Raw genomic sequence first — 72,089 nt, forward strand, 5'->3', positions numbered from 1 at the left:
AACTACACGGCAAGCTATCGGAATATTTTGCCCCTCACACCAATATTGATTATGAGCATTAAACTTAAATACTGCGAATTCAATCAATACTCCAATGAGGAGGCGTTAAGATTGCAAGTAATAGCGGGCTGCTTATCTCCGTTCAGGAAGCAGTTGTTGCAGAAACAAAGGTTGTTGGAGGAAATACTGGCTCTGGCCAGGATGGATGTAGCTGTGGAATCGCAACTTGACAGCCTATGCAAGATAGCCATACAAACCCAGAACTAGTCAACAGGTTAGCCACTTTCACAAACCAAGGGGAAAGCGCTCAGACGCCACATGTTACAGATGCGGGTCCGAATACCCACACGCAGGAGAGTGCCCTGTAGTGGGCCAACAGTGCACTGCCTGCGGAGGGATCGATCACTTCAGGGCTGTATGCAAGAACACAACTGCGTCCACGCCCGGGAGACAGAGAATACAAGAGCGTAGAAGGAGCTCCCGCCAAAGCCCACCATGCACCAGACCAGAAATGACCCCAGAGCCCAAAGGAGAGAAGACAGGGAATGCGAAAGCACCTATGCCCAGGAGGAAAGACGGACTTCGGAAGGATCGAGACGCAGTCAGAGAAGGCGGTTTGTCAGATACATCGAAATGCGCTCACCTTCGAGCAGCAAAACCCCATCGTCTGAGGACGACCAGAGACAGAAAGGGTATGTCTGGGCTCTCAATAATGAAATGGCCACCCGACACAGCCCCATTCTCACGCTGCAGGTAAATGACGCACCATTAGAGTTCCTCATTGATACAGGCACAACCATCAACATCATCAGTGAGCAGGCCTACAACTCGCTAACCCGACCACCAAAGATACGTAAAGCCACGGTGGACAAATACCCTACGGGGCAACAATGCCACTGCCTTGTAAAGGTACCATCAAAGCCTGGTGCAGGCACAAGACACACGCTGCAAAAATTCCACTGCACATATTGAAGACAGAGGCCAACAGCAGGTGTATCCTGAGCTTCAAAACAGTGGTCGACATGGGTTTAGCGCACATTCTATATCAGATAATGGCTCATAAATACTTTGCCAGACCGAAGGCGGTCGAACAGGCCTTCTCGAAACTTTTCAAAGGTCTAGGAAAATTGAAGAACAGGAACGTCCAGTTGCACATCAAGCCCAAAGTTCCAACAGTGGCAAAGCACTATAGGGGGATACCCGTGAACATTCAGATACAGGTAGAGGAGAAATTGGAAAAACTCATCAAACTACAAGTCATTGAACCTGTCACCGGCCCAACACCGTAGGTATCACCCATAGTTCCAGTCCCCAAAAAGTCCCCAGATGGGTCAATACGCCTGTGCGTAGACATGAGAAGAGCAAAGGTGGCGATTGAAAGGGAGAGACATCAAGTGCCAAGAATCACTGATATGCTTCATCTCCTTCATGGGGCCAAGATAGTCTCGAAATTAGATCTGACGAAAGGATATAATCAAATAGAAACAAGCCCCGAATCAAGATACATCACAACATTCGTGACCCACCTGGGACTCTTTCAAAACAAGAGGCTCAGTTTCTGCATATCCTCGGCTGCCAAAATCTTTCAGGAGGAGATTCACAGAGTGATCCGGCACGTACCAAACTGCCTAAACTATTCTGATGATGTACTAGTGTTTAGAAAGACCAAGGAAGAACATGCCGTGTCTCTACACCATGTATGTGCTGCATTAGAGGCTTCGGGTCTCACACTCAACAAAGATAAATGCAAATTCAGAAAAGGGTCCTTAAGGTTCTTCAGCCACAGCTTTTCAGACAAAGAAATGCACCTGACCCAGACAACGTAACTGCCCTCAACACGGCTCTGCCCCCCACGAACATGACAGAACTGCGCTCTTTCCTTGGCTTGGCCAGTTACTGCTCGAGATATATAAAACAATACGCCACAGTGAGCAACCCCCTACGTATCCTCACTCACAAGGATCAACCGTTCGAGTGGTCTGAAGACTGCCTGTTAGCATTTGAAACCATTCGCAATGCCATTGCCAGTGCGGAAGACATGGCGTACTTCGACGCACAATGGAACACTGAAGTGATCATCAACGCCAGTCCCGTAAAGGGTCCCGGCCGAACCATCAAACATCTTCATAGTGGCAAACGCCAGCAGGAGCCTCACACTCACAGAACAAGCATACTCCCAGGTGGAAAAAGAGAGCCTGCCGGTAGTGTGGGCCTGCAAATATTTCCATCTACTCTTATACGGCAAGGAGTTCACAGTCATAACCGATCACCAGGCCCTATTCACAATCTATGGTGACCCCAAGGCAAGGATGCCTCCAAGAATCGCAAGGTGGGGGATGCACCTCCAAGACCATAAATTCATCATCAAACATCACCCAGGCAATGAGGACAATCCAGCTGACTACTTATCCCGCCACCCAACAGAACCAGCATGCACACAGCCCTCCATAGCGGACGCATACATCAATTATGTGGTCCATCACCTGCAGCCACTCCCCATAGGGTGGTCGGAAATCATCACCCAGTCGGAGCAAGATCCATCGCTACGTGTCGTAAGACACTGCATACAGTCGGACAAACAAGCGCACATGAAACAACAGGTCAAACACGAACCTGAGGCAGTACGGGACGACATCCGATAGATAGACTACATCAGGGATGAACTCCATAGTAGACGATCATGTCATATTAAAAGGCTGCAAGGTAGTGATACATGAGTCACTTAGGGAGAAGACGGTTCAGCTGGTTCATGAAGGGCACGAGGGGGTAGTGGCGACCAAGCGAATGCTAAGGCAAAAAGTGTGTTTCCCGAGGCTAGATGCCTCGGTGGAGAACTTGGTGGGGGGATGCTCGACATGTGCGCAAGTGGCCCCCCCACCACACCCGAACCCGCTGCAAATGTCCCCACTCACGGAACAAGTGCGGGACAAACTGGCAGTAGAATGTTTGGACCGCTCCGAGTTGGCACATATGTGTTAATACTAATCAATGAACATTCGTACTTCCCAGAAGCACAACTGGTTGAGAGCACGACCGCCACATGGGTCATTCCGGTGCTCGACTGCATGCTGTCTGCCTATGGATTCCCAAGGGTGATGAAGTCTGACAATGGCCCGGCATTCACCAGTCTGGACTTCCAAAACTTTGCGAGATATATGGGCTTCCAACACAGAAAAATAACCACACGATGGGCACAAGCAAATGGCATCGTGGAGAGGTTTATGGCCAATGCGAAATGGACCTTACAAATAGCCACCATACTAAACAAGCCATTCGAACAAGCCCTCTACCAGTTACTGAGGGAGTATCGACACACCCCGCACAGCACCACAGGGGTTTGCCCTGCTGGCTTAATGTTCAGGAGACCCGTCAAGACAAGACTACCGGAGGACCTGAGGCCGGTGCCTTCAACCCTGCTAGAACAACAAACAAGGAAGAAGGACTCCGAGGAGAAAAAGAAAATGAAGGACACAGCCGACGCACAGAGGAGGGCTCAGGAGTCAACCGTGGAGCCAGGAGATCAAGTACTAATATGACAACCGAAAGGGCAGAAAGAAGATTCCACATTGTTAGGGAGAATTCTCTGTTAAGGCTAATTTCCCAAACCTAGTGAGTTCAGCTTTGCTGGATTTCTGGGGTTTATTTTTTTCTCCTGCTAAGAGTGAGACTCTTTTTCTCCCACTCACTGGCATGATTTGAGAATGTCCTTTGATTATGTAATGTGTTTTATGGGCTATGGGGTCTTTTACTCCATAGGGCTTCATGTGTTTTTGGTATGTGTGCCACACAGCACCCTCAGTGCAGTAACACAGGGGTGTCGTAGTGCCCCCAAACATAGAGTCCATACCCTGGGACTGACTACTGTCTCCCAGGGCATGTAAAGTCTCCATGGCTTTACTAGTCTCAAATTGTGAACAGAACCAGTACAAACCATCATATTGTGGAAGCACTGGTAGGGGTAATTCGATTGCCCCTGGGTCTGTTTTCCAAGGGGACACTGTCCAGTCCCCCCTTGTCGAGTTTCTGGCTGGTGGCAATGGATACCACGCAAAATATTCCACCGGAATATTTCCTATGGGATTTTCCCATTCATTTTAAGCGCACCACTTTTTGGTGCAATGTTAAAGATACCGCCGGGTTATTTATTTAATATTTATTCCCCGGTTGGGTCTTTTTGCCAGGACTCGGTTTTAAAATGGCGTTTGTGTTCGCCTCTGAAACTGTAACCGAAGTCGAGGCCTTTGTTCCACTTTTTGGCAGGCTTCTCCACAGAAGCCCTCCAAATGGTGCCACTCTGTCTGGGGTCAACAGGATGTGTGGGAGAGGGATTAGGCACCCTGGACTGAGTTGCCTTGGCAACTCAAGTTGTACTCTTGTGTGATTGGCCCAGTGGTGAGCCGCCAGGCTCACCACTTAGCATGTTTGAGTGACAGCTAGGCTGATGAATGGGGGTTTTGCTGCATAAAAGCAGGGCTTTGGAAACTGGAACATCAGACGTCGCCACAGGACCTAAAGAATCCGAAGAGGGGAGAAGCTGAGCCATCTACAACAACACCACCACCGGTGGAGCCCTGCTGTACGAACTCACCACTTCCCCGACGACAGAGGAGATCTTTTTCCAGGAGAGTCTTCTTGCCTTTGAGCTGGTGGGACCAACCAGTTCCCCTTTTTTGCCTTCCTGGATCGTCTCGTGGTCGAATCGCCCGTGCCAAGCACCCCGGCGGCCGGATAGCCACGCTTCACCACTACCGCAAATAAAAGGGTTGTACCTTTTAACCGGGAAACTCTGCGGCTGGTTTCTTCCCTGGCAGTGCAACGACCTCCAGCTTTCCTCCACGTCGAGATCTTCTCTTCCCCTGGACGAAGCCCCAACTTGCACCCGCTGCCAGGAACAACTGCCCCGCTGGAGCTTTCTCACCATTTCAGATACTGTGTCCCGCCTGGTCGCCCTTGCAACAGATTGTCCAAGGTGTCCCATAAATCCTTGACTCTCTATCCTGGGGTGACCTCGGAGCTGTTAACTTTACCTTTCTGACTTGATTCAACCTCTTTTGACTTTTCTGCAAAGACTTTGAGTGCATTTCCACTGTGTGATCTTGGGCACATTCCGCCTTGCCCTCTCCAAGAGTAGGCCTGGCCTATGCACTTTTTGCTATACAGTAGACCCTGCCTTCCTTGACTTGCTGTGGTTTTTTAAAAGTGTTGGTACTGTGTTATTTCCCTATTCTGCCTTTTCTCTCCCTTTTTAAAGAAATTATTAGAGTGCCATCTACGGTTACGCGCTCAGCTCTGTTTTGCTAAATAAGTGGTGTCTTAACCTAGACTTGTCGAATAATTAACTTGGGAGGTGTATATACTTATAGTGACTGTGTTTGAACTTGCTCGACATATTAATGCCAGTGTATTTTTACAAGTGTGTTTTTAAATAAATAATTATATACTTTTATACCAAAGCTCTGGTCAGTGTTTGCTTGTGCTACTGTGTTTTTAGCCCTATTGTGTATAATCTATATACTGCCTAACTCTTCTTGAGAGAGGTCTGACTGCTCAGCCACAGCTACCAGGTAAATCTGGGGGTGCAGACTGCTACCAATTGGGTTTACTGCTTACTCCTGTAGTCTTAAAGGCACGGTCTAGTAAAATTTTTTATTGTCCCTACGGGTCGGCCATGTTTTTTAAGCCTAAGTGGCTCGATTTTAGAAAACTTTCCTATGGACCTTACCCGAGTTTTCGTCCATTAAACGCATGCGAAAACAAGCACCAGAGAGCCGCCATATTCTGATAATCCTATCTTTTCCCCGATCGCCCTGGCTGACCTGCTTTTGCTGCACTAAATCAATTCCCCCGCCCCTGAGCCTGTCACCAGCAGACTCGTACCGCCCATTTCCCAACGCCAAAGCATGTCTCGTGTCAACATTTGCTGCGCTTCAGCTAATGACGTGTCGCCATGGAAATGGCAGGACGCCTCTTTCCTCAATAAGTATAAACAGACCGTTTCACAACACAGAGCAGCAGATTTTCGATTCCATTCCTCTCTCTGTGTTACTTTGAGTATTCTGTGACTCGTTTCAGTGCTCTGGTCAGCTACCTTCGGCGTTTGTAGCCCGTGTGAACAGATACCAGTACCACCGCTATAAATTATTTTAGTTTGTTTAACGCACAATGGCTACAATAATGCCCTACATGTACGAGCCCGAGTATACCGAGGAGGAACTACTGGAAAGGGAAGCACGCAAAAACGATGGGGATTCGGACGGCAGTTGGCAGGACGAATCAACAGATGAAGAGCCTGGGCCTAGTCGAATGGACAGCGTCTCCACCTGGTGCACATGCAATCGGTGCGAGCTAATGCCCACCGAGGAGGAGAACTGCTGCTGCCGAGAAAACTCGGGATGCCTGGCCTACATTTCGGAAGGCGAGCCACGACCGCAATGCATCACCAAGCTGCCAGACTTCAGGGCAGCCTGCCTCACACGGGCCGTGCTGAGAATAATGATGGTGCTTATGTACGAACTTCGCGCAACTGTTCGTCCTCGTAATCCGAGTAACAAGTAAGTATACTCTGCTTGTCATGCCACTCCTATTTCATGTTCTTCTACTATATCCAAAATTACATCTACATATAATTGTAACGCATGTAAGTCATTCAATAGTGTGCATTGTCTAGATAGCATTTGTCCTTGCAGAATGCCATTAGTTACAAGAATTGTCATTGACAACAAACGTTTATTAAACTTATCTTGGTCATTTAAAAACAGTTTGTTTCATTGCTTTTCACAGGTGGTACAGGCTGGTGGCCTATCGTTCCTTTACATGGTGGCTCCACGGGAGGCTTGGGCACCGCGTTCCAAGAGTGATACCCGCCTGTGCCGTTCGTGCCATTAGAGAAACGTTCCCGAGTGACAGAGGTCAGTACAGGGGATTTTCTCTCGCTCTTGTATTTTTGTGTCATCAAAATAAGATACAAAATAAAACACCACATATATTTTAACAACGGTTGTTTCGATTTTTTAAATGAATCAAGTGTGTCTCCATTCAAGGATGGACGTCAGACATCTGTGCTCCGAATGGGTGAAGGTCTGGTCGCTGTGAAGCAGGGTGGTCACTATCTATCTAAGCTAACATAACATAACATATTCTCGATAATGCATGCACTAAATAACACTTGTTCAAAGTCTTTCAGTGGGTTATGTCTCTATAAAAGTCACAAATATGTCTATACTAACAATTACCATTGGATTATACAGGCCTTGGGTCTTGACCACTATAATACACCGGTTGAAGTGTGGGTCTGTGCTCACAAGAATCTCCGGTATGTGGCATTTGTTATTGATAAGCAACGATATACTATCAGTGATATAAAGACGATATACTATATATTGATATAAAGGCGGTTCGCGCCAGTGGATGAGCGCTGGCCTGGGGGGCTGTCAGGGGCGCGAAAGGCCAAGGTGCCAAACTACATGTACACTTCAAAAGGTATCCCACGCCAAGGGGCCATCGGTCACATGGCCTCCTCAGACCCCGTGTCTCCAGCCAGGCCTCCCCTTGAAGCAGGCCGCCCCCCTGCAATCCACATAAGTGTGTCTCCATTCAGCAGTTTTCCTGTGCCTTATCTGCACGCCCTAGGCCCATCCATCCCACCCCCCTCTATCAAAGGCGGTTCGCACCAGTGGATGAGCGCTGGCATGGGGGGCTGTCAGGGGCACGAGAGGCCAAGGTGCCAAACTACATGTACACTTCAAAAGGTATCCCACGCCAAGGGGCCATCGGTCACATGGCCTCCTCAGACCCCGTGTCTTCAGCCAGGCCTCCCCTTGAAGCAGGCGCCCCCCCTGAAATCCACATAAGTGTGTCTTCATTCGGCAGTCTTCCTGTGCCTTATCTGCACGCCCCAGGGCCATCCATCCCACCCCCCTGTATCAAAGGCGGTTCGCGCCGGTGGATGCGCGCTGGCATGGGGGGCTGTGACAGGCGCAAACGGCCAAGGTGCCAAACTACATGTACACTTCAAAAGGTGTCCCACGCCAAGGGGCCATTGTTCACATGGTCTCCTCAGACCCCGTGTCTCCAGGCAGGCCTCCCCTGAGGCAGGCCGCCCCCCTGCAATCCACATAAGTGTGTCTCCATTCAGCAGTCTTCCGGTGCCTTATCTGCACGCCCCAGGGCCATCCATCCCACCCCCCTGTATCAAAGGCGGTTCGCGCCGGTGGATGCGCGCTGGCATGGGGGGCTGTGACGGGCGCAAACGGCCAAGGTGCCAAACTACATGTACACTTCAAAAGGTGTCCCACGCCAAGGGGCCATCGTTCACATGGCCTCCTCAGACCCCGTGTCTCCATGCAGGCCTCCCCTTCAAGCAGGCCGTCCCCCTAATACCACGACATACATACGTCAAACACACCCCAGTTTCTAATACTTTAAAAACCACTCGATATGTCTCATGAGAACATCTTTGTGCTTTACAAGTCAACTCCTGAACGTGCTACCTGGGAACCACTGAGATCTATGCTAATCTGCTCGTCGTCGTGCTATCCGTGAACTTCTGTGACCGCTTCGAGCATACCCATCAGTGCGCTACCTGTGGCCATCCACCTATTCTCCCGCAACATACTGCTCTGCTTGCTGAATCCAACTGTTTGTTGGTCAAGGTAAGGCATGTATCCTGGTCATATTTCGCAGATTTTTAAATTTCTATCTATTTGCGAGTATAGTACCCAATAGTGCTATGTTCATTGGTCTCATTGCTATTGACTTGAATTTCCATTGCTATGCTATCAATAGATCTATTTATTTTCATCTGTGTCAATTGTCATCGAATTGCATCCTTCGGGGGTCCAGTCTATGATGTAGGCATGTATCCTTCTCGTGCAATACAGAACATCCAAGGGATGAGTCACATGTTCAGTTTTTAGTCACATCATTTATACATTTCTGCAATTTATGCAAATACTAAGCCGCACATAATGAACTGGTATAGTTCCTGCGACCAAAACAAACCTTGCACTGATCATTGTATGATTCATTTACTTTTGTATCAAATCTTTATTCTTGAAGATTGTATAATAATGTCGATATTTACTTTTCAGATTTATCAACAATGCCTGCCTGTTCGATTAGCGGTTGCCCTTCGAAGACCCATGTGAAATCTGAAGGCACTACAATGCATGTATTCCCGAAAACTGTTGATTGAATAAGAGAATGGGTCAGACATTGCGGATATCCACTCAATGAGCTGGAAAGTAGAGTCCAACAAGTCTTAAAGGACAAGAGGGGTGATCGATACCGCATCTGCAGCCGGCACTTTTCCTTGGACATGTACACAACATCTTGGGTAACAAAGAAGAATAAACGGCGAACGACACGGAAATTGCTCGAAAACGCTATTCCCACTCTATTCGTCCACATTCTGCCACCGGTGAGTCAAGTGTCCGGATTTAGCTTTGGGCCTTGCGGTAGTGTGTAGGTATCCGAACGGATTAATTGATATTGTAGGTGTTCTATCCCTTGTAATAATTTCGATATTGATATGATTGTATAGTTTTTTGAATAATGACATTTACCAATATATTCTTTTTCGATTTCATAACCCACAAACGCAATGTATATATAAGGGAACAGGGAACTGTGCTGTATTGAGCATTCTACAAGTATTCTGTCGCCTTACATGGCTATTTTTAATATTGGCATTTCATTATCAATCATTAATTTACCTTTACAACTTCTTGACTATCCCTTGAATCTGAAGCAAGAACATTCTACATCCTTGACGTGGTCGCAGTTATCAACCACTTCTAGCGCGTATCAGGTAATCTTACTAGGCTAATCCGCTACAGACCTGTTTTATGCATGTCAAGTAATATTTTTATTTTATCGTGTAATCATTTTACCGAATGTTTGGTTAGTGCTTTCCAATTGATATACACCTTAGTTATCGTCCAATCGTGTTTGTTTTCGGTTATAATTAGTGTTATCCATACTAATGCAAGTACTGTCTTTCAGGGAGATGCTGAAGCGTCCGCCACATCTACAACATTTCTAGATGTTCTTCAACAGCAGGAGGTATGTATACTGACAGCGCCAATCGAGCGTCATCATCAGAGCTGGAATTCTTGTAGTTTGATTGTTCTACACAATGTTTCATTCGTGGTTAGCCGTTGATATGTACCTGTGCTGTCGACCCCAGGTGTGTGTTATGTTTTCACTATTGTAATCCTCACTAATGCAAGTACTATGTTTCAGGCAGGTGATGGAGCGTCAACCCCTGCACTTGATACAGAGCCTGACATTCAAGTAATTCCAGGGGAAGTGGAAGCGGGACCATGCGTATACGAATCGGCGCAACAGCTTTCGGAGGTGCGCACTACATTTGCAACATCCATGGATATTCTTCAGCAGCACGAGGTATGGATAATGACAGCTCCATCATGCGTGATCATATAACGTGATTCCATTTGCTATACTTTCTTCCCTATTAACGCAAGTGCTGTGTTTCAGGGAGACGACGAAGCTTCCACTACAATCACAACATCCAATTTAGATGATGCAGATGTAAATAAATCGGAGAAATAAGTCGATGAAATGTGATCATATTTAGATTTTCCTTGATTCTTTTGGACAATGCATCATTTGCGGTTATCGCTTTATATGTACCTGTGCGTTCGACCCCAAGTGTGTGTTATGTTTCCAATATTGAAAACCATACTAATCCAAGTACTGTGTTTCAGGGAGACGACGGAGCTTCCACCACAATCACAACATCTCATTTAGATGATGCAGATGTAAAGGAATCGTTGAAATAAGTCGATGAAATGTGATCACATTTGGATTTTCCTTGATTCTTTTGGACAATGCATCATTTGTGGTTATCTCTTTATATGTACCTGTGCCGTCGACCCCAAGTGTGTGTTGTGTTTCCAATATTGAAAAGCATACTAATGCAAGTACTGTGTTTCAGGGAGATGCGGATGCCTCCTCTCCAATACAACCATTCATGGCAGTCCATGCAGAGCCAGAGGTATGGATACTGACAGTTCCATCGAAATAGATCATCACTGGTCGAATACTTGTCCTTTGATTGTTGCACACAATGTTTAAATCGTGTTTGGCTATTGAGATGTACCTGTGTGTTCGTCCTCACGTGTGTTTTATGCTAACAATATTTTGATACATAGTAATGAAAGTACTATGTTTCAGGGAGACGATGGAGCCTCATTCCGTGCTGTCTATGCGGATACAGAAAATATAGTCGTTGCAGCGCAAGAGGAAGGGAGGACATGCGGAAACGAATCGGAGTTACAGCGTGCAGATGTTGAAGGTCGAGTCAAAAAAGTTGCAAAGAAAAAAAAACAAAAAAAGGTTAGTTACAAACAGTTCATAACTTTAAAGAAATGTTTGTGCTGGGGACTATTTTATGTTTTTTTCCAGTCAATTCTACTACACTCCATCTTGTGTTTAAACTGAACATCCCTTTTCCAATCTCTCCTCCAGTTACCCGTGGGTGTCAGAACTATACACACACAGACAGCGAAGCGAATGAGAGATGTGGCTTGCCAGACCGTGTACACTATGGAGGAACTATTAATAGAGGCGAGGCATGTTCAGGCTCGAGATGCTCATGTCCAATGGCCAGAACATGAATTAACTGTGTTTGGAGACTACAGCAAAGTTGCATTGGACCATAGCTACAGTGCGACTGCACCACCACAAGAAGATGTTATTGAATGTATTGAAGATAGCTCTGAAGTAGTTGCAGATCAATTTACACAATCTACACCCACCAAACATTTGCCACCAAAAAACCTGTCGACATTGTTGTGTTCTCCCATCAATGTTGAAGTAATAGATGTCGAAATGACAGAGAATGAACCAGCCGCAGCATCCATACGCACATCAGAACTTGTTATCAGCGATATTACTTTCCAATGTGTTGAAATCTCCACAACGTCACAGGCCGAAACAACGCTGACGCAGGATGACAGTCTAATGAAAGAGAGCAAATACATTGTATTCGACAGTTGTTTGATGGAAATTATAAGTATGCTGAAATGTGTGCATTCCATTAGAGGGAAAGTATGTGGGAAGCCATTGATTAATGTGACTCGTCAAATAAAAGGCAGTAACGTCAAAATTAATGCCGCCTGTAGATTAAATCATAGGTTCTCATGGTCTGCACAACCGATGCTGGGGAAACTGCCAGCAGGCAATCTACTGTGTGCAGCTGCATCACTTTTTAGTGGCTCCAGTTTTAGAAAGATAGAGGCTTTCTTTCATTTTGTGGGACTCCATTTCATTTCTAAAGCGCTGTACTACATATACCAACGTGATTATCTGTTTCCGGCCATTAGTGATGCTTGGAAAATTGAACAATTGTCTCTAGCAAGTACAATCGAAGGCAAACGATTCAGGCTAGCTGGCGATGGACAGTGCGACAGCCCTGGATTTTCTGCCAAGTACTGCACCTACCACTTTCAGGACATGGATAGTAAGAAAATTGTGAGTTCGGTGGTCGTGCAGGTAACACAATGTACATCGTCAGTGGCCATGGAGAAACTAGGATTTATAAAATCAGTGGAATATCTACAATCAAGGGGAATGCACATCGACCTCATAGCCACGGATAGACACGTTTCAATTGCCAAGACAATGAGAGAGCAGTTCCCACATATTAAACATCAATTTGACGTATGGCATCTTGCTAAATCAATCAATAAGAAAATCTCGGCAGCAGGGAAAAAAAAGGTTTTGAAAGTATTTTGCAGTGGTCACATTCTATCACCAACTATCTTTGGTGGAACTCAAAAACTTGTGAGGGGTCAGTGGAAATACTACTTGAAAAATGGCGGTCACTGATGCACCACTGTACCAACGTTCACCGCTGGACAGCAAATGAACATTTCCACCAATGTGAACATGGTCCTTTGTCCCCAGAGGAGGCACGGAAGAAGAAGTGGTTGATTCCATCTTCACAGACACACAAATCCATTGAGAAGATTGTTTTCGACAAAACTCTATCAAGAGATTTGAGAGGACTGACAGAATTCTGTCACACAGGAGATTTGGAGGTGTTCCACAATATGTGCCTAAAGTACAGGCCAAAGCGCTTGCATTTTAGCTTTCGGGGCATGAAACATCGCACTCTACTAGCGGTCTTGGCCCATAACAGCAATGTCGGACGTGAACAATCTGGGACTAGGGGTAAAGTAAGGATGCCTCGCTACACTAAAGTGTTTTCAAAACGAATTAAGCAATGGGTGATCAAACCAGTCTATGATGAAATGCAGTTCGACTTTGTGAAAGGCCTTATTGTTGCTGTGTTAGAGAAGCACAGCTATGGAATTTTGGACGTTTCTGTGCAGAGCAGTGATCCATTGCCACCGAACATTGCGACTGTGCCATGCCCACCCGAAGCACAGCTGAATGTGAAGTACAAATCCCAGTTTAAATAATTGCAATACGATTGTCTTTTTGTAAATAAATGTTATTGTACAGTGTACCTGTAAACCTAATCCCTACCTTCACCATCATGGGTGGCGAACAAGCTGGGTGTCATCTTTGAATTCTCTCTATTCACCTCACATATGTGTATGTATATATTTTTCTCATGTCTCATCTCATGTAAATGTAAATGCTGCGCACTGTTAACGGAGGGGAGGCTTGCGTATTGCAAATAATAAAACAAACAAACAATAAATCTCACTTTTAACTCAACTCCTGTGATACTTTATACTTTCCCTGACCTTCCGCAAAAAATTAAATGTCTCAATTTGGGCTGCAAAGCTCGCAGACAACGGGGACAAAATTGGGGCACTTAGAACGCGCCAGCCAAGCGGGCCGTGGCATTTGGGAGAGAAGCCAGTTTGCATTTGCACATTGAGGCACACTACATAGACGGATTTAAACTTCAAGTTCTCATAGATGCCTATACTACGTGATGTTGCAAATAAAGAATGCGAAGGACAGCTCCCAGATGAGTCCCACAAGTCGCACTGGAAGTATAAGGGTCTATTGTTTTTTGACCTTGAGACAGGGACCATGCCGAAAGAACTACATTTGAAGGGAGTGCGCAATAACGTAAGAGACGATAAGGCAGAAAATTCAGAAACTAGACCGAGTTTCATTTTAGTTCAGTATACGAAAAATCGTTGTCAAGAGCACGGTCCGTTTTACAGACTGCATTACGAAGCGACACAATGGAAATATAATGTAAGTAAATCTTTACACGCTTTTATACCGGAATGAAGATTTAATGAATGGATGCATGAATAAATGAATGAATGAAGAGCTAGGAAAAGCAAGTAAAACGTGTTTGTAGTGGGCACATGGGCATGCAGGTCCACTGGTCTCACCGATCTCGGTCCTTGGCCCAGCCACTTTTCCCTGCACTGCCTACCTGCACTACGGGACTGTCTCTGTATCCTTCAGCCCCTTCTCCCGGCATTTACCTTGCACTTGCCACCAGCTGGCCCTATTATTTAATTTGTATTCAACTAACCATGTACAGCCCTTCCCCATGCGCGATCAGAAAGACACCTGGCCTAGTAGGATCGTTGTCTGTCTGCCCTTGTTCCCCACCTGCCTCGTCACGCCTAGAAACACTTGAGTATAGGCGCGTTACAAATGCCATATCATATATCATATCATTCCTCACGCATGTAGACTAACTGTCGTTTATCATTGTGTGTTTGCCTCGATTTATCTTGTTACTTTTCGCATTGATTTTAGAGACGAACATACTCCATTGAACTATCCTTGCAAGCAAATAGTTTCTGATCGGACGTAATAAATAAAATGAGTAATATTAATGAAGTTCGGCTAGCGAGACTAATTATATTTTTTTTGTTTTCATAACAGGTATTTGATCCCATTCTGCCACTGCCATCTGTTTGAGACACCGGCGGATGGATTCTTCAGCAGACACCTGCAGCTTTGTGTCAACAACTGGAGCACGATCACCATATTATGGGACGATCGCCAAGGGCCCACATGCCCTTACGCTGTACTAGTGGCTAGAAGCAACATATCAACCTTTAGGCTGGACTAGTGCCTAGTTGATGGAACAGCCTTGCGGTTCACTGTGCTTTCAAAGTGATTCTTTTTACGAAAATGAACACCCTGTGTACCATAAAGGAACAGCGCATGACTCAAGATGAAACGGAACAGTTATTGCGGATACAGATAAAAGAAAATAAATGGCTTTCGGAGTTCATATGGCAATTGCTGGATATTCTCTAAACATTGAATGTCAAATAAATGTACTTTACCAAATGTACCGTGTTGCTGTTTCATTTTAAAGTACAGTTTCATATTCCGAATTGTGGCGCGCTGTGTTGTGAGTTGATCTGTGTTGGTTTCCGGGTTCTGTGTGGAGTCGCGCAGAAGACGACTGGGCGCGTTTGCCTACGCAGCACAGTAACGTCACGGAGAGAGGCGGGGAATATGAATGTTTTGATAATGTCAAGCTCAGGGGCGGGGTTAATTGATTTAGTGCCGCAAAAGCAGGTCGGCCAGGGCGATGGGGGAAAAGATAGGATTTTCAGAAAATGGCAGCTCCCTGGTGCTTGTTTTGCGTGTGTTTAATGGACGAAAACTCGGGTAAGGTCCATAGGAAAGTTTTCTAAAATCGAGCCACTTGGGCTTAAAAAAACATGGCCGACCCGTAGGGACAATAAAAATGTTTACTAGACCATGCCTTTAAACTTTTTGTAGTGGTCCCTAAGGGAACTGCACAGGTTTCTGCCTAATACACATTTGCACCTGACACGCTAGCAGTGACCCAAAGGAAAGGCAACATGATCACCGCTGAGAGAGAAGATCACTCGTCGATGTGTAATGTGTCATACTTCAAAAAGGCAGTGGCCCCGCCCAAGACAGCATGGCAACGGGACAACAGTACTGAAGAACGATAGCATGACGAGCCCTATCTCGGAGACAGTGAAGTGTCTGAGGCAGAAGGAAAGAGGGCACAGACACCATCGGCCCCTTCCACCTCTCGCAATCCTCGGAGGCCACAGCGGAGCCGAATGAAACCCTAGAGACTCATTGAAGAGATGGGTAACGGACGGAGGTGACGTTGTACTTCAAAAAGGAGGGAGAGGTCAGGATGAGCTGTAACATCCTAGACAGCAGCCTCTTCACATTGTTATGTGGGAGGGCCGCCGTTGCGGTCCTGCCCGGGGAAGTGACGTTGGTGTAGGAAGGGGGCGGGGAGTAACAAGTCAGTAGAAGCTATGCAGTCAATAAAGTCATACGTACCTCAAGCTGCTGGTGTCCCGCGCATTATTGGAAGGGTCTGCATGGTACCGAGGGTATCGAGTCCACAGCCCCCTATGTGCCCCTCCCAAATTTGATTCCTGGCGACGCCACTGGTCACCCGGCATCTAATGTGGACGTGGACTGCGCGCCCGGTGCATCCCAGGTGCTTACTGGGTCTGGGGAACAGTTGGCCTACCCGCTGGGTCCAAACCTGGTGGGCCCAATTCCAAAGATCCAGGGCTGAGTATGAGGGGCAGCCTGGAAAGAAGAGCAGCGACACCCAGCCTGAGCCACATGTGCGGGGAAGCCCAAACCAGGCAGTGCAACCGTGCCCCTTGCCTGATTGACCCTGTTCCAAACGGGGCAGGCCCAGGAGGTAAACCCTCCTAGCTGCTTAGGTCACAGGCGGCTCAGACGGTGACGTGGAGTGCGGATGAGAAAGAAAATGCCCTGGCCTCTGCGCCTTTGTGGCCCGGTTGAAGAGGAATGTGCAGCCAACCCCTTGCGCCTCAGGTGTATGGAAGTACAGGCCCCGCTCTCCAAGGGGCTGGAGCGGGGCGCTGATTGGGGTGGCATCCCTGTTTCTATGGGGACACCATAACATAGGGTGCAGTGGGGAATTAGCAGCCCCAGGTGGTGGTCAGCACTGCCAATGCAAATCACTGCACATACGTGACCCTGGCATGGTGGAAAGTGTAGTGGCTCCCCAGGAAGCTGGGGCTGCCACGAGGTTACTGAACTGTGCCAGAGCATGGTGGCAGTAAACGTGGCACCCCACAGGTGAACGTGGCACAGTTAGGAGCAAGAGGAAGTGCGCTGGGCCACATATTGGTGATGCGGTGCCTCATGTGGTGGATGGGATACTGTAGGAGAAGGAACAGAGCCTGGGGGTGTGCCAAACTCCTGGATCCCTTTATGACTTCAAGCCATAGCAAGGACTCAATGTATCATAGACCCTGCAGCACTGCAGCAGTCAAAGACATGTAAATAGTACAAATATGTGTTAATGGTGTGTAATTACAAATGTATATACTTGAAATATGTAGAGTTATGTAGTTATTGAAGTATATATGTTTGTTTTTTATAGGGATAGTCATGTAGTTAGTTTGGGTAGGACTGTATATTTAGTGATGTACTGGGGTTTTCCTTCATAAGGAGGAAGTTAGGCGAAAGGGGAAGTACCCTGGCATAAGTCAAGAAGAAAAAGGAGCAGCCTGCCAAAGAGTGCCTATGGGTTGGGATCATCCACTGGGGCCATCTGCAGTCAGTGATTCAAGGCAGGGTGTAGGGGTCTGGTTTGTCATTTCCATCCTAAGGGTCTACCTGTGACCACTCCCAGGGAGGGTGGGCTCACGGGCAGATCCTTCATAGGGAAATCATGGCAGGGGAGCACACTCTGTGATAAGTCTGTCTCATTGTTATAAGGTTTTTCACCGACAGTAATGTTTATATAGTTATTGTCTTGAAGTCCCCATTGGGATCCCTTAAAAAAAGTCCACCTTTGCGTCTGTGTCGCATTGTACAGAGAAAGATATGAACTCAGGGCGTAGCTCATCTCCTGTTCTAACATATTTTATTGGAGATTAAGTAGCACCCCTTCCTGTCCACCTGTTCTGGGGGTAGAGGTGGTTGGTTCCAGAGGGGCCCAGCGTTTGCCTTGAGGAAGGAATGTGTGACGGAGCCAGTAAATACAGGGGCTACTTGTCACTCTCCCTGGGAGAGGCAGGGGAATCATTTGCCCAAGAGATTCCTGCCAACAAACTTATTAAGACTGTGCATGGAGTCTAGAGGTTGAAATATCAAGAAACCGTTGCCAAGTGGAAAGGTTTTGCCTTTGGCAAACATTTGCATAATTTCCATGCACTCTAAATAAATGTGTGTTATTCTTAATACTGTGTGAATGAGAAAATATTTGGTTTGTAAAAAAATACCAGTCCAGTGTTTATATTAGAGAAGGTTGCACCTGCTGGTACTGTTTCTATGCAGTTATTCGAGAAGTGTACATTTTCTATGGCTATGGTTTTCATTTGTAGGAACTTAGGGCGAATGACGTCATTAGTGCTTAAAGTATTATTGATCTGTGATCTGGGTGAAACTGACAATAATAGCGGTATTTACTGCCACGGTCTATTGGGTGGTCGTATTTCAGGAGCTATTGTATCAACTTAGTAGAACACATGAGTAAAAAATGTCAATGTGGACGTTTTGGTTTAATAGGTTTTAAATCCTACTTGGAGGGACTGGGTCAGCAAAACATAAGCTTTCACAAGTATTTCCCTTAGGATATGCTCCCAGAGAGTCTCTGTAAATGGCCTGCTGGCTTCAACAACACAGCGTACCAGACTTGGCTACATTATATTCTAGCATTAAGGAGCAAGCAAGCACATACATTCAATGCTCAGAGGCAATGCGCTCACTCTGGTGACGGAACGATGCCCTGGGACATGGGTTCAATCCCTGGCCTAGCGCTTAGAAGACGGAGGAGTCCAGCATGACGCACTATATAAATAACCAATAATGCTAACAATAAATCAAATAAAGCTGTAGGTTGGGTACTGGGCATTTTCTTACTGTTCATTAAGTAGTGGAATTACATGCTGCTTTGAGCGGACGTGAAAGGGGGTCAATGGAAAACACGTGCTTTTTCACGCAAACCCGCAACCTACCTGAACCATTGCTTTGTCTTTAAAATGTGGGGTCCTCTCCAGACACGTTAGCCTGCCATATATATGAATAGCACCTAATGGCCTAATTGTATTTAAGGATTGCATTCAACTTAATATTTAGTACCTGAGTATTTAATGTTGTATACCTTACACTACTACCGTTTTGATATGGCAGTGAGCCATGTTAGAAATGATGTGTTCGTGCATAAGCAGGGCCGCTCAGCACTGCGGTGCGTGTGCAGAGGTCTTCTGTACAGCTTAGGATCCCCAAATAGCCATCCTTTGGTGAACTCCAGTTTACAAGGCTAGCACCGTTCCAAAGAACTGCCTGCTACAACACACAAAAGAGACAAGACAGTGGGCCTCATTACGACCCAGGCGGTAGAGGGTTAACGGCGCCAGTAGAGCTGCCGGCGCCGTTAACCCTCTACCGCCTCATTACGAGTTCTGCTCACAGGTCCTGCTAAGGACGTCTGGTAAAACCAGGCATCCTTAGCGGGACCCGCTAGCAGACCAGGGTGCTAACAACGGACCCGTCATTAACGGGCCCATTGTTAGCATCCTCCCCATTCCCATTTAGCCCTATCGGGGCTCAAATGGGAATGGGGATGTACCGGGTCCGGGTCCCGGGAAAGGGAATTACCGGGCCCTCCAAGGTCGGAATGGTCCGGTAATTCCCTATTCCTGGAACCCGGACCCGGTACCCAGTATGGGGGTAGCCATGCCGCTAAAAGCATCATGGCTACCTCCATACTCGTATTGAGGCCCAGTGTCCCTTGCATTACAGTGCACAGCTTGCAGTGCTTCCTCAGCGGCCCGGCCGTTGCAGCTGTGTATATGTACTCTCTTGGCACTTCGCTGTGGTGTCTAGTCCCTGCAGGGAGAATTCATTAATTCTTTTTGTCCTTTGTATAGCACCCTTCACAACGCGCTGTTGGTTGAATGCCCTCGGAGGGACTGTAGTCCAAATTTGAGATAAATGGGAGGAACTATTATGCGTGGGTGCATTTCAGCCATTAAACTTATGTGAGGGTGTCCAAGATCCTGCTAGTCACCCATGTCTGAATGGCGTGTGGATGGGCTCAGCACAGGTAAACTATGAACTAAACAAGAGGGGATAGAGAATTATGTGAGAAGCTACAGTTTGAATTTTTGTCTTTTAAAAGTAGCTTCACTCTTATGGCAGAGGTGTTGTGCAATAGTGTTTGTGTTGTATGTGCAGGGTGTGTGGAATGAGCCCATGCATGGCGCTAAGTTACCAAGGCGCGGTGTGAGAGGGGAAAAATGGGTTAGCTGTACTAACAACAATGTTTACATCCTGGGTTCCGTCTGTGCACAAAGAGCAGTGCTATGTATCCCAGGTGAAATAATTGCTAAATGAATACCTAGTACTCATAATACTCACTCTCAGAGAGGATCTTGGCATGATACGATGCCACCCCTAGTTCCTTCTAGTGCGAGCAAGACCCCCCCCCCCTTTGATGTTTTTGTACGGCGGCACGGCCACCCTCATGTGCTTTAGAGTAACATGCAGTGCCTACTATGAAAGAGGGATCCGATGTGCCCCCCACAAAGCTGGAGAACTGAGAAAACTGAACTCTGAAGTCACAGTTTAAGGCAGAAGTGGAAAAAGAAAACCAAAATGGTGGCTTGATGTTTTATCACCTCCCTTTCTTAGATCAAGTGCTGGGGGTGAGGAGGAAACAGATACCAGTAAACCAATTAAGTCAATAAGACTAGGTCATGGGACTCCCTACCAATGGGATGAAACCGAAGAGGTCTGAGAGAGGGAAGCGACACAGCAGAAAAGGAGACGCTGTGAAGACTTGAAGGAAGTGATATGGATTCAGGAGCTACAGAACCGTTGAAAAGAGCTGGCGCAGAGTGTGTTGTGATGTTTGGTGCAGGGGCTCATGCACTGGCTGTGGGGTGTTATTTTAAGTTCCATTATGTTACTGGACATTTATAATGTGTCCGTCACCACCCGAGTGGTCTTAAGGCAGCGAAGTTTGTCCGCAGAGATGACGTATTATGCCCATACTGAGGGTAAAGCAGACCTTGCGCTGTGGATGTAATTGGTAATAGGAAGAGAAGTAAAGGTTGATGAAAAAACACACAACTGAAAGAATAATGTGTGCATTAGTATGAAAAACCGGACATTCTGTATCTGGAAGCTGGGATAAGTAGCTGTCTGAGGCCTTGTGCCCCGCAATCCCTCTGACTTTAAAAACATTTTTACTATATTAATGCGCTTTAAGTACTCACAAAGCATGTTTGCCGGCACTGAAGTGTCCATGCTTCTTGGTCGCTCTCCTCCCCTCCTCCCTTCATGCCCTCTGCATCATGATTGGCAAGCTGGCCCAGTGTTTGTACCAGGCATGGATGTAGAATCCTCATTGCACCCAGAGCCTTACGTCTGTATCCAGAGGCTGGGGTAAGTAATGTGAGAAACCCCCGCTAGTCCGCAGAGATCTGTCATCCAGATGGCCAGGATGCGGCCATCACTTTTAGATCCAGTTTCTGGGGGTGGACCAGTGCGGGAGGATCACCTGGATGAGGGATCTTTGGAGAGTGGGGCACCAGATGGTGAGACGCGGTATCCCCTTCCCTGTAACACCTTTTCCCCATCCTACCAGGTCGGATACTTAAGTACTCAACACTCCCCCTTTCCCGACACAAACACTTTCTCACAGACAGCTCACCATGAGCGAAACAGACCAACATCAAAGCCGTATACCCGACATGTCCCAATACAATGGTCAGGCAAGGACAGGCAATTACTGATTATTACACACACCTGACTTTCATCACACTTCTGAGCTTATGGCCCTTAATAAGTAGCATACCATGCAGTAGATGGGATGCAGAGTAACTCTTACACCAAATAATCAAACCAACTCAGGAAGAAGGCAAAGTAATTTTACTGTTTTAATATCAATTATCTAAACCAGGAAGTTACAACGGATGTCAAAGGACGTCGCACAGCACAGCATTTTTATAGCAAAAACTCATACGATATGTGACGTCATACTACTTGGCAAATGAGGAAAACCTATGGGGGGGTTGTGATAGGCTCAAAGGTAACATCTAAGCATACTTTCTTTAAGGGATCAGGTTATGATTGGGTCTCTACAGTCAGGTGGACAACATATGCCTACCCTTAGTGCAAGTCATCTTCAACAGTTATTTGACTCACAGCTCATCATTGGCTTTCAAACTATAAGGCTCTTCATTGTATAGCCTTCTACAATTGGTTGGTACGCCTCTGCCCTTCTGGAATATTTGGCTCACTAGCAGTACGTAAGCTAGTACCCCAGGTGCCAGTGGGTGGACTTTGACCGTGTCTCCCCACCCAATTAGCCCAACATCTCTCATCACCCATGCCTTCTTCCATGCAGATTGTCTTTGAACTTGGCCTTGCAAAGTATCCTCACTCCTGGGAATATATGGGAGTGTGAGCACGCGCTATCTTACGTCTAGAGCTGTATGCCCAACTTCTATTTCCATCCATAGCCCACGTGACAAGAGACAGCAATTTGGTTAATTTTCTAGCATTTAATGTGTTAAATTAATAAAACTTGGTACTCATGTTCTTTCTTTGCACCTTAACAAGGGATGACTCAGCCTCTCATGTTCACTGTTCCTCAAGGATAGATAACCAGTTCTGGCTGCTCTAGCCTTGACACCAGGCCAGGCAGCTCTTCCAGGCCTTTTCACAATCTCAGCTACTTGTGTGCTGCGACACAGCTTTTCACCCATTTTCTCCGTGGGCTTGAGCTTACTAAAGTTGTGACACCAAAGTCCAGATTTTATATAATGGCAGCACCGCCTGCAGTCTATTTACTATGCATAGCTGGCTTTTATGATCAGTTAGTCTAGTTGCGTTGCTGCATCTGTACAGTTATAAAACGGCTTGCATTTTCTTCAGTGCTCTTCACACGTGCAATCTTTACTTTGAATATAAAAGTTTACTCAATTCTTTACTTCGTCATTAGATTCCATAAGGTCTATACATCCTCTTCTTCAGCCACTCTTCTCAGTGTGTCACGCTCATCTCCTGTGATGTCACCAACTTCTCTTTCTCTCATTTTAATATTCCTTTAGGGATGTCCTCCAGGAGATTGTCATCTCTTCGGGGATACATCAGATAGGGTTTTCTTAGTGGATACCTTTTCTTGAATACTCTCCACAGAATAGGCACAACCACTGGTGTCATGCATGACATAATTTCTGTCTTCCAGCATTTAGGAAGGCGGGGGGCGGGACTTCCTGCAGAGGCATTCAGCTGCTCCTCTACACTCCCCCCTCTGGTTGATTAATCGACCACACCTTCATTAATCTCCACATTTTGATTTCTTCTCTTGATGAAATGCTTCTTTGGGGTTCAAATCTTCACTGCTCCCTTCAGGGATCCTGCTGATTTTAAATGTTCATCTACACTTCAGGTCATGGAACTGCACTGTCCATTCGGATTACGATAGACCCATCGTCCCACATATTTCTTGGGCTTTTTCGTATATATGAACTTTGTTCCTTAAGGTGCTAATATGCTGGCCTCTATATGTTTTCTGATGTCTTCATCTGTTAACTCTTTGGGTCCAAACCCTGATTCGACATTGATCATGATCTTTATTCCTACTGCCTTCTTCGCTGTCTTCTTGCGCTGTGTAATTATTATCTTGATCACAAAGAATCCAAACATTGTCATCACTAATATCGCTCCCAGGAACTTGAAGATGTTGATCATTCACTGTGGAACCCATGAAAAGATAGACGCAAACCAACTGTCATCTGAAATGGCCTCTGTCTCATCTTCCATCTTATTGTGCAGTCTCGTTAGCAATGTTATGGCCTCTGTCAAGGTCCCATTCTCACCATCGTGAGAAGGTATGAACGCGCAACATGATGGCCTGATCTTGGCACCAACTCCTCCATCCATCGCTGTGATCATGTCAAGAACATATCTATTCTGTTGGGTCATCAGTCGTATATGGCCCTCAATTCTTCTTTGATAGCATTGAATCCCTTTATGGTGGTGTTGATCATCTGCAGGAGCTCCCATCTAGTTATTTGTAACAATTTAGTATTTGCCATCGTCTGGAACCCCAGCATAAAGACGGTTGTGAATACTGCAGCAGTCTGGCTAAACAACCTGTGCTCAGATGGAATAGCATCAAAGGCTTCTATTGATTTCGCTGAGAAATAGTTCTCCTTTTTTGTTTGATTGAGAAATTCAAGCTCTCTTCTCCTTCTCAAATGGGCATCCGCTTTTGGAAATTCACCAATGTTCAGACCACTCTGTGGAATCACTAATGCTGGAATATGAATGAACACCAAGGAACACATCCCTCCCCAGTCCTTGGGCAGCTTCATGTAGGCTCTGGACCCACAAGCCCACTAATGATCCATCAGGACTGCTGTTCCTTCCTTCATGCCTGATACATCAAAAATTCGGCCTCACTGGAGAGTCTCTCCGACTTTCCTTGTACCATTAATTCTGAAAGATAAGGACACACTCTTCAGAGGTCATATCTGTAATGGTCCTCCTTTATCATCGACCCATGTCAATAATTTTGCAATCTTTGGCCATTGATCCTTGCATTTGTTTTCTGCATTTTCCACAACTTGTTCCCACTGTCTGGTTAATGCTACTGCTTTTCACACAATTAGTCCATCAACGCATCCTCCATTAGTAAGCACTGTTCCTTTGATTTGTAGTTGACTTTTTTCCCAGCATTCACATATTTCCTTCCCATCCTTATCTTTGCATTGCCGAATCTTCTTTTCTTCCAACTTGATTCCTGCAACATTTATTCCAGGTTGTTCATATCTTATTACTTGATGCTTTGTTTTTGGCTTCTTTCTTGTCTTTAAGTCTTGCACATATTTATCTTCTCTTTGACTTGTTGCTTTATTCATCCTCACTAGGATGCTGTTCTGCCTTGGAACTGTCCCCATGTCATGCAAAGCGCGAGATGTGTCAGGCAATGCGCTCTTTTCACTGATACTTCTGTGGCTATGAATATTTTAGAGGTTCCCATAGCATAAGGTACTAGGGAACACACGTAGCAACTCTCCTTTGATACTCTCTCTCCCACCTTTCTCATGTGCTTGTACCACATGTTATTACCCAAGTGTACTTCATTATCTAGATATGTGTTTATCCCACCATTATCTTCCTCTGAGTTTCTTCTGTGTCTCCCAAATGTATGCTTTGTTGTGTAGTATTCATGAAGCAAATCAAAAAGAGTTCTGTTTGTGGGTAGAACCATAGGAACCTCTATCTCAGTGGAAGTAAACAAACCAAGAGTAGTTCCTTTAGTAGGAGAAATCATAGTAGTCTCAATCTTAACAGGAGCATCAATATAACGAGGAATGCTAAACAGGAGAAACAGAAAGACACAAAGTTTAGTCGTACATACGTATATCACAAACCAACTTATTAACCCCCACCACTTGTGGCATTCTGGAATTGGTTGGGATTGCTCATTTCCTAAAATCGTACCTGCTTCAACATTCCTCATTTTTATTTCAATTTGTTTAAGGAAAAAACATTTCTACTCTGGCAACTGTAATAGCTCTGTTAACTGTAATATTTCCTCTACTATTGCTAAGAGCAGTCTTCTGATTACAGGGCCATTCTTAGGTTCAGGCCAAAAAGTGTGAATATCAACAACAGGATAAGCTTGAAGGATAAATATAAAAACACCAGGTATAAGTCTGTAGATAGCTCCATTTGTTAAAACCATAGAGCTAACCAAATAGATACTCTGTGAGAAACAAGTCCGGGTACTGCTCTCGTTTCCATTCTTCAAATTCAAAATTGAGCTTGGGCGTATTTGTGACACATCACTATCATTCTAAAGTTCATTTTTCAAAAGATTCCTGTGACTCTCAGCAAGGGTTTGCACTACCGCTATAATATCTGTAAGGAGTGTCTGACCGATTCACAGTCCATATGCAAAATCTGCATTTATCAGGTGGTCGCTTTATTGTCCTTCTTCGTCATCGATCGAGTCTGCACATGCTGAAATTCTTCTTGTCTTGCTTCTGGATCGACAGCTGGGGGTGGTGCGGTCTCGCTGGTGTATAATTTCACGTTGTTCAAATGAATCCAAGCTTGTATGCCTTGGACTTTTACTGCCTAGGGAGTGGCATTTTCAACGCAAAAGGGGCCATTAAACCGTGGCTCATGCCACTTACTAGTGAAGTTTTCAATTAGCATGATATCGCCAACAAATAGTCTAGGTGCTGATAATGATTCTAGAGATCTGATTGCTGAATGATCTTCATCTGTGTTCTGAGACTGACCCCCCCTGACGCTTGAGTTGATCTGAAATGAGAGAGATGCTAGAGGTCATACATGTCAAATAATTGTGCAGCTCGTCACCTAGCAATTCTGCAGTACTCTGGGCATCACTTCTACTCCTCGATTGAGGTGTAAGACACATTCTCATTTGCCTCCCTGTTACTAATTCGTGGAATGTGAGGTGGTGGTCCGACCAGGCTGATTCCCAAGGGCATATAAAGCTAAGGGCTAGCAAAATAGCCATCCCTTCTTCAACGTTAACTTGAGCTTGGCAATCCTTTCTTTAAGGAGGCAGTTGAGTCTCTCATATATCCCGTTCACTTGCGGATGATAAGCAGAAGAAAACATGTGCTTAATGTTCAACAATAGTCGTATCTGTTTGAACACTTCATTGACAAAATATGGCCCATTATCGGATCTCAGATCTTCACACACACCCCATCTTGGAAAGACTTCATGTGCTAAAAACCTTGCTGCGCAAGTGGAATCAGGGTGTGTTCATGGACCAGCCTCGATCAACCTAGAGAAGGGACACACCACCACTATCAGATACCTGTACACATTACACAACTGCAGCATATCAACATAGTCAACATGTAAATGTTGAAAAGGACCATTCAGTTGAGGAATTACTCATCTAATCATTCTCAGTGTATGCCCAGCTGTAGACTTCTGACACACAATGCATTCACTACTTAGAATGCAACGTGCTCTAACAGATTCGGAACAAACCAGTCTTCTACAATCGTTGCAGCAAGACTCTCCCTAGTCACATGCGCGAGGTAATGCAGTTGTTCTAGCGCAATCTTTAATAATGTTACTGGCATCACTGGATTTCCAGTGCTATCCTATCACCATAATGCTTCTGTGGGGGATAAAGAACACCCCCTTCATTTCCATAATTACTGCTCTTCCTGCGCTGCACTTCCCTGAATCTCCATTAATTGGGTCTTTGGTAAATGATAAAACCCTTCTCGCATTACCATAGTCGTGGTACTTCCTTTCTTATAATTGGAGTATCAAAACTTGATATATCTGAAGATCCTGCAACCCTTTTTGCTTCTATGTCTGCGGCTTCATTCCCACAAGAGATCAAATCAGTTCGCTAAGTATGCGCTGCATATTTAACTATCGCTATGGCTGCTGGGAGCTGCAGTACCTTAATAAGCCTGTCCAATAAAGATACGTGCTGCACTTGGGTACCATCCACTCGGAGGTAGCCCCTCCTTTTCCAACCTGCTAGCCCTGCATGTACAGTTGACGTCACATAGGCGGAATCACTGTACACCATGACTTCCTGTCCTTCATGTTTCTCGAGTGTGACAATAAGCACCACTAATTTTGCTGCTTGTGCTGAAAAGTGAGATGGTAGCCTTATACTCACTACAACCTCAAATTCCCCATTTGATTTATGCCTCACTACAGCTGTACCAGAATGTCTCTCTCCACTTAAACCATCAATAAAGAGAATTCCCCCCCCATACAGAGCATTTTCTTTTACACGCAGTATATGATCATAAAATTCAACATAATTCGCACAGTCATGCACATGATCACTCTCTGCCACTGGCTCATCTACAATTGTGGCTGGATTCACTATTTTACATCTGACAATTTTGATCGTTGGATTTGAAATCATTACTTCATAAGCAGAAGCTCTCTGGGATGTCAATGTACAGGGATGAGTGACCCCTCCCCTTCAAACTGGATGTATTGGATGTAAACCCCACCCTCCTCAAACCAAATGTAGATAACTTATTGGGTTGATCAATGACTCTAAATGTTGCATAAATAAGAAATGTAGTGCCTTTTAGGAAAGCGCTTAGAAGAGTGATCTATTTTGTGGGGTCAGAATGTCATGCACAGAAAATATGTTAGGTAGTACATGCTTATTATAAAGTTACTAAAAATCTAGACTCACATCGAAACAAGCATCAAGTTCTGATCAGGAATAGGTTGATCCACAATTTTTTGATAAGCAAAGCATGATCAGGCAATTTCTAAAATGGTGGATTTTTGCAAATCGTGACATCAATGGATAACGTTTTTCATAGAAGTTCATGCAGAGGACACTGATGTAAAAAGAGTTCGCTGGAACCTGTTTAGGCTAGTTCTGAGTGACAAATAGGCCAATGAATCATAGACAGGGAAAAGGGTTGTACATTGATCATATCATTACCTCACCTTTCTAAAGTGTATATAAGGGGCAGAGAGGCTAGAGAAATTGGAAGTTTGCAGAGATGTCTTTGTTGTGCCGTATGATGTGTCCTGTCTTGCTGAAAATAAACCTGATGTCTTTTGAATTCCAGCCTCGGTGTCCTGATGTGCTTCAGAGTCCCTTTCCTGATCCCAGAGTGCCAAGACCCACAGAAGGTGTTGGGACCTTCTGTACATTTAACGAGCCAAGCCAGCAGTCCTGAGCTGATTGTCTCCAGGACTATGAACTTAATCTGGAAGGAAATACAGGTACATGACATGCTATTTGGTCTGAGAGAGGGGTAGAGAGAGAATGAGGCAGGGAGAGAGAAAGAGAGATGGGGGCAAACTGCAGTTGCCCGCACATCCCTAAAGAGAAAGACCTCACAGACCTGATAGCATGGGAGGGCGTTTTGGCACCTGGGGGTTGGAGAGGGCTATTTTTTGGCAGTCTTCCAAGAAAAATTATTTCAAAGTTATTTTTTGGAAATCTTCCAAGAAATATTAATTTGGGTGGTCATTTTCTGTTTTGGGGGTGGCATCAAGTCAGAAATTAAAAAGATAAATTATGGAGAAAATATGATATAAATATACGCTATAAATAAAAATATATATGTGCACTGTTTAAAAATTAGGATAAAAGCAATATTTAGTGAGAAAATGTAGAAAAGGTCCAAAACAGTGTCCTCTTTGAACCTGTGTAAAACCCAAAATACAATAAATACAGAGTTAATTCTTGTGTTTGCCAAACATAGACAGGTTAAGCCACTTAATTAACCTCAGACGACATGAAACCACACTGATTTTGTTAGAAAAGAAGACCAGATAAAAACTGACAGAATTTGAGAAATTGTGTTTTCATTCAGGATGCGTAGCTACGGAGCAGGGAGCTGTAAATGTGGCAGGACATTTCCTTCTTGCATGGAAACTAGAGCTGAAATAAGACAGGACTCTTGGGCAGAGAAAGAGATTTATTTTAGAGGTGCATAGCTTGATAGTTGGCTAAGATAAAACCGCGCACACTACTAGAAGGACAGTGCTTGTTTAAAACAGATAGCAGCTGACGCAGCTAGACAAGTTAATTTATGTTCACAATGAAATGTTTTTTTGGAGTAAATTATAATGAAAGGCTATGTGTGTATGTGAAAGACATGGCAAATGAATTATGATGATAGACAGATGTGCGGGAAGGTTTTTGTCTATGAAACAGAGCAAGTTGACTCTTTTAGTGATCAGTATATTGAAAGAGTTGATATTTTTAGATTGAGGAGTGAATAGTTAAAGTTAAAAGTCATGTGCAGACACTTTTTTGCATGAACTGCGTCCCATTTGTGAGGGCAGTGTTTTGGTCATGTTAAGCTTGTTAGCAATGAATGCTTTTAATGGGTGTTGTTTTTAAGACTGGCTTTAATGTGTTTTGCTATGCTTATGATTTCATCTCTAATTTCCGGTTTACATTTTTCCCATACTAGATTATGAGTAGTAATCTGGTTGAGTTATCGGTTACAGCCATCTCATTCCTAGGAAATTGAATAACCTATCTAAGTAAATGTTGCATTATAATATCCAAGTGCTGCGTCAAATATCAGGGCATTGGGGTATGATTTGAAAGTGCTTTGTGGCCTATGTTGGCCAACTGGACAGATTGAAGTAGAGGCTGTGTGATCAGAAATAAATTGATTCTGGAGGATCCCTTATGCACATAAGAATACAGCATGCACAGAATACATAACAGAGAGTGCTTTTTCAGCAAAAACAATAACAGTAAAAATATATCGATTTTTTTGTGGGGGGGCAAAATCCCCTGTTTCTCTATGTGCTTAAATCAACCCCAACCCCATTCCCACATGTGTTACCTCCTTACCCCACCCCATATCTATTTTTAAATAATTCGATGTTTGTTTTGTTTTTTTTTCTCTGTTATAACATTCTCTGTAATTGTATTCTCTATTATCTCTGGATACCGTAATTTTACAATGAACACGTTGACATACGTCAATCAAGCCGACGTCAGCTATGACATCCAACAAGCAATGTGGAAATAGTGACCTAGCCCACATGATGGAGCATGATCTACATAGGTTAGCCTGAATGATAACATTGAAACCCCCTTCCATGATTAAATCACCATTCTGAAATGGGGCCACTTCCGGGAAACAGGTTAGGTAGAAATTATCTTGTTTTCCATTACGTTTATACAATGAAAATATATTACCCCAAGCAAAAACTTCCCCCATGCTCATGCCTTGTTATACGTTCCTATGCCTATGTTGTCAATTATCGATATTGCGAAACCTCTTTTCGTCTATGCCCAACCAATAGATCAACAGTAACATATTTATAGGGAGGAGGCAGGAACTTGCAGCACACATCCTTTGGGTTGGCACCTTTGACAGAGCTAGATCATGGCATAACCAAATGATGTGCCTCTGATGAAGGCACTGCATTTGGTGGTTGTGATGAAGCTGTGGCGTTCTGACCACCCAACAACCGGCTGCCTGTACTCCAATTCTTTTTAGGAGGCATTTCTGTTCAGTATGTCCCTGGGACAAGCCCCCTGTTTCTTTACTTTCTGTTCATGTCTATTTAGCAGACTGTGTCTACTACCACATTTCTAGCAGGAGTGTGCCTCCTTCCTGTCCCACAGTCTTCCTACAACTCTGGCACCCTGGCGGGAAGAAATTATACACTCTAGTCCCTGAACATTTGGCTCTCCTGAACCAACCATCGTTTTCATGGACATCCTGCAGGTGTCACCAGGTGTAGCAGTTGCTAGCCACAGCATTCTTGCAACCTCTTGCACCGTCTCTGTTACCCCTGGCCTTAGAGACAGTGGATGCAGGTTTGCTGCATTACACACTTCAGCAGTTGTTTTCTCTAGACTTTATGTTGCATGAATTACATGACCGGAGCCCCGGTTCAGAGCCTCTGGCATGCACAGCTCTGCAATACACGGAAAACCACGATATTATTCCCTCAACCAAGGAACCCTTTACTTTTGCTTTTGTTGATACCACATTAATGTATACAAGTGTTGTTTGCACAAATTCCAACAGCACTATGTAGGTAAATGTGTACGATAATATGGAAAGGATTGTGGTGCAATTTTGGATTTGTTGACCAATAAACATCGAAGGATGTGGATTAGTTAGTATAGAGGTCATGATTTAGTAAATTTATGATGAAAGGGGGCATGTATTAAAATGCAGAGCCCTTACTCCGCATTACTGCACATTGAATTATGCTGTTCCTAATCTGTGTCTTGGGGGTTTATATATGTGTTAGTGGTTAGGATAGGATACCCTTTCATATGAGGGCAGTACTTGGCACTACTTGGCGAGTGGTTGTTTCAGGTGGTATTGAGACGAATCTAGGCATTTGAGGCTACATGTGGCATGTGAAAACTGCACTGTGCATATAATGACTGTGCATTGCATAGGATGCCTTACTTGGCAGGAGGTAGTCATTTTGTGCAGATCATGGCACATGATGGCAGTAGCTCAGTGAGTGAGATTGTGCCTTCCCTATGATGACTGTACCTGGCCATTTTAGGCTGTACTGGCATATGAAGACGGTACCTCTGGCCTAAGATGAGTCTGCTGAGAAGGGCCCTTTTCAAGTAATGTCTACCACCCCGGCACATCACAGCAGCAATGTACAAGTAAATATATGGTTAAAATAAGTCAAAAGGTTAAAGGCTACATGACCTCACTTCCTGTGACACCATTGGACGCGAATGGTCATGTGTTGCCTGCCTGTGATACCACCACCTGTGCTGCCATTAGGTTTCTGATGTCACTTTCTTGGCTCTGTAGGAGCCCTTCATCTGCCTCTTTAGCTCAGAAGAGCACAGTCATTCACTGCTTTCCCCTGATACTCTCTTTATCTTCTTCTTTCTCACCTTCTCCATCCTTCTGTTTCTCATGAATGACTTTCGTGTGTTTCAAAAGCCTTTCAGATGTGGCCAAATATATATATATGTGTGCAGTGGCTCCTCTGTATGGGAGCGGGCCACCACCTTGTTTTTATGCCAGGCAGCAGAGTCGATTTGGGTGCTTCATTTGCATGGTACACTGTGCTGCCTGCCTCTGAGAAGGGGCACGTCCCCAACTACATATTTTATTTGTAAAAATGTACATCGTAATAATCATAGGCCAACGGGGCATACAAAGTCTGAGCCCGTCCCCTCTCATTATTGCCTAACAGCATACACATGCTGACTGACAGGAGAGGCGTTGTCTCCTGTCATTTAGGGTGCTCTAGCTGCAGAGAAGTGGGACTATGTGGGTTCTGTGTGGCGGCAGTGTGCTGAGGGAGCGAGCAGGTAAGTGAAGTATAATGTATGTCTATGTAATCTGTATTCGCGTATGTTTGTATGTTTTTGTGTTTTTATATATGCATGAATGTGAGGAGTTCTATGAATGCTGTTTTAATTTGCATGTGAAGGATGTTGTATGTATGTATGTATGTGTGTGTGTGAATGAGAACATATGTGAAGGGTAGTGGGCTTCTACATTTAGTGGGGAGGCTTCTAGCAGCATGGATTCTTTACTGTGCATCAAGGGTAAATAAAACATGCTAAGTGTTATTATGTGGCTAAACTGGCCTATATTGGTGATGTCAGTCGGCATATACTTTCTTATTGTGGCATGGCATTTTTTTTACTGGGCATGAAGTGTAAAGTAAACATAGTAAGTGTTATTGCATGGCTAGATTGGCCTTCATTGGTGATGCAGTCTGCCTGTACTTTCTTACGGTGGTATGACAGTTTTTAGTGGGCATCAAGTGTAAAGCAAACATGACAAGTAAGGTTATATCACTACACTGGCCTACATTTGTACAGCCAGTCTGGATATATTTCCTTACTGTGGCATGGCATTTTTACTGCTTGTTAAAGCCAATGGGAGCAAGCTCTTACATGGTAACATTGGCATGTATTGGTGCAGCCTGCATGGATCTGTATGGGTGCAGCCAGCATGAGAATGCTTTTTATACTGGTGTATATTGAGGGTGTTATGTGAGTGAAGCACCTTCACACTTAAGGGTTTGTCACTTTAACTTTATTGACAGGTCTGCTACATGCAGCATCCTCCCATCTCGACATCACTGTCCAACTGCCGCAGGTGGAACCTGGAACCTCAGCACACTCCACACCTACTCTGAGTTTCCAGGTACCATAGACGCTCACTCCTAATACCTTCCTTGCTTCCACCACACACATCCAACATTCCCTCTCCTGACAACCACCATCCTGTTCTTGCCCCAGACGCCTCTACCTTTGGGCATGACTGACAAACCCAGATCCTTGACAACCTCCAGCTCCTTAGAAAACCTTGACTCTTCTTTTCTCACTTTAATGAGCAATTTCAACTTGATCACATCGCCTGGTTTCACATACACGCTTCTACAACTTCTCCTCACTCTCCAGAATCCTCTGACGCACCTTGCCCACATTGGCACTGTCATACCTTGACTTACCCATCGAGCCCGGGCATAAATGAGTGTTAGGCTGCCTGCTTTTCAGCAATTCAAATTGGGCCACACCCGTCACTGTGTGCGGTGCCAAACTATACTGAAAGACCGCACAAATCCAATCACCACCCGTGGCCACTGCGATTCTTACGCCATCCATGAGAGTGTTATACAGAGCAGTATGTACCTGCTTGATGCCATACTTCTCCAAAAATGCTTTAGACTCCCTAGACAACAATTGCGGTCCATTATCCAACAGCCATCCTCTTGGAAAGTCCTCTCTCCAGAACAAGGGCTCCAGAAAGTTGATAATACTACTGGAGCTCACATCCCTAATACACAGACCTACGTCCATTTGGATAACATATCCATCACCACCAACAGATAAGTATCCCTTATCCCTCTAATTAAGAAAATCCCAAGTAAGTCCAGAGCTATTTCGTCCCACTGAACCTTGGGCACCTCTGAATCTTCATACGTGGCCTACACACTTGGAGCCCTGTGTCACCTCATATGCACTCTTTGCACTCCTTCACCGTGTTTTCTACCTCATCACTGCCACTGCTCAAATTCGTCTGTACCAAACTCAGAACAGCCTTATAGACCTCATTGCGGGAACATGCCTTATCCCACTTCTCTTGCTTCATACTACACATCGAATTGCAAGCCTTGCAAACTACTTGCCCACTTCATAATCCTCCTTGAGACACCTTCCAAGCCACCTTTATTGAAAATGCTGACTAGAGGTTTATGATCTGTCCTGAACTTGAAATCTCATCCCCACAGATACATCCTGAACTTGTTGATCGCCCATACACATGCAAGTGCTTCACGTCCCATCACTGAGTACTTCCTCTCAGCCTCCTTAAGCATCTTCGAGGCAAAATCAATAGTATATAATTGTCCATCCTTTTCCTGCATAAGTACCACCCCCAGCCCACAATCACTTGCATTCGCATACACCACTGTCTTCCGCCCTTCCATAAAACCAACCAACAGCGGTGCTTGTGTGAAACCTGATAGTATTGAGAAGCCTGGTTTGTTATCATTACAGAATCATTACCCATTGTTAGAGAATCATTACCCATTTAGGGACCCAGTTATCCATCATTGCATCCTGTTTAGTTATCCATCATACATTCTGATTAGTACTGATTAGTAATGACATCATTAGACTATCCACATTATTCTGCCACATATATGTAGCCATTTGTATTTGCCATAGAATGAGGCCTGTTATATTTGAAGTGCCATGTAGAGACATGTAGACACATGTTATATTTGTAGAGATATGTTGTTATGTATTATGTATGCATGTAGAGAGACACGCATTGAGTGTGCACTTAGAAAATGCATTGAGGCATTATAGATAGCCCTTGGGTTTGCGAGAGAAAGAGTAAACGCTAGAAAGCATGTAGCTGGATCCTATGGCAGCATGAAGCCATTCCACTGAATGGAGACACACAGAAGTGCCGCGGAGTGCGGAGAGATTGTTATCAGTTACAGTGTGCAAGTAATCGTAAACATTTGCTTGGCAGAGACCGATAACGCATCCTTTGTCTGAGAGGAGAGGGATGATGCCCTCATCGGCATGGCTGTGCTTCGCAGACAGAGAGAAAAGGTGGGGGCAGCGCCATGGAGAGGGAGAAGAGCTTTGCACGGAGAGCTTTGCATGCAGAAGGATAGACGGATTTGAATGGAGAAATATGAAGATGGACCGCAGGCAAACAGAAGATAGATATGGTATAGATATGGTGGCAAATGTCACATTGAGCAGAACACGCAGTGATTGAAAATGTACAAGCACATGCAACACAGACATTTAGGTACTGCTCAGATTTAGAATTGCTGACAGAGAGGCATTTTAGCCTAGAGAGAATGAGTGTAACCATAGAGATTTGTATATTTCATTGAATATTATAATGAGAGGTGAGGCTTTTAGGGAGTACCAGTTGTTGGAGATGTAGTTTTGGATGGAGTTGGTCTCTGAGAGATTGAGCTGAGATCGAGGAAGCTTGGGAAAGCATTCTGATGAGAGCAGCTTGGCAGAGGCATTAAGGCAGTTTGAGTGACCAGGCTGGTTGCAGAGTTAGCGGGAGAGGAGAGACAGAGCAAAACAAGAGAAAAGGGGGAGTATTGCTGAATAAGACACGTGCATGGGGAATTAGAACAGACACTCACACAGAGCAATAGATGGGTCAATCAGACAGGTTTTGTCTCAGAGAGAGAGTGTGAAGTATGGTGTGGAATGGAGAGGAATGGTGTGCTTATTAGATGCTTGCATTAGAAGCCTGTAAGGCTTATACTTATTGCTTTGCTTGTAGATTTGCACCAACAGCATAAAAGGTGCAAATTCGAGATTTGCATTATAGTAGTGTTTGCATCATGCATTGCTATGTATGAATAAAAGTGTTTCTATTGTTGAATCAATTCATGCGTTTTCTTTGTGTCTTATGTTTATGTGTCCATTGGAGTAAGATAGGAGTATGTTGTTAGGAGTAATCTAGGAGTAACACAGTGCACAAAGGCCCTGATATATAAGAGCAGGGGGGGGGGGGGCAATCTCCCCCTAGGAGATTGTCTAAGACTGATGCATGGTCGCCCACTAGGGGTAGGCCAAAGGTAGATTTGTCTGATTTACAGCACGGTCTCACGCTTGAATCACACTTTGTTTGACACACTCAAACATCCCTGTGCACTACACATCCCAAACAAACACCACGCTTTCCTTTGTGAGCCTCCTCATGTACTTTGTCCTGAATGCAAGACCGATAACAAACTTGCTGTAGAATTCCACCAAACCCAAGAAAATGCCCACATCAATTTTACTCTTCGGCTTGACCCCATGCCCAGTAATCTCATGACCCAGGTACATAACGTTGTCAGTTCTAAACTGTTAGGCAGAATCTCGTGCAGTTCTCTTAGGGAGCACTACACAAGATTAGGGCTACAGGTGAGAGCAATAGAAATCCCCTTTGGTATCAGTCTGTACCACAAAGATTTAGTTGGTAGCTATGGCGGAGCAGTCAGACTTATCTCAAGAGGGAGATGAGCAGTATTCAGGGTTTACACAATAGGTATTACAGCACTATGAAGCAAGGAAACACTGACCACAGCTTTGTATCAAAAAGAGAATACATATTTATTTTATACACATCTAGTTCAACACATGAATCACAGTTGATAAAGTAAGTCAAATTCAGTCAAGGAAAAGTATATACAACTCCCTATTCAATTGTAGACAAGTTTGCGGTAGAGTGAAAACTGAGCAAAACGGCACAGTGAAAACCAACTACAAATGGCACTCTAGCAATTTACCGAAAGTAAGGGAAAGCACAAGTTAAACCGAAATATCTTCAGACACCCTCTAGCAACACTTCCCTGAAGTTTTGTGAACAAGTAATGCACAGTAAAACTTTAGCAGAAAGATAAGTGAATGAAAACTGAGCAAGATGGCACTCCACAAGTTAAAACAGTAGGAAGGAAGAGGGGTTTAGAAGATTTAGGTACATCAACACATTTCTCATTGAGAATCAATCTAGTGAGAGCAGGTCTAACAAATCATCCAGAGTCAATACGCCTGAGCCAGAGTCAGTGGTACAGGACCAAGAGCTTAGGAGCAAAAATGTTCTTGTAGCTGCAGTCAAGTCTTTGGTAAACGAATATTGCAAAGGTAGATGAGAGGCAAAAGAGAATGTTAAGAGAGAGGGCGGCCACCCCAACAAGTAGATAAAGGATTTAAAACACCTTTAGGGCTACCACGGGAAAAGGGAGGCCTGGCGGAACAATGTACCTTAAATGTGAAGAAGTGGCTCCTGCGGTGGCGGTTGTTCCTGGTAGTTCCTGCAATTCGAGGGGTCCAGGAGAGGAAGAGAGGCTCTCGTTGTGGAGGAAGGTTCGATTCACTGCACTACCCAGGGATGAAACCAGCCGCGGTGCTGCCAAACGAAGTTTAAAAGGTACGCTCCTTTTAACCGCAGTCCGGGTCGATAGCTGCCTGGCTATCCGGTCTCCAAGTGCTGAGCACTGTCGATTCGACCAAGGCAGGTCCAAGAAAGCGATGGGTGAACTGGTTGGTCCCACCAGCTCAAGGGAAGAAGGTTCTTTTGATGATGATCTCCTCTCGTTATGTGGAAAAAAAGTGGTGAGACGATCCGGCAGGGCTTCACCGGTGGTGTAGATGCTGAAGATGTCTGTGGCTTCTCTCCCCTTCAGTTCCGTAGTTCCAGTGGTGACGTCTTGCTCTTCCAGTCCTCAGGACCCTGCTTTTATGCAGAAAGAGACCCATTCATACAGCCTAGCTGTCACTCACACAGTGGAGTGGTCTTCTTGGCGGGAGACCCTCCAGCCTATCAGGTTAGAGTGCGAACTGAGTTGCTGCGGCAACTCTGTCCAGGGGTTCTACTCCCCCTCCCAAACAACAGACCCACCCCAGACTCAGACCCCACCCCAGACCCCAGACTCAGAGGCGCCGAAAGGATGGTTTCTTGGTAGGAGTTTAGAGTAAGACACGAAAAAGAATTTATATTAAAGTTCTGGCGAATAAAACCTACCGGAGTAAAGTTAATTATAAAATAACCCGGCAGTATGTTAGAGGCTGTCAGTAAAAGTGGCAGCCTCGAACAATGGGAAAAATCCCTTAGGAAAATATTTGCGGTTGAATATTTTTGGTAGTAACCACTGCCACCAGCCAGAAACTTTAGAGAGAAGGACTTTAAGGTACCACCTCGAAAATGAACATAGGGGGAAAACTATTGACCCCCTTCCAGTACCTCCATCAGTGCCTCCATAGTAAGATGGGTTGTACTGGTTCAGTTCATAGAAATTGACTAGTAAAGTCAATGGGGACTTTACATGCCCTGGGAGACAGTATTCAGTCAAAGGGTATGGAGTCTATGTTTGGGGGTTGCTACGACACCCCTGCGTCACTGCACTGAGGGTGCTGTGTAACACATGTGCATAAAGATGGTTCCTATGGGGAAGAGAAAATCCCATAGGCATTTAACACAAAAATAGCCTAGAACACACATAGCAAAAATGCCTAAGAGTGGGAAAAAGAGTCTCACTCTTAGCAGGTAAAAAGAAACAAACCCTTCAAATCCAGCAAAGCTGCTGGGGGACTCTATAGGTAAGGGAAATTAGCCATAGAATGAGAATTCTCCCTAACATAAACGTACATTTCTCCATGGCAATCAACAAGCCAGCTTCCTTAAACATCTCCAGTACTCTCCTCAAACTTACATCATGTTCAGTTATGGACACACTAACACATCATCTTGATAAAACATCACACCACCTTCATCCCCCAACAGTTTATGCATTACTTTTTGAAAAACACTGGCCATCAACATGAGCCCGAACGGCATCCTCATGCATCTGAATAAGCCAATTGGAGTGATGAAAGCTGTCAAATCCATTGACTCTTCATGGAGTGCAATCTGATTATTGCTGCCCTAGAAGTCTAGAATGAAAAATACTTGTATACCAGACACTATCGGCAACAAGTCAGCAATCCTTGGAAGCACGAGTTTCTCAGCCACCACATTGCTGTTCAAGCTCCTATGGTCAATGCACCAATGGATTTTCTCACAACAACGATTCGGGACCCATTCAGAGGCATACACTTATTCAATGATCCCTTCTTTTTCCATTTTCTTTAGTTCCACCTCCACTTCCTTTCTCACAGCGAGTGGCACCATCCTCACTTTGGCAGATACTGGTACCGCTCCAACCTTAAGCCTTATTCAGTGGACAAAACCCTTGAGGCACTGTGATGAATCCAATGTAGTCATCACAGATTCTCGGTGATGACCTCCTCCCATGTGGCCAGTGGAGGGCAGCTGCTACCTGATCCTGACCATGGGGGCGGTTATATGAAGGAGGATCACATGGGAGGAGACAACTACCACGGAGTTGTCATGACTTCATTGGATGAATTGCAGTATCCCCCCTTTACCCATGAGGAAGACCCCTGTTACCCAATACCCTGATGGCATGTTGCCATAGATCTGTATTCCCTATAGTTCACAACATCCTTTAGACGAGATTCCCATCCATAAGCTGAAGAGTAAAGGTTCCAAGAAAACCTTTTCAGTTCTAGTTTTCCTTTATCTAGAACTGAACTCCCATATGGAATCATTAAGAAAGACTTGCCAAGAGATTTACATCAGAAACCATCAATGGACTTCAATTCTCACAACCACCTTAGTCATCACTTAATATCAGTGGACGTTAATTCCCACAACCACCTAAATGCTGAGACAAGGAGGATGAAGGAATTGACACAGAGCAGCAGGAGAGTCAAGCTTAATGATCAGAAAAGTTGTTGGGTGGAATCCCCTGGGTGCAGGACTTTTAAAAATGGTAACCGAACATTGAGAACCAACTCAGGAGAAGACTTGACAGCTCCATTGCAGGTAGACAGAAGCTGGAAGCACAAGCCAGTATGAGGAATCTGGTGGCGTGTGCCAGTGTGACAGAGCAGAGGAGCTCGCCAAAGAAAAGTAAAGTGATGCGAGCGAGGAGAGCCATGGAGATGCCAGGAAGCACGAGAGGGTCCCTAGGCATTGGGCAGCCAAGAGAAGTAGCATTGTCCTTACCGGGAGCAGAGGAGAAACCAGCGTGCAGGAACGGGGACACGAGAGAGCCTGGAGAGATGTCAGAGCTGCCCAGCGTGGGGAACACAAGAAAATTCCTGGCAGGGGAGTATACCAGGCATCTGTGAGGGCAAGAGAAGTCCGCCGGGCAGGAGAGTGCACCTGGTAGTGGTGAGTGCAAGAGAAGACCTGGAAGGAGATTACACCAGGCAGCTGAAATTGCATGAAGTGTCCTGACAGGGGAGTATAACAGCAAATTGCAATCCTACAAGGAGTGTCAAGTAGAAACAGTGTTTGTTAAAGGAGGAACTTTTGTTAAAGAAGGAACTTGTTTTAAAAGAGGAACTTACAAGCCCGAACAGTTGTTATCTAACAGGATTCTTGTGGGCCAAGAAAGACACATACGTGTTAGACCCAGAGATATGTGTGTAACCAGTGACAAATCCAGGGGGACGGAATCACCCTCTGTAACTGAGGTCTATTCCCTTGTGGAGAACATTTAAGTTGGAGCTGTTCTACACATTTTTGAAAATACCAGGTTAAAAACAATTCCCTTTTGACTTTCTTATTTTGTTTGTAGTATGAGGGCCAGGATAGATTGTTTGGACACAAGGATGGCTTTTGCTTTATGACATCCTGACACAGACAGATCCTAAGTTTTTGGTTTTTAGGTAGGGAACCTGCTCTTTAGAATTGGATCAGCAAGGAAATTTCCCAACCCATTTAACCAAAAAACATGACAACTTTGTGTCTGGTTTCATTTCTGAACCCTCACATGCACCCTACACTTATTTCAAAAACTCTAGGAAACCAAGATGATATATCGACTTCCTTCTTGTCCCCAGATTCTTATCCACTGGCCTAAAGCGACAATACCTTCTCAGGATGCCAAGCGTCCAACTTGATGGTGAGTTCAGCTTGGTCTTCATATGAGAGCAATTTGCCCCCTATTCTCGCAACATATGCCACTCCACTTGCTCTCCTCCCTTTGAATTGCAAATCAGCCTCGAACTGACCAACAATATCAATAGAGGGATCTCCATAGGCCTTAGCCGTGATCTTTGGTTCCTCTAGGGTGCACCAGTTAAACGTAGCTTGCAAAACCTGTACACTTATCAAGGTATTGTCTGCCCAACTATCTATTAACATAGATATCTGAACTCCATTCACTGATATCATTGCATGTGGTTTCTTCCTCTTCAACTTTCCTGACACCGCTTGAACAGATGAAACCGCTTCTCTTCCCAGATCTTCAAACTTGTCTAGGTCTTCCTCCTCATACACCTCCCGTATTTGTCCGAAAGAACTGAATTTTCTGCTGCAGCGGCCAATGTGAATGTGGCACACTATATGTATTGCCACGCATTCTTTATCATTTGCAAAGTGGGTGCCACTCCCACACCGGTAACACCTCTTTTCCTCTTTCCTAGTGTGTTTCTTGCCTCCACCTTGTGTGGTCCCAGGCTGATATGTTACACTTACCACTGCGAGATGTCGCTCCACTCTGTTTCAAACTATTTCTGGCCCTCTGGTCATTCTTTTTTCCACTGCCAGACCATTGTCTTTGGACAGCCTTGGCTGTTTTGTTGACAGCACCTTCCTCCAACAGCACCTTCGTTGACCAGCACATTGTGGCCATCACCACTCTTTTCCGAGTGTAGCTCCTTAATACACAATTTAGTGTACTCAGTGTTCATTGCAATTTCTGTTGCCCTGTCAAGAGTCGGGTACCGCTCTTTCCACATCTCTTCTCAAATTTTATTGTTGATGCATTTAATCATAAACTGGTCCCGCATGTGTTCATCCTGGCAATGGGTAAAATAACACTTCATTGAGAAACCCCTCAGTACTGTAACAAATTCTTCAATGGACTCGCCACACTTTTGTTACCGGGTGGCGAAATGGTAACAAGCTAATATCTTGTTTTTTTTTAACTTCATAAGGTTTGTCCAACTTCTCTATGCTCCTCTCAAACTGTCTGACATCACCCAAGCCCAGTGGCAGAGACAATCTTTTCAACACCTCCTGGCTCACAGGCCCTAAACAATTAAACAAATGGCCCTCCTTTCTGTCATTAGAATAATATGCGCCAAACACTGCGAGGAGATATTGCATAAATGCCTCTTTCCAATCTGCCCATTTTACCTTGGGTTCCCCAGCTGATGACTAAAATAATGCAGGACAGGCACGTTCGCCATGGCCCTCGATCACTGGCTATGTACTTGTACACCAGTGTGTCAATGGACGTAAGTTTAAACTTTTGCCCCATTCAGGTACCAGGACAAGGAAAAGCACAGGCGAGTAATCCCAAAGTCCCAGACAACTACTAAGGCGATGGAGAGCACAGACGAGCAACAGATATGCAGGCCAATTCTCACTAGCCACCCGACAAGATGGCTGCACGCTCGGTTCCATTGTGAAGTCCTCTCCTCTAATGTGACATAAGCGTCGATGAATGTCACAGAGCCGCAGCAACCAAAAAACCCAGGACGCCTCAAAAGATGCCAGCAAGTGGTCCGCCTGTGCACGCTCTCCGATGCCAGTGTTCGCACAGAGTGGCGCCGCCCAAACCACACCTTACGCGCTCGATGCTCTCTATCCTTTGCAGTGCCACTCAGAGCGCCGGCCGATCCGAAAGCACCAGCCGATCACCTCACTGCCACCGATCCCACAACGTAGCTGCCAGAGGCCGCTGCCCCATACAGCTCATTGCCAACGGTTAATTGAGCGATGCAGCTTCACACTTAAGGGCTTGTCACCTTTCATTTATTGACGAGCCTGCTACATACAGTAACATCCCAGCTCGCCATCAACGTCCAACTGCCACAACTGGAACCTAGAACCTCACCACACTACACGCCCACTCAGGGTTCCAGGTTCAATAGATGCTCACTCCCAACAGTGTGCAAAGGCATCATGAAAACGTGTTGGAGAATGCTCCTGTGTACTGTTGGTGATTCCTATCTATACGATTTTTTCATACAAAGCTAATTGCAAAATGTGTAGCTTTTTACCCAATTTTTCACAGCACATTTTAAAGCTTTTTTTTAAAATCGTTCTCGGGGGAGAACCGTCTCGGTCCAGGTACCCACGCTACGCTCAGTGCACACATTTATTGCACACATTACGCCCCTCCAAATAAAAATTCACCAGCCGCCGCAATAACATTTCTATATTATTGGCTAACTTAATTATGGGTCTGCCGGTTTGCCTGCAACTCTTCTTTCAAATTGAATTGTATTAGTATTGTACACGTGGCTCATGTTATTTATATGCTACTAAAGTTTCCTGCATTGCCTGCATATGTTAAGTTTATATGGCAAACTCCCAAAGCTAACAGAAAATACAGAGACAGGCTCCCGCTAACAGGTAGACAGTCTCGGTAGAAAACGTTTACACAGATGACATATGCGGCCAGCAAGAAACTGATGTACCAATGAAACAATGTCAATTTTGTTAACATTTTTCTTTCCATTAACTCGGATTCTTCTTCAGTCTCATTTTCTTCAGCTCTTTCATATTCCCTTTCCCAGGTTCACAATTAAACGTCAAGTTACATATGTCTGCAATTGTTTCCTTATTATTAATACGACTTCACGTCTAACCGAGTTACAAGAAAAGCAAGTATATTACTTCATTATTTAGAAGCACGAGCTGGTAGTCAGCTCTCTGAGGTTTCCTAGGAACATGATTGCTTGGGTAGTGGGTGGAGAATGGAGGGAGCTGGAGAGAGGTGACAGAGAAAGAGAAAATGAAGGGAGAGACAGAGGAGAGTGAGGGAGGGGAGGTGAAGGAGAAGAAATAAGGAGAGAGAGAGGGTGACAGAGAAGGGCGAATAAGCAAGATAATCCAGAGATGGAGAGTGCAGATCAATAAGAGGTTACAAAGAGTAAAAGAAGGAGAAATTTGGAGAGGGAAAGGAAGACAGTGGAAAATGAGAAATACAGCGTGCCAGGTAACGGTAAAGTGAGAGATTGGAGAGGAGGCGAAGAAAGGTAGTGATAAAGAAAGAGAGAGAGGGAAAGCTGGTGCTAGAGAGTGAGGGGAAGAGGACAAAGTGCACGAGAACATGGAACAGAGATTGGAAGAGAGCCATATGGCGAAAGAGAGGGGGATAAAGGAGGAACCAAAGGAGGTAGAAAAAGAGCCACGGTGGAAAGATTGAACGATAACGAGTGGGGATGGAAGTGAAACAGTGAGAGAGAAGGAAGAAAGTGTGTACGTGAGAGTGGAGATAAAGAGAGATCGAAGATAGATAGGGACAGAGGCGCTAAAGAAAAAGAACCTGAGTAAAGAAGGAAAACATGGAGGTCAAGAGGAAAGAGAATGAGAGAAGTGGAGAGAGGGAGAGGGTGCGAGATAGTGAGACAAAGAGGCAGAGAAGGAAAGAGAATGGAGATAGAGGAGCCAAGGTATACGCGGGTGAGCGGAGAAAGAGAGAGGCGAGCAAAGGAGAGAGGGGGAGGGAATAAGAGAGAGGGATTGGGAGAGAAACAGAGGAATAAAGACTAGTGAAGGCAAGAGAGAGTGCGAGAAAGTAGGAAGAGGGGGAGACGGGGGACGGGGTCGGGCTAGGGCATACCAATGAAAAGGTGGCCAGTCGCGAACGGCAATTAATCCCTTGTGTAACAGACTGTTTCAGCCGTATCCAATGAGGAGTTTTGGGGTAAATGGTGTACTTTATAGAATATTGGCCGAGTAGCAAGGTCAAAACTACTGGCTGCTCAGTGAATGACTTATCAAACTTGCCCTCTTTGACCAGGAAACGGATGCACTTTGAGCCAGACGCTGGGCCACACTAGCATTCTGGGCCTGCCCGTCAGGCATTGCCGTATGCAGGGGAGCTGACTTATGAATTTGCGGGGGGGTGGGGCAAATACAGGAAGTGACATCACTGGCAGTTATATGACCGCAAATTTGCATGTAGTCGCCAACTTGGCGCAACGGCGCGCGGGGGGGCGGGTGTTGGCGCGCGCAGCGCAGAACAGTGGAAACATTGGCTAGCATGCACTGCATATACTAAAGTCAAGAAAGAAGGAGATTTAAGCCTTTCAGTTGCATTCCAGTAAGACATCACTGCCCCTACTCCAGCGTTCTATAATCGTCCAGCAACACAGCTAGGATGGGAGAATGAAATGCTTGCTAAACAGAAGGTACAGCTGCAAGGTGGAGTACCACCACCACCACCAACAAAAAAAAAGTTCCCAATTCAAGGGAAACGAGAAGTAAAGACGTTTCCCAATTAAAAACGACCAAGCAAGATGTGTGTGGTGCCATAGTTCAGTAACACATCAACAATTCAAACTTACAATAGTGCTGCTGTAGATTGGCCAGCCACAAGTGAAATTTGCTAAGATGTTACCTCTGGGTAACCAGATAGAGTTAGGGATGTAGCTTAATCTTAAACCTTTCAGTGGACACATCAGATGTGCTGCTGAAGTATAACGCAATCCTGGCTGAAGTTTAATGCAATCCTGGCTGAAGTATAATGCAATCAAGTGTGGTTTCAGACTTGGGGGGAAGAGTGTTAACTGCTTTTAACATTGTAGTTTACCAGACATTCTGTTAAAGTAGTGTACAATGTTAAAACGCAGTTATCCAGGCTCACCCTGCACCCAGGTGATGTTTGGGACTGATGGAAGCACTCGTGTCTAAATTTTGTAGCCATGGTTGTCTCCATGTTTTAAAAACTCCCACTTTTCGGGTTTTCAACATTCATTTGAAACACCCCTTATTCAAAAAATGAAGGAGTCAGTAAAAAAGCCAATGCTGAAAAGCCTATTTCGCACAAGTAGTAAGACCCAAAGGGTAAGAGCGACTGTATAGCAGACCATGCCAATGTAGGATACTCCAGGATTACCTTCAGTCAAAATTCACCCACTGCAGTGTTCCTAAATTCAGATTGCAGAGTAGTGTCCGACTGAACCTCAATCAGCTCTTCCTGGGCATCAAATGGATGATGCACCAATTCCTCTGCCAGAAAAGTCTGCATCACCCAGTCATTAATGGCAGCATTTACTTCAGGGAAGTATTCATCAAAGCTGGACCTTTATGTTGCTAGGTGGCTTGCCCAGCTCCAACTGTTCTTTTGCAAAGGTCTAGCTTCCTCTTGAAGACAAATACTTTTTTATTCATTCTTTCCTCTGTGTTCTCATGTCTACAGGAATTCCCCCAAAGGTGGGATTGGGAGTTTCTGGGGTGGTGAGTTCTAGTGGTCTTAGTTTCCTTTATAAAATACACAAATCACATAGTATGTCAACCAGACAATGTATCATTGTGTACAGCTTAAAGGGGGCCACCTGACCCAAAGCAGCACACTAGGAGATGTATTTTGTAACAATCAACATTGTAAACACACCTCTAGTTTAGATTGTAAAGAGTGCTTGTGCTGCAATTACAAGCACCCAGTTAATAAAGTCCAGACTTAAAACACTTGATCAGCATTCAGTGAGTAAAATAACCTTATAAAAATAAAATGCAGTTTTGGATAAAATTACAGAGAATTTTGGGATTATCGGGCACTGGCAAGCGGGCTCTGCTGTTGCTGTGGGAGAAGTGAGACTTGCAATGGCGACAATTTTAAGGTTAATAGCTGCCGTTTATCACAAGATGGCAGGCCAGCATAGATCTTAACCACTGAATGCCCACTGAACAGCTATAAACCCTTCTATGTCAGCAAGAGGCTGATGTAGAGGAACCAGTGATAGAAAACAATGAGGTAATTATACTGTACCATATCCCGTGGGAGGTGATGCCCCCCCAAGACTCAGTGAAGGCCCCTCGTGTCAAAAGGTTGAAAAGTCCTGCCGTCTCAGTCCCCACAGTCCTAACTTCTCCCCCGCTTAGAGTGGAAGCAGTCTGCGGCACACAGTTTGTAATGCAAATCGCACATTTTAAGCGTCAGGACAAAAAACAGAGAACTGAATACATTGCTGAGGTAAATGAGTTCTGACTGGCAACACTGGTAATACCGTGTAGAAACACATTATCGCACCACCCAACTATGAGTTTGAGGGCAAAGGTGGAGGAAAATCCTCCAGCAAGAAGCTGGAGGTATTTCCTCCACCATACCGCCCAAAATAGAACAATTTGGGATATTACCGCCAGGAAAATTAACACCAGCAGTAATACTGCTGAAATCCACCATGGAGTCCTATGGGCTCCAATTAATGGGGACTAACACTGCCTACCACCACTTGTAATCCGGCAGTAATATCGCCAGACCAAGTGGCAGTAATGGTAGTACAGTTTGGTGGTATCTCGGTAGATTTACAGGCCACACAGAGACATCACCTCTCTCCATGTTGTCTTTTATTGTAAAGCGGATTACCAGGTTTCAGACCTGTAAGATACCCCTGTCTCCTCAGGTGACTCAGACCCCCACCATTCCATCCTACATAAACTTGATGCCCCTAGGCTGTTCTTCAGGTCTACTTTTATTCTAGCCATGTAGATCCAGGAACGCCATACTCTTGTTACTTTCATGGATTATTTTACTTCCTGTTCCTTAAAGCCAGGGGTCTTAAACATGTGGCTCTCCAGATGTTTTGGACTACGACTCCTATGATCCATCACCATTGACTATGCTGGCTGCGGCTGATGAGCATTGTAATCCAACACATCTGCAGAGCTAAAGGTTGCAGAACTCGGCGTCCAAGCAGAGGCCTGGAACTCCATACTGCCACAAGCACCTTATCATTTGACTCTGGCTCTGAAATAAAGACTTTATGCCGGCCCTTTACCCACAAACACTGGTTGTTAATATTAAACCTTGGAGCTGCACGTGTTAATAGCACTAGTGCAAGAAGCATTCAGGACGGGCGGTAAAAAGACTTCTATGGGTCTTATGCGGCCTATGAGTTCACAGGGTTTGGTTGACCAGGGAATAGCACACGAGGCATGGAGTTGGGACAAGATGGCAGGTTAGCTGCTGGCAACCTTTCAGGTGGCAACCGTAAACCCATGAAGAGGGAGCGGAGATGTGCAGTGCTTCTTTGCCCCCCTGGTTCTCTGATTTGTCAGAGCTACATTTTCAAAGCCTCTCTCTGAATGGAGCATGAGTGCATTCATCTCTCAGTTGACTCACACAGTTATTGTTCTGTCTGCGTCTTTCATTTGTTATAAAACAGCACCCAAGGTTGGTGGCTCTCAGGGGGTAGGGAGCCTGGGACGCTCCAAGGACAATGAACTGGCAGCCAGGGGGTTTTAGCAATGTGCTACTTTTGTAAACAAAATGAACCCCCAAAAAATCTTTTTTTTGTGACTGCACCAGTAAATCATCAAGAATCGATGACTGGGACAGAGGCTGCAGGAGAGCGATTCACCCTTATTTGTATGGTACAGTAGCACAGATAGGAGAAAGAGATTGGTTGGCTCTCGACTTACATCTACCTGTTCAGTAGCACCCCTAGGAGTGGGTAGTTGAACTGGCTTTGGGATCCCCGTTTCTCTGTGATAGCATACTCTTGAGGGCATACTTTTTTAATGAACATTTAATTGTAACTGCATGTGTATACCAAGTGCTTAATTTGTAAAACAGTAGGTGCCTGTGCCCAAATATGTTCTAGCACATCTGTGACACTTGGGCAGTTCCACACCACTGCTGCCACCCAGGGTCGGACTGGGACAAGAAATAGGCCCTGTCACCCAAAAAAAGTGGCCCACCCCTCGCCTCACGACACTTGACCTCTGATATCACCGAAAGTGATGTAATTTGACCCCACACCAAAGTGACATCCCGGGAAGTGATGAAACACAGCGAAGGGTTTAGATAGAAGCGCACACCTGGAGGAGGTTTATTGATGACATTTTCTGCATTTGGTGTGGCACACGAGATGATTTGGACCAGTTTTTTGAATACCTCAATTTAGTGCATCCTAGGATTAAATTTACTATTGAGATTGGTAACCCTTATTTACATTTTCTTGACGTTAACTTAAGCATTGTTAACAATAAGATAGCTACGTCTGTATACCACAAACCGACTGATGTAAACAATCTGCTTCACTATTCCAGCTTCCACCCGAGGGCGATGCTCCAAAGTCTACCATATAGTCAAATATTACGCCTGAAAAGAATAATTTCTGACCCAGAAGTTCTAGATAAGGAATGCACAAATCTTGTTAGTAAATTTCAGAACAGAGGCTATCCACCAGAAATTTTGGAAATTGCCAAAGACAGAGCTTCAGAGATCCCCCGTACAGATTTACTGAAACCTAAATCGGAGGTTAAAGACACCCCACTTTTATACATATCAAAATTCTCAAGACAGAGTTTTCAGATCACAAAAAGTATAAAGAAACATTGGAATATTCTTCATAATGATCAAACTCTATTGGAATTGTTCCCCACACCACCAATGATGTGTTTTAAAAGGGGTAAAAATATAAGAGACAAACTGGTGAAAGCTGAAAGAGTACCAAAGGAGAAACAACTTTTCCTAGCTACCAAAAAACTAGGCACCTTCCCCTGCTTAGGATGTATACACTGTAATAACACAATCAAAGGTAATGTAGTGACTCACCCCAGGAATGGTCAAAAAATCAAATTAAGAGACTATTCTACGTGTCTGACATCAGGTGTCATATATATGTTGAAGTGCCCTTGTGGCAAAGTGTATGTAGGACAGACCAAAAGACCTGTTAAATCAAGACTGTCCGAACACAAGTCGAACATAAGATGTAATAATCAATACTCACCGGTAGCTCGCCACTTCAACATGCAAAAACATACAATTGCCCAACTAAAATACCAGGTGCTAGAAGTTGTTAAACGACCTACAAGAGGAGGTGACTATCAGTCACTCTTACTACAAAGAGAAGCTTATTGGATTGATAAGTTAAGCTCTTTACAGCCCTGGGGTCTAAATGAGGATTTCACATTGAACTGTTTTCTGTGATTTGAATTTGACAATAAGGAATGATTGATCTTCAACATAAAATTGAGAGTCACATTGCTATTCCTGTGTCTGACTGTGATCTAAGGCACTACTTTGTTGAGACTAGTAGATGGTTGCCATAAAAATAATTGCCTGTAAACACAGTGTAAAAATTGTTCTTATTCTTAATTTTCATTGTTTGTCATTCTGTTATACTTATCACATTTAATTTTGATCTTTTGTAAAATAAATGCATTTACCCCATTGAGATTGCTATATTGCACTAGGTTGTCCATGCAATGAGAGAGAGATTTAAGGTTTTTTTTCCCTCTCCCTGCATAATGTGAATCCATGTGATCCACCTATTTTGAACTGATAGGTTACACATGGTCATTAAATGACCTTAGCCAGATAATCTGAATATTATATTCATTTTTTCCGTGCTATTTTTTTCCCTTTTAAGATCCGAGCGTTTCGTTCGATTCAAGACCCTTTGTCATTGCTAATTTCGACTCTATTTCACATGGTACACTATTTTTCTCAACTTTCCTCTCCCCGTTCTACGATGTGCGGACTAGTATTTGTTATGTCCGATTTACATCGCACAATAGGTTTCTGTACTGTATGAATTTTTTCTTTTTAATTTATTTTGTTACGCACCTTTACGTTTCCCGATTTAAGTTACTTCTTGTCATTGAATGCCTAGAGATCTACACCTTCATTACAATATAACCTCGTTCCAAGATGGCCGACCTTGAGGCCCATTTACTTCTTAGTCCTTTTTCTTTACCTATTACTTCAGTCCTCTATTTATCTCCATGGTCACATGTAGTCTCCATGGTTTGTGAACAACAAGCCACTCGGCTGAACAGACTCTGTTCAGGATTGCCCTCCTATGCTCCAGGTAAGCGTGAATGCATGTGCATTTATCTATCTAGGGACCAGGGAAATAGTTCCTTAGTCTCATGATTCCTTTTTTTTCTGTTTTCCTTACACTTTCTTTAGTTGATACTTTAACTGACCTATTACTGCCGGATTCTCCAGCTGTTGACCGGCCACACAATCTTGACATCAGTTGCACATCAGCTTTGAGAATACGGTAATTCTTTACATTTTTTGCCTTGATTAAACACCATATTATGTTTCCATTACTTCATATCAGATTGCTAGGTATATTATACTAATCAGGACTTCATTCCTGTTCAGTTTGGCTATTCGTATGACAGAATTCCCACACACTGAGGCACCTCTGTAGTGACGGCGGGATACTTAAGTTCTACATCCTTATGTGGGCCGCTGTATTGATTATTTTCCGCCCTCCATATTCTGGTTAGGTATGTTACTCAAATTTTTTTTATCTCACACCTATGACTGTTACGTTTGAACATTGAGCTTGGCATTGATCAGGCTTTGTTTTCTTTAGATTTCTGGTATCTTTTTGGGAATTAGCCATGTTTTAAGGAACCAACTGGTGTACGAAGACTGTCTATCTATTTTCACCGCTCCGTCCGGTTCTCTGTTTCCGACACTTTCTACTCACAGAGGTAACGATTTTTGTATTTCTTCCATATTAGATTGATATAGCCTAAGAACTATCTGTGTGTTGTTTTACCTACATATTTAATTTTCTTTAGCTTATGTTTCACCATCCACGTGATAGATCCCATTAGAGGTAGTACTCTACTAAATCACAGTATGATGGACGTTATACAGTTAATTTTGCAGGAAAAGATGCTTCAGTAGACCTTCAGCCCCTCTCTCGAGCAGGGGCAACCTAGTTAATCTTATAATGTTGCATGAATTACAATACATATTAGAACATGTTACATTGTTTCAATTCCCTATTTTTTAGGGACAGATTAATGTTCTAAATACAATTAAAACCATTTATTTTTTAACTGTATACATTTAATATGACATGAACAGTCTATGCATTGTGCTTACAAAATTCTCTTTACTGAATTTATGCTTTCCTTTTACATTAAGAGTCCAAGTGTGGCCTTATGAAGAAGAGGAGAACTTCCTCGAAACGCGTCGCTAATCAATTTGGACTCCATTTTTCTTCAATTTGAGCTTTATCTATTGATACTGTTTCTATGCACTGTAAATAATCTTTGTCTGAACTATAATTCTTGCTGAAAATAATACAGCCTGACTATAAAGATATATATTTTTTTATCTCACACTCCTGTGTCTGACCATATGTGTTAGAAACAAATGTATGTACAATGCATATAACGCAGTTTAAACAACTGTATTGGATTAATCCAAACATTTGAAAGTGTGCAGGGGACGGGAGGGTTCCCAAGTTGAATCCTCTTTCTGTTTACAAGTGATGAAACACAACCTTTCACCCCTTGACAAAATAGGAAGTGGCATCAAATAGCATTGTTCCTAAGTAAACTACACTACGAAAAATATGGTTATGATTTCACTAAGGTGATATACATTTCATACAAGAATGGATCACCATATGTATCATTAATATCTGTGTGTATAGATCCATATTGTCAAAATACTGTGACTCCAAGCAGACGTCCAAGGCCACATGATAATATGGTATTATATAGCACTTACCCTTAAGCTCTTTTTTATAGAACAAATATTCATACAATATCACCCAACCAGTGTTGGTACTTATATCGACCCAAGAAGGATGAAAGGTTTTTGAAGAATAAAAAATGAAAAAATAAATTTGAAAAAAATTTATTTTTCCGATTTTTTTTTCAAACCGGCCCAAGCATGGCCTGAAACCGGCCCTTACTCCACAGGAACAATTTCGGCCTGGCCAGGGGCCAATCGACCCTGCTGCCACCACCCATAGTGCGACAGAGGCCGGGCCTTTGTGGGGCCTCAGGCTCCATTAGGAGCCCATTCATGAAGACAAAAAAAAAGCACACACATTCTTTTGCCGTGATGACCATCATCAAGGCAAAAGAAGGTGTGCACTTTTTCTTTTGTCTTTATAAATAGGCTCCTAATAGGCTCCTAATGGAGCCTGAGACCTCACAAAGGCCCGGCCCCTGTCGCACTAAGCATGTGTGGCAGGAGCCGTGGATCGGGCTGCTGCTTGTTAACGAAGCAACAACCCGACCCTTTGGTCATTTATCCTCTTTTTTTTTCTTCAAACCGTGGATGCGCGCCCCCCCTGGGCATGAGGCTGCGGCCCACCAGAGGGGCACGCCCCACAGTTTGAATACCGCTGCGCCTAAACCCTCCCCTCCAGGACCATACACCAATGAGTCCTAGAGTGGAGGGCTTAATCGCACATTTTCGCGATTATACCCGGCCGGAGAGAAGTGATGCAGTATCGATGGAAAGGGCCATTGATGCTGCATCACTTCTTTCTGGCCGGGGGGGGGGCTCAGCCCCGACTAGATTTTTCCGGGGGGGGGGGGCTCTGTGGGCCATGGAGAGTGGAAAGAGGGCATAAGAGAGTGAAATATAGAAAGAGAGCAAGGGGGAGAAAGGAAGAAGGGGTACGAGATGGAGGCAGTGGACCGTGAGCGTGCTTGAGAGACAGAAGGGGAGACGACATATAATGTCCCTCCCCCACCTGTGCCTCCTATTTATCTGTGCTTGCATGTACTGCTCTGTTGATCCTGCTCTCGCGGGCAATAGGTCGGACCCTCCCCCTTTGCTCCCCTTTTCCTTATTTCAAGCTGATGGAATAAAGAACCCAGCACTGGTGTGAGGCCATTTTTTTCAGAACTGAACATTTCCCCAGTTCACCTAATACAAGATGGCGGAGCTACCTTATTTCTTACAAAAACACGTTACACGAATCCTTCCTGACCGGAGGTTACCTGGATGCCACAAGCACTCCTGTCAGACCTATTCTAAGTCACCCGTGATGGGGCCTGTTAGGTATGTTTTGCTAAAGTCCATCTGGTGTGGGACGTCATAAGACTTATCTCTTGATATTGGGGACCCAACTCTTAGTATATGGCTGTACTACACAAGACGGCAGAGTGGCTGAGCAGGAGGTAGTTATGTGAGCTGTAGAACAGTGCCATGAAATCAGTTCACACATGTATCAAAGTAAACACTCACTTAAAGTTATATTAAAATATATTTATTTATGTATACACAAGACACACAAGGAAACCCAAAAATCAGCAACTGCCTATAACATTCAATGTGAAATGGAATCAATTAATATAAGAAACAATAATGCAGGTGAGTAACTTTTTCCATGCTTTAAATTTCCAGCCCACAGAGTGACGTCAATTAAGGTCAGTATCAGAACTCATATATATCACCTTTGCAAAATTGAGATGTGAGGGAAAGGTTCAAAGTTAGGTAGAACACAACCAGCAACTGTAAATAACAAATACACTCTCCCAGAGGGGTATAGGCAGTCTGTTTCCTAGCAATAAAAGTGTTCACAATTAAAAACTATGGAGGAACCAGCATTGCCAAAGCCAATAGGATCATAAAATGGCCCTTTGGGAAACCAGGACAGCCTACGTCAAATGGACAGTTCCAGTTCTGATGAAGATCTTCAGATGAAAAGTTAACCAGTCAGTGGTTCTGGAAGAAACACAGGAGCTCGAGGGGAGCCTATCTGCACAAAGGAGTTGAGGTCAACTCTCAATTGAAGAAAACAGCACTTCCCAAGTGAAGAAGAAATTGTAGCTGGCTTCCTTCTAGGTGCAACATTGCAGACCCTGATTCCTGCTTCTATGTCGTAGTGACAAAAGGGGGGGACCTCTGGTGAGCTTCTGTGGCAGTACTTAAGAGAAGGGGTCAGCAGAAATGGATTCAGCTTGCTCCAGCACCTCTTTGTGATTTTTTGGCACCTTTTTCTTAGCACCAAGAAGAAATTAATATCACAGGTCGGATTCTCTTTAATTTCTCGGTCCTGAACTCTGATGAGGGGACTTTTGGTAAAGAATTCCTGCCTCTGGGGGTCCACACGGAAGCCTGCAACGTTTCAGCTGGATTTGATCTTCAGAATACGATGCACTTGATAATAGTCTAGGTACCCCGGGTATTGGGATTCTGCAGCTCAGGAAAGTCACAGCAAGTCGGGGATGGCCCAGAAAGAAGCCAATCTTGAGGCTAGTTGGTACTACCAGCCTAAGGGAAGAAGTTGTCCTTGGCGGGTCTTCCCTGTTGATGTGGAAACAGGGTCAGCAGAGCTGTAAGGCTTCGCCGGTGCTTTTGCGGTCCTGGAAGGTGCTGCTGGTGTCTCCTCTTGATTTCTTATATGGATTCCTTGTTGCAGTAGTTGACTCTGTATGTAGTCCAAAAATCCTTGCCTTTTATGCTGGATCCCAATCATTCACACTCTCAGAGCTGTTAATCACCTGGGGGTTGGTTGTCCTATAGGGCAGCCAGCCATCCATTTAGAACTGGTTTCAGCCAGGCATACCTACAGATAAAGGACAGTGAAGTTTCAGGCTCCTCCCTCACTTCCTTCTTCCTCAGACACACTGGAGCCTGGGCCGGCTTCAAGGCTGAAGCCCGCCAAAGGCAAAACTCACAAAGGACTCAAATCTATTCTAAATGATAGAAGAAAAGCCCAGAAGGAAATAACAATTGAAAAATGGAATAAAATGAAGACAGGGGCCATTTTGAGAAAATGGTCACCCGTGGGTCCTGTACTGCAGCTGAGAAATGCACCTGCTAGTAACCTGCAAAAAAGGTAGTAAAAAGTAACCACAGCCACCAGCCATTTAAGTTAGTCAGTTGTAACAAAAGGTTACACGAGGAGTGGGAGAAGGAGTCACAATGTAACCCCCAGAACCCCACACAGGGTGGTGTCTGCTGAACCGACAAAAGAAAAGGTAAGATTAACATTATCTTGGGAACTGTAGCTCGCACGAGAAAATGTATTTAAACATAAAGAGTTTCAAAAGTTCAAAGGACATTTCAATGACACTGCACCTAGGGTGATGGCTGTCACAAAGCAAAAAAGCAGATGCCAGTACTAAACATATGGAGTTTACCAGACTCCATAAAACAGTGAAAATAAAAATCAAAGCACAAAGCAAAAAAGCAGATGCCAGTACTAAACATATGGAGTTTACCAGCCTCCATAAAACAGTGAAAATAAAAATCCCAGTCAGAGAAAAAGAATGAGTGAGTGGTAAAAAGTTCCACTCGCTCAGGAGATTAAAATAAAAAAATGTCCAGAGTCCAGCAAAAGTGTTAGGGTCTCTCACATGGAATTAGCACAGAAACTGAAAATTCTCCCTAAAACTCGCCTCCCACCCCCAGACTAAGGGACAGGAGGATTTAATCCACTTCTGGATGAATCTCTTGTTCCAGCTGTTCATACTTCCTGGAGAGACCATCAGCATTCTGATGATTGGATCCTGTCCTGACCTATGCTCAATGGTAAAGTCAAACCGTTGGAGGCAGATAGACCATCTGAGTATTTTAGGATTTCCCCCCTTCATGTACATTAACCATCTCAAGGGTTGGTGGTATGTTTGAATAAGGAAAGTAGAACATACAGTATGGCCTAAACTTCTTCAAAGACCACACAATGGCAAATCATTCTCACTCTATGGTTGCCCACCTTGTTTCACAGCCCTTCAGTTTCCTACTGATGAAGCAAATAGGTTGTTACCTGCCTTGCTCATCCAGCTGATTCAAGACTGCCCCTATTACTGTACTAGGTGCATCTGTTTGTACAATAAAGGTGTGTGTGTAATCAGTAGCTCTTAGAACTGGAGCTTTGCAGAGGGCATTTTTCTGCCCTTCAAATGCTGTGGCACACTCTACATTCCATCTAACCTTCTTGGGAAATTTGGTTGAAGAGATGACATACAGTGGAGAAGCTATGCCCCCTTAGTTCTCTATAAAGTTACGATAGCACCCTGTGAGACCTAGGAAGGCTCTCACTTGGGTTTGAGTAGTGGGGGTGACCCAGTCCCATACAGCTTGTACTTTACTAGGCAAGGGCCTTATCTCACCTCCTCCTACCTCATGTCCAAGGTAGACCACTTTACTCTGACCAATTATTTGCTCCCCTTTATGGTCAGATGGGCCTGTAACACATATCCAAGGTGATGAAGATGTTCTACCCAAGTGGGTCTGAACACAGTAATGTCATCCAAGTATGCCATGCAGACATCCTCTAACCCATTCAGAACATTGTTCACGACCCTTTGGAATGTGGCTGGTGCATTCTTGAGTCCAAAGGACATGATCTTAAATTGTTTTTTATGCACCACTTGTACATTGAGCACAAGGCTCCTTACTTCATAGGGTTGGACTGCATAAGTTAGGGCTTCCATCCTGAAGACTGCCTAATGCTATAATTCTGGTTAACTCCCTTCTGTTGCAGGTTGTGGATGTTTTACTACCTTTATCGCATTACCCTGCAGTAGTTGTATATATGTCACAGAGTGCTATGCTTGAGTGGTAACTGTTCATCCATCGGTTATTCGTGTTGTTTTATGGGCCTAAAATAAATGTATATGTATTTTGGATATGCACCTGCCTAAGAGTAATCTGTGGTGTTTGTAATGTGCAAGCTCATTGTTGGCTTATGATCACTCTCACCTCTCCTGAGACTTAGAGGCCGATTTATGGAATAATTTGCGCGGCGCAAGTGGGCAAAAACGTGCGAATCGCAGTGGAATAGCGAAAATCGCAGTGCAAGTGCGAAAATCGCACGAAAAGCAGCGCACATCGATTCATGGAAGTCCGTGCGCGAGAAAACCAGCGGATGTGCGATAAAAAAGTGCGCGGCGCACGTTGGCGCACAGGCCATCAAACAGCGTGCGCCAGGTCACAGCGAAAATCGCACAGGCCAGAGCGAAAATCGCACATAGTGCGGCACACGCAACAAAAGTAGGCGGAACACGGGCGTAACACTCGGAATTGGGAACAACTTGCCAAAACGTGGGCGTCACGGGGGAAGTACAGGGCACAAGTGCGCGGAACGCCCACACGCTAGCCTACAACACGTATTCATGGAATAGAATAGGGCAAAAAAGCGCACGCTCAAACCAGCGCACAGGCACAAACACGACCGCCACAAGAAAGCAGGCGGTAGCGTCTCTGCGGCTGTAAGAAATGTGCGCCAAAAGGTGCGCCAACAAATAGCACCTATATACTGCCATGATGAATGTCCTATACTGTGGCCCTCCAGGACAAATGACGTGCAAAGGGGTACCCACAAACACGGACCCGCTGACAAAAAATACATGTGCGTGTATACCGGGGTGCGCGGGAAGTCTCACACGCGATTTGGCCGGGTTCGTGGATTTCAGGGGTGCGCGGGAAGTTCCACACGCGAATGGGCCAGTGCGAGCAGGGTACGTGTATTACATGGGTGCGCGGGAAGTTCCACACGCGATTCCATCAGGGTACGTGTATTTCAGGGGTGCGCGGGAAGTTCCACACGCGATAGTCCCAGTGCGAGCAGGGTACGTGTATTTCAGGGGTGCGCGGGAAGTTACACATGCGATAGTCCCAGTGCGAGCAGGGTACGTGTATTTCAGGGGTGCGCGGGAAGTCCCACACGCGAATTCTGCAGGGTACGTGCATTTCAGGGGTGCGCGGGAAGTTCCACACGCGAATGGGCCAGTGCGAGCAGGGTACGTGTATTACATGGGTGCGCGGGAAGTTGCACATGCTATTCCATCAGGGTATGTGTATTTCAGGGGTTCTGGGGAGTACTACACGTGAATTGGCCTTGTGGGTCCTCCCAGGTGTACGCTCCACAACCTCCACGGCCCCTGCAGGCAGCCCACACCACGGGGGACTACCCTGCACCCCTGCTCATGTCCCACAGGCAGCACATCCACCATGGGCATGCCCCCAGCCAACCCACATGTCACCTTGCACTACTGATCAACAATGCATGTCTCCCACTACCCCCACCCCCCAGCAGTGCAGGGGCAGCCTCCACCAGGCCCCCACTCATGTGTCCCACCACCCCCACCCCCCAGCCACCAGGGTCACCCTCCACCAGGCCCCCACTCATGTCTCCCACCACCCCCACCCCCCAGCATCCAGGGTCACCCTCCACCAGGCCCCCACTCATGTCTCCCACCACCCCCACCCCCCAGCAGTGCAGGGGCAGCCTCCACCAGGTCCCCACTCATGTCTCCCACAACCCCCACCTCCCGGCAGTGCAGGGTCAACCTCCACCAGGCCCCCACTCATGTCTCCCACCACCCCCACCCCCCGGCAGTGCAGGGTCACCCTCCACCAGGCCCCCACTCATGTCTCCCACCACCCCCACCCCCCGGCAGTGCAGGGGCAGCCTCCACCAGGCCCCCACTCATGTCTCCCACCACCCCCACCCCCCAGCAGTGCAGGGTCACCCTCCACCAGGCCCTCACTCATGTCTCCCACCACCCCCACCCCCCGGCAGTGCAGGGTCACCCTCCACCAGGCCCCCACTCATGTCTCCCACCACCCCCACCCCCCGGCAGTGCAGGGGCAGCCTCCACCAGGCCCCCACTCATGTCTCCCACCACCCCCACCCCCCGGCAGTGCAGGGTCACCCTCCACCAGGACCCCACTCATGTCTCCCACCACCCCCACCCCCCTGCCACCATGGTTAGCCCCCACCAGGCCCCCACTCATGTCTCCCACCACCCCCACCCCCTGGCAGTGCAGGGTCACCCTCCACCAGGCCCCCACTCATGTCTCCCACCACCCCCACCCCCCTGCCACCATTGTTAGCCCCCACCAGGCCCCCACTCATGTCTCCCACCACCCCACCCCCCGGCAGTGCAGGATAACCCTCCACCAGGCCCTCACTCATGTCTCCCACCACCCCCACCCCCCGGCAGTGCAGGGTCACCCTCCACCAGGCCCCCACTCATGTCTCCCACCACCCCCACACCCCCCGGCAGTGCAGGATAACCCTCCACCAGGCCCTCACTCATGTCTCCCACCACCCCCACCCCCCGGCAGTGCAGGGTCACCCTCCACCAGGCCCCCACTCATGTCTCCCACCACCCCCACCCCCCGGCAGTGCAGGGTCACCCTCCACCAGGCCCCCACTCATGTCTCCCACCACCCCCACCCCCCGGCAGTGCAGGGTCACCCTCCACCAGGCCCCCACTCATGTCTCCCACCACCCCCACCCCCCGGCAGTGCAGGGTCACCCTCCACCAGGTGCTCACAATCCCCAATCATGTGCGTAATGGACAGCCTCCACATCCAAAAAGCCCTACCAAGTAACCCATTCACCCACATGGAAATGGAAATCACATGTCACACCCCCAATGTTCATGAAGCTAATGAACCCATGTCCGTCACACACAATGGTTGCAATATAATGGGAAAACACACAACATGACATGCATGAAACCAATGAGATGACACCACACAGTGAAGTATGCTAACTAAATTGTATTAAAAAAAATTAAGAATGCAAAAGAAAGAAAACTAACTGCAATGTGAATGAGAACAAAATAACATGCATGTCCGTATAAAAAACTACCAAGTGTCCATGAGCCCAACTGAACAAAGGAAACCTACTAAAAAAACCTACCTAAAAATCAACTATATACAAAAAGTGGAGCAGTGTCCGTCGACTCCAAATCATAATTCGAAAGAAAGGAAACCTAAAACTAAATAACTATATACAAAGGCGGTGGGCTAGTCCAGCGGCTCACTCCGTGGTGTCCCGGGCCAGGGCATCATCGAACTCCTGTTCGATGTCCCGGAGGCGGTCCAGTTCCATGGCCCCGAGAGTCCGCAGGGACGACGCTGTGTCCTCCTCCAACCCCCTGCGGATTGCCTCGAGGCACTCGGCCCGCCTCAGGGCCCCCCGCATGGAGTTCTCCGCCCTGACCATTGTGAGCCGCGCCTCTTCCGCCCGCCGCCGCTCCGCACCTATGGCGTGGCCCAACCGCTGCCACACGGAAGACACTCTCTGTCCTGGGTCCCCCTGCCCTCTGGCCGATGGCCGCCCCTCCGATGTCGAAAGCCCCGAGCCTTCATGGCTCCCAACATGTTGCTGCTGCTGCTGCTCTGCCTCTGCCCGTGCACTGCCTCCTGCTGCCTGCACATCCTCAGCCGGCTGGGGTGCACTTGTTGATGTGGCCACCCCTGCTGGACCTCCGACTCCCGACTGTGGCAGGGATGCCTCCTCCACCAGCCTGGCCGCACTGTCAGAGGCAGCTCCACAGGGCACCCAGGTGACTGATGGGTGGGAAGATGGCACAGAGGACGACTGGCGCGTAGGGGGTCCAGCTGAGGAGGGGGTCGGAGCAAGCCCCATCAGACAGAGGAATCCGGCCTGGGTGACCTGTCCCAGCAGGCTGACGTGGTCAACGAGCCATTCGAGATGACGTGCAGTCTCTCCATGAAAAGACTGCAGGTCACCTCGCATGGCCCGTTGACGCAACGCTACACCAGCCAGGACAGGCTCAACCTGGACCTGGATGGCCACGTCCGCAGGCAGAGGAAGGCCAGTTGACGTTAGCTCATCCCCTGCCTGAAAACGGGTCTGGACGTAGGCATCCCTGCTGGTGCAAGATGATGCAGGGACAGGATCGGGGACAGAATTGCACACAGGCACCTCCGCGGCCGCCTGTGCTGCCTCCTGTCCCTGGTCCTGCACTGCACCACTAGCACCAGTGGGATCCCCACCTCCAGACCCCGTCTCTGGTGCTTGCGTGGCCCCCTCCTCCACCAAACCCCCCACCAACCTGGATGACTCCGTGCCATCTTCCCCTGTTGGGCCCTGTGGGGTCCCAGCTGCCCCTTCTGCTGCCGAGGAGTCCAACTGCAACCTCCGCCTCTTGGACCTCCCCCCGGCAGCTGCGGCCTGGGATGCGGCACCGGACTCCTCACTCCCCGACGAGATGACAACACGGGAGGGGAGCCGGGCCTTGCGTCTCCGGCTGGCGGTCGGATCCCCGCCGCTGTGCTCCACAGCACCTTCTCCGCCCTCTTCATCAGTTGACGCTGCAGACAGGGAGAAACAAAACACAGGCATCAGGGCACTGTACAATGGACACATACACGCATGACAGTTGCACATGAGTGGCATTGGCAAACCTCAGACATGTCATCACAATCCCCAACACACATGTCATTGCAACTGGCACACATGAGCCATACCACAGCCATTTTGCAACTGTCACCCCCATCCCTACACATACAACAGCATCAGCAGCCAAAGGGGAGCCAGACATCACATGCAACACAGGAAGTGCACCACACATGTACACACACCACCACACTTGCATGCATGTCTACACCTCTGCCAAGTGTCGCACTGTTCAGACGGGCATCCATGTCACATCTGCCAATCAGGCTTCCACATACCGCTGTCACATGCATCCATGTAGCATCACTGTTGCACCCTTGACAAATACACACACATGCACATGTACACAGTGCTCATACATGCAGCCGAAAAAAACATACATGCCTGACATCACGGACATGTCTACTTACATACACATTCATCCAAACATGTGTGCACGCACAACTGCATTTGCCATGCAAGCCCACACACACAAGCACCATCCATGTCTCACACATTACAGCCCTCGCATGTATCAGCCCCACGGCCCTGTACACCCCCACCCATACTCCACCCCATACAAACAGATCTGCAACCGGCACAATGGCGAATGATCACCACACGCCCTGCTCACAACCAGGATGCATGCACACTCACCGCTCGACTCCAGACGGCTCTGCTTCTCTAGGACCTGGACGTGGAGCGCTGGGGATATGCGTTCCAGGACCCCCATCTGTTCTTCCGACAAGTGGCCCCGGCGCCCCTTGGCATCCGCTTCCTTCAAGAGGCGCCGGGCCTTGTTCAGGGTCCTGGACCTGAAGTCCTCCCAGCGCTTCCTGACATGTTGTAAGTCCCGGACTGCCACCCCCTCCGCGTTGATGGCAGTCACGATGTCAGTCCAGATCCGAGTCCGTCCTTCCTTGTCGGCGCGGGAACTTCCAAAGAGGGCATCATACTGCCCCAGGACTTGCTCCACCAGGACACCAACTTCGGTGGCACTGAAGCTGGTGCCCCTCTGCCTCTCTGGCCGGGGGTTGTCAGTGGTCACAGATGTTGTATGCCCCGACATGACAACCCCAGAGGCAGGAGTGTGTGGGCAACTGGGTCCTGGGGCTGGGCTGTGGAGCGATGGCATTCCAGTCGGGAGTCTTCGGTTCCAGCAGGGGTGGTCACAGCAACAGCACCCCTGGCTGATGTGCAGGCAGCAAATGGCAGTGCACGTGAGCAGCAGGCAGTCAGGCAGCAGCAGATGGCAGGTGGGAGCGTGCTCGGGGCTCTGGGGGGCAGTAGTTCGGCCTTCTGGGCAGGAGCGTTGTCTTCCGTGTGCTTACGCGTGGCCAGCTTGGTACGGAGTGATTTGGCACGTGAAAATCCTGCACGTCAGCGTGAAAACCGAGGAAAGGCCCTTAGCGCGTAAGCGCGTCAGCATGCATACGCGAATCCATTGGACCAAAGGCCCTCAGCGCGTAAGCGCGTCAGCACGCATACGCGAATCCATTGGACCAAAGGCCCTCAGCGCGTAAGCGCCTCTGTGACGTGACCCGCACGGGTGTTTCCCACACACCACGTGATGACAGAGCACACGTGGAAAGACTGCACGTCAGAGTCTCATCGCGTGTAATTGGACAGCACGTCAGAGTCTCATCGCGTGTAATTGGACAAAAGTGCGTGTACACGCGATTGGCCTATGTACGTGTATATGAGGTGTGCGCGGACACTTACACACGCAAGTACGTCAGCGCACCTGTATCCCGGTGTGCGCGCCAATTTCCACACGCTATTGTACTGGGCACTGGATTGGAGGGGTGCGCGGGTCACACGCTCGCCTACAACACGCGCAACGCATTAATTTGCGCGCTAACAAAATAACTAGCTCAGACCCAGGATGAACATACCGTTCCTAGCAGCAGTGGGCGTGGCCTACCAAAGGAGGAGGAGGAGGATAGTCAGGGCCAGAATATTCACACCCAGAACCAGCCTTTTCGGGATGCCTGATGACCAGGTGCATGGGAGGTACAGGTTTCCACCACACATCATACTGGACCTGGTGAGTGAGTGGGAGGACGACCTCACATCACCCACCCTGTGCTCCCAAGCACTCAGCCCCCTGGAGAAGGTCCTCAATGTACTGCACTTCTTAGCCACTGGATCATTTCAGCGGACAAGTGCCATTGTGGGTGGTGTATCACAGGCCACCCAGTCACGGTGCCTACACCAGGTCTTGAACATCATCACTGCACGCCCATCAGTCCGCAGGCACATATACCTGCCCAGAACACCTGCAGAAAGGCATGCTGCCGCCCTGGATTTCTACGCTGTGGCACGATTCCCCAAAGTGCTAGGTGCCATTGACTGCACCCATGTGGCTCTACGTCCCCCCAGGGCATCTGAGCACATCTATAGGAACCGCAAGCACTGGCATTCCATCAACGTGCAGGTAGTATGTAATGCCAAGGGAATCATCACCTCACTATATGCCAACTATCCTGGGTCAACCCACGAAAGCTTCATTTACCGAATGTCCACCCTAAGCCGGGACCTAGAAGCTGGCCGGCATGGCGATACATGGCTGCTTGGTGAGTATGAACGCCACTGCACATGCATGCATGTCAGATACTGAGCAAGGTCACAACCCCACCAATGATACCAATCACCACCTCCATAGGGGACAGTGCCTACCCTCTCAGCCCCCACATGATGACGCCAATTCGGAACCCCACCACGCCACCCCAGGTAAGATATAACGCAGCCCACATTACAACCCGGGGCATAGTGGAGCGCACATTTGGAGTGCTGAAGTCACGCTTTCGCTCCCTTGACCGTTCTGGCGGTCAGCTGTTGTATGCTCCCCCAGTAGTGTGCAGGATCATAGTGGCAGCATGTGTCCTGCACAACGTTGCAACACGCCGGGGCCTGGCCGTGGACAAGGTGGTGCCCCCCCATCCCCAACCACATGCACAGCCGCTAGTGGCTAATTACTTCACATAGAAATCACACCCCTGTGGAGTGCACACTGCCCTGGCACATTCCATCTGACAATCAATGATGACTCAACCTGACACTGATCCTGAATGTCTGGAGAAAGAACGGTGAAAACCATATCAGCCTGAGATTGTTCACCTGGAAGTGTCACAATGTGTGCATCCCTACCCACACTGACACCACCAATGCAGTTTTGTGAAGTTACAAATTCAAGCAGCTGAAATGAATACCCACTTGCAAAATGCAACAAGAGGACAGTGCCATGTCAGCCAAGCCAACCCCAGCACCGCCACACGACACACCGTGCCATGTCATGCTATTTGCACGTACACAAATTAATCCCCACAACATGACACTAGTGTCACAATGTACGGTGTCCCTATTAGAAACTTGCAACACCTGAAATGCTCACAGTAATGCCGGACCAACAACAAACTTGAGCACGTACTACCATTAACATGACATCACTAATGTATAATATTATGAGTCTCACCACCTGGAAATGCCTGCACTCCCACCACTACCAACTGTGCAGTGTTGGCGCCTGTAGAGTTGTAGGTGCACTGCTGCCAACATGGACCACATCTCCAGACTAGAGGTCCTTGTGTAGACATGAGGAAGGGACCTGCACAGTTGGAGGTAGACACAGAAGATGAGTTACACATCAATGCAACATGCAGTGTACAACACAACAGCAGTATGCACTAGGAATGTATACACAGTATTGACTACAGACTGCCCACACAGCTCATGGGAGTCCAACGTCACTGTGTAATTCACTGTCACTTGGGCACACCCTTTGCAAGCCCATGGAAACGGGAAGCAGGAGGGGTGTGTGTGACTCAAACCCAAGCATCTGAACCAAATACATTACAAGCCTGCATGTGCCCAGCCACAATGCAGCGTATGCCCACAGGAACCATGGAAGCCAACAAATTGTCCCAAAAAAATTGGGAATAAAATAAATAAAAATTAAAATAAAAAAAAAATAAATAAAAATCAAAAATGGCCATTGAAGGGCCCGGGGGGGTTGGGGAGGCCACCCAGGAGGTCCGAGGACAGGATGCACACCAGAACCCACCTGCGTGGATCCTGGGAAAATAAAACACCTCCATGGGCTCATGGCCCACACGGCTACCCTATTGTGGGAGTATCACTGCTGTCGCTATTATCACCCTGTGCAGCTGCATCCGGAGGTGGTTGCACTATGGGAGGCAGCCCACGCAAGGCCCTAGTCTGCTCCTCCATGGCTGCAAGCATGCGGGTGTGGTAGGTCTGGTTCTGGAGGATGAGTGTGCGGAGGTCCCCATGCAACAACTCACGGGATGCCCGGACCTCCGCCCTCGTTGCCTGCATCTCAGCTGAGAGCGTACGGGTGAGACGCTCCAGCTGCTGTTCTGTCCTTTGGTGTGTAGAAGCCTCAAGCTCAACAAGAGTCGTCCTGAGGTGAAGGAGCTCCTGCCTCAGGGCTTCCCTGTGGCCCTGGGACTCAATGGAGATGGCCTCCTGCAGAGTCGCCAGTGCCGCCCGCCTGTCCCTGTTGGACCCCAACATGTCCTCCCTTTGTGACTGGCAGATGGAGTCGGTTGCCTGCTCTAGTCGCTCCATCAGCCTTTCAGGGGGGACAATGGAAGTGGCCACCCTATCCATGGCCTGAGCCATCATCTCGGATGATGCTGCCTGTTGGGTTGCCATACCGTAAATGGATTGCTCCCATGCGGTATTGCCAGGTGGCGTACGGCCACCACGTCGGCGGGCACCACACCTGTCTGGGGCAAGGCGAACTGCGCCTTGCTGTGCCGGCACTGCCTGAGGCTGCAGGACTGCATTCCCACTCTGATCTGCTGGCCCAGGAACAGGATCAGATGTCGCGGAGTGTGACCCTGCATCCGTAACCACCAAAGGCGTAGCTGCCAACACTGACATCCCCATTGAGGGTTCTGACCCTGGTGCAGGTGGGTGAGACAGAACAGAATCCCTCCCTGGAACACTCACCTGCGACGGCACATAGGTCTCATCCGAATCAACACCTGAGTACAGCTCGGGGGAGGTGCAGCCAGAGACACCCCTTGACAGCAGGACCTGCAGCACTTGTGGGTTCTCACCCACCACCACACCACGTCCCTCACTGGTGGTTGGTCGGCCCTCGGGCCCCTCCTGGGTCAGCACCATCTCCACAACCCCAGCAGTATCAGGTGCGTCTTCCCCTGCAAAGACATAAAAACAAAGAAATGGAAACAGGCATTAGCACCATGGCACACAATGAGGGCTGAGAAGCAAGAGAAACAGTACTTGTTTGACACATGTCCCACATGACTAAAACCCTCCCATGCATGCAGCCTCACTGCGTATGAAGGGCAGGCAAATGGCACACACTGATGACACCAAGATTGGAGATGAACACATTTTCTGCATGCTGCCTGGCAGTGGCATCACACATTGGCCTGTGATTGGCAGGTGAAACACACATGCCATCAGACAGATGGCATGTACCATTGCTATTGAGTGAAGATGGAGAAGAGGGCAGCACCTATGCATACTGTCCAGTTCCCGCATGTAATAGCTTTTCTAATTCTAACAGGTCAGATTCTTCACCTGGAGCTGCCAGTCCGAAATGGTGCAATTGCACAGGGACATGTTTGAACAAATGATATCCAGGTAACTAAGTCACTCAACTTTACCATAGCCATGTCAGACATGTGACTAGAGGACTGCGACATGCCTAGTAAAAGTGGTGGAATGGTAAATATCTGACTAAATGAACAGTGCTAAATTTTGCAACAATGTTGTGGCAAGGTGACACTTCAAGGGCAACTGGCGTGCTGTTGGGCTAGATGTCTACTGTTGGCAGAAGGGATACTGCTACGGCCAAATGCTGCTGCGCAGAATGTATTGCATGAAGCACATGGGTGACCCAAACGACTCAGGCGCACACACCCTCACCTGGCACACAAACAGAAGCCCTCACACACACACCATGCACATGGATGACACACACATGCATGTGCACTCACCGGACAATGCCTCATAATCAGGCAGATCTCCCACGCCTTGGATCTGTTCCTCCGTGACGTAGGTCCCAGCGACTGACTCATGTGGAGTGAGTTCCATGTCTTCTACTGGAGACCCATCTCCAGTCACTAGAGTTGCGGCATGACTTGAGGCCAGTTTATTCTTTGCCCTGCGCTTTAGGTCATTCCAGCGCTTATAGCAATCATTGGCTGTGCGCCTCACGATTCCAAGGGCACTTACGATGTCCGCAACGGTCTGCCAGTGTGCCTGGCGTTGTGCAGGTGTGGTCTTGGATCCTGCAACAATGACCATCTCGTTATCATGTGCGGACACATACTCGACAAGTGCATTCAGTTCGGCATCCGTGAAGCTGGGCTTCCTCGACGGGCCGGACTGTGTAGCCGTGTCTGGGGCATCAGCCTGTGCCGGACGAGCACTCTTCCTCTTCCGCTTGGAAGGTGGTGGTGATCCTGAGTGTCCTGCGCCGCTCTGGACACTAGGGGCAAGAGCCCTGGTGGACTCTGTATCAGGAGTGTGGGATTGCACACTCAGCATGGGAGTTGGTGCAGGCATTGGCTCAAGTGTAATGGTGTCAGGGGGAATGTCAGCAGGATGGACTAGGACCGACACTGTCCTGGCTGGGTGTGTGAGAGCTGGGGTGGATGGAGCCGCAGCTGCCCCTGCAGCCTCTCCACCCTGCCTACTTGGGGCAGCAGATGACCTTGCTGCCCCTGATCCACGTGGCCTGATGACATCAACGTGCACCAGCGCACGTGTCATAGGCCTGCTGACCTGGAAGTCAGCCATGGAGTCAGCCAGGTCTGGTGCCACAATGGGCTGGTCCAACAAGGGCTGAGCATGGATGGTGTCAGCCACATCAGCCTCAACCAGGGGCGGGGGGGATTATGGGTGCCCTTGACTGGTCCTCCACACATGGGGGGACAGGCTCACCCTGCAAGTAACGACCACGTCCCCTACCGGATCCACCACGGCCACCACTTGTGGCTCTTCCACCTTTGCCACCCTTACGGAATCCTCGCCTCCCAACCATGGCACTGATGTTGATGTGCGTATGGGAGTGGCTGTCAAATATTGTCCTGGGCAATTGGGGGTCAAAGGGGTTGGGTACCAGATGGTAATTGTACCCTAGTGCTCTTGCAAGGCTGATTGTAACCCCTGGGGAAAGATGACGGGTCACGCTACGCACAGGAGCCCCAAAAAAGGGAGATGACGTGCACGCAACCCCTCCTAGACCACATGTGCAGAAAGAAAAACCTGCACTACGCTGTGGCACCCAGAAACACAAGAATGAACGTATGCGTGTCACACGCAGCCTAGAATGACCTCTGAAGGGGTAGGCTACACACGGGGCAAGCACAGATGTTAGATACGTGCGTGACTCACCGTCTGCCAGGTAAAAGAGCGTGAAAAAGGAGCGCGTTTGGTTGGCAACACCCCCGCCAAAAGAAGATTTGTACGCTGTCTGAGGAGACAGGACAACAGTAGAAGGGAACACTGTTTGAGGGAACAGGCCCAGGTAAACCAGTAAAAGAGAAAAAAGAGAAAAATCTGTCAGAGGTAACAGGGAATACGAACTTGAAACGCTGTAAAGTAAATCGCGTGTGAACCGACAAGAAGTACAGAATTCACCCACTCGCTCTCCACGAAAAGCACGTACAAGGAAATGGTGTTCTACGCGTACCTTTTATACAGGCCCACACGTTCAACGTCACTTACGCGGCGTGTACGCGCTAGGGCCATTTGCACCAATTACACGCTTTGTGACTTATGCGTGTACGGCCATTTCCACCAATTACACGCTTTGTGACTTATGCGTGTACGGCCATTTCCACCAATCACACGCGATGAGACTCTGACGTGCAGTCTTTCCACGTGTGCTCTGTCATCACGTGCTGTGTGGGAAACACCCGTGCGGGCCACGTCACAGACGCGCTTACGCGCTGAGGGCCTTTGGTCCAATAGAATCGCGTATGCGTGCTGACGCCCTTACGCGCTAAGGGCTTTCCTCGGTTTTCACGCTGACGTGCAGGATTTTCACGTGCCAAATCACTCCGTACCAAGCTGGCCACGCGTAAGCACACGGAAGACCACGCTCCTGCCCAGAAGGCCGAACTACTGCCCCCCAGAGCCCCGAGCACGCTCCCACCTGCTATCTGCTGCTGCCTGACTGCCTGCTGCCCACGTACACTGCCATTTGCTGCCTGCACATCAGCCAGGGGTGCTGTTGCTGTGACCACCCCTGCTGGAACAGAAGACTCCCGACTGGAATTCCATCGCTCCACAGCCCAGCCCCAGGACCCAGTTGCCCACCCACTCCTGCCTCTGGGGTTGTCATGTCGGGGCAAACACCATCTGTGACCACTGACAACCCCCGGCCAGAGAGGCAGAGGGGCACCAGCTTCAGTGCCACCGAAGTTGGTGTCCTGGTGGAGCAAGTCCTGGGGCAGTATGATGCCCTCTTTGGAAGTTCCCGCGCCAACAAGGAAGGACGGACTCGGATCTGGACTGACATCGTGACTGCCATCAACGCGGAGGGGGTGGCAGTCCGGGACTTACAACATGTCAGGAAGCGCTGGGAGGACTTCAGGTCCAGGACCCTGAACAAGGCCCGGCGCCTCTTGAAGGCAGCGGATGCCAAGGGGCGCCGGGGCCACTTGTCGGAAGAACAGATGGGGGTCCTGGAACGCATACCCCCAGCGCTCCACGTCCAGGTCCTAGAGAAGCAGAGCCGTCTGGAGTCGAGCGGTGAGTGTACATGCATCCTGGTTGTGAGCAGGGCGTGTGGTGATCATTCGCCATTGTGCCGGTTGCACATCTGTTTGTATGGGGTGGAGTATGGGTGGGGGTGTACAGGGCCGTGGGGCTGACACATGCGAGGGCTGTAATGTGTGAGACATGGATGGTGCTTGTGTGTGTGGGCTTGCATGGCAAATGCAGTTGTGCGTGCACACATGTTTGGATGAATGTGTATGTAAGTAGACATGTCCGTGATGTCAGGCATGTATGTTGTTTTCGACTGCATGTATGAGCACTGTGTACATGTGCATGTGTGTGTATTTGACAAGGGTGCAACAGTGATGCTACATGGATGCATGTGACAGCGGTATGTGGAAGCCTGATTGGCAGATGTGACATGGATGCCCGTCTGAACAGTGCGACACTTGGCAGAGGTGTAGACATGCATGCAAGTGTGGTGGTGTGTGTACATGTGTGGTGCACTTCCTGTGTTGCATGTGATGTCTGGCTCCCCTTTGGCTGCTGATGCTGTTGTATGTGTAGGGATGGTGCTGGCAGTTGCGATATGGCTATGGTATGGCTCATGTGTGCCAGTTGCAATGACATGTGTGTTGGGGATTGTGATGACATGTCTGAGGTTTGCCAATGCCACTCATGTGCAACTGTCATGCGTGTATGTGTCCATTGTACAGTGCCCTGATGCCTGTGTTTTGTTTCTCCCTGTCTGCAGCGTCAACTGATGAAGAGGGCGGAAAAGGTGCTGTGGAGCACAGCGGCGGGGATCCGACCGCCAGCCGGAGACGCAAGGCCCGGCTCCCCTCCCGTGTTGTCATCTCGTCGGGGAGTGAGGAGTCCGGTGCCGCGTCCCAGGCCGCAGCTGCCGGGGGGAGGTCCAAGAGGCGGAGGTTGCAGTTGGACTCCTCGGCAGCAGAAGGGGCACCTGGGACCCCACAGGGCCCAACAGCGGAAGATGGCACAGAGTCATCCAGGTTGGTGGGGGGTTTGGTGGAGG

The sequence above is a fragment of the Ambystoma mexicanum genome, chromosome 5p (genome assembly GCF_040938575.1).
Source record: "Ambystoma mexicanum isolate Mex_15411 chromosome 5p, UKY_AmexF1_1, whole genome shotgun sequence".
Lineage (NCBI taxonomy): Eukaryota > Metazoa > Chordata > Amphibia > Caudata > Ambystomatidae > Ambystoma > Ambystoma mexicanum.